The sequence below is a fragment of the Coregonus clupeaformis genome, chromosome 12, assembly GCF_020615455.1.
Source record: "Coregonus clupeaformis isolate EN_2021a chromosome 12, ASM2061545v1, whole genome shotgun sequence".
Lineage (NCBI taxonomy): Eukaryota > Metazoa > Chordata > Actinopteri > Salmoniformes > Salmonidae > Coregonus > Coregonus clupeaformis.
Genome location: NC_059203.1, coordinates 60244229 through 60316317, shown reverse-complemented (window position 1 = coordinate 60316317; position 72089 = coordinate 60244229). Strand labels below are relative to the sequence as shown.

General features: G+C 44.6%; 1 protein-coding gene across 7 annotated transcripts; it reads right to left on the bottom strand.

Moving 5' to 3' along the window:
* Positions 1–27888: 27888 nt before the first annotated feature.
* On the bottom strand, positions 27889–62011 carry LOC121578321 (R3H domain-containing protein 2). 7 transcript variants are annotated; one of them, XM_041892622.2, is made up of 24 exons: positions 61839–62011; positions 61460–61699; positions 59784–59825; positions 55153–55354; positions 54578–54656; positions 54024–54083; positions 52667–52807; positions 52402–52510; positions 51997–52092; positions 51538–51569; positions 50345–50398; positions 45745–45980; positions 45319–45521; positions 45028–45120; positions 43327–43623; positions 42258–42408; positions 40453–40616; positions 39718–39890; positions 37583–37680; positions 37055–37224; positions 36750–36897; positions 29975–30066; positions 29725–29809; positions 27889–29405 (listed from the first exon to the last, which is right to left on the bottom strand). In XM_041892622.2, the coding sequence occupies exons 2-24, from the start codon at positions 61655–61657 to the stop codon at positions 29026–29028; spliced, it is 3303 nt and encodes a 1100-aa protein (XP_041748556.2). In that variant the 5' UTR covers positions 61658–61699; positions 61839–62011; the 3' UTR covers positions 27889–29025. The 7 variants fall into 7 exon arrangements, with proteins under 7 accessions (XP_041748556.2, XP_041748557.2, XP_041748561.2 ...); XM_041892623.2 differs by having other exon boundaries at positions 61460–61696; XM_041892624.2 differs by having other exon boundaries at positions 27890–29405; positions 40453–40613.
* Between the last annotated feature and the right edge of the window lie 10078 nt (positions 62012–72089).

Genomic DNA, 72089 nt, shown 5'->3' with positions numbered 1-72089 from the left:
TGAAAAGAAGAAAGCCTGTGCAGAATAAAAATATTCAAAAAATGTTCTGAGAATGGAAGTGAACATTTTGCCTGTTATGGGAACATACATTTTGAGGTTGCTTGAATGTTCTGAACATTTTACTATGGTTCCGTGAAAGTTTTCCTGGGAGGTTCTACAGTGCCTTCGGAAAGTATTCAGACCCCTTGACTTTTTCTACATTTTGTTATGTTACAGCCTTATTCTAAATTTTTGCTAATTTATCCTTTTTAAAACCCCTGAAATATCAATTGTACATAAGTATTCAGACACTTTACTCAGTACTTTGTTGAAGCACCTTTGGCAGCGATTACAGCATCGAGTCTTCTTGGGTATGACGCTACAAGCTTGGCACACCTGTATTTGGGGAGTTTCGCCCATTCTTCTCTGCAGATCCTCTCAAGCTCTGTCAGGTGGGATGGGGAGCATTGCTGCACTGCTATTTTCAGGTCTCTCCAGAGATGTTCGATCGGGTTCAAGTCCCGGCTCAAGGACATTCAGAGACTTCTCACGAAGCCACTCTTGCATTGTCTTGGCTGTGTGCTTAGGGTCGTTGTCCTGTTGGAAGGTGAACCGTTCGCCCCAATCTGAGGTCCTGAGTGCTCTGGAGCAGGTTTTCATCAAGGATCTCTCTGTACTTTGCTTTGTTCATCTTTGTCTCGATCCTGACTAGTCTCCCATGCCCTGCTGCTGAAAAACATCCCCACAGCATGATGCTGCCACCACCATGCTTCACCGTAGGGATGGTGCCAGGTTTCCTCCAGATGTGACGCTTGGCATTCAGGCCAAAGAGTTCAATCTTGGTTTCATCAGACCAAGAATCTTGTTTCTCATGGTCTGAGAGTCTTTAGGTGACTTTTGGCAAACTCCAAGCAGGCTGTCATGTGCCTTCCATCTGGACACTCTACCATAAAGGCCTGATTGGTGGAGTGCTGCAGAGATGGTTGTCCTTCTGGAAGGTTCTCCCATCTCCAAAGAGGAACTGTAGAGCTCTGTCAGAGTGACCATCAGGTTATTGGTCACCTCCCTGACCAAGGCCCTTCTCCCCCGATTGCTCAGTTTGGCCGGGCGGCCAGCTCTAGGAAGAGTCTTGGTGGTTCCAAACTTCTTCCATTTAAGAATGATGGAGGCCACTGTGTTCTTGGGGACCTACAATGCTGCATAATTGTTTTTGTACCCATCATCAGATCTGTGCCTCCACACAATCCTGTCTCGGAGCGCTATGGACAATTCCTTCGACCTCATGGCTTGGTTTTTGCTCTGACATGCACTGTCAACTGTGGGACCTTATATAGAAAGGTGTGTGCCTTTCCAATTCATGTCCAGTCAATTGAATTTACCACAGGTGGACTCCAATCAAGTTGTAGAAACATCTCAAGGATGATCAATGGAAACAGGATGCACCTGAGCTCAATTTCGTGTCTCATAGCAAAGGGTCTTAATACTTATGTAAATAAGGTATTTCTGTTTTTTATTTTTAAAAACCTGTTTTTGCTTTGTCATTATGGGCTATTGTGTGTAGATTGCTGAGATTGTTATTTATTTAATCCATTTTAGAATAAGGCTGTAACGTAGCAAAATGTGGAAAAAGTCAAGGGGTCTGAATACTTTCCGAAGGCACTGTATTAATGTTCTGAGAATGGAAATTACAAATTATTTGAAGGTAATTAAATAACATTCTGAGAACATGTTTCAATCAGACTTGACACTGCTAGCTTAACTGTTAGGCATTAATTATGCAAACACATTTCTTTTTTATAGTGTCACAGCGTCTGACTGAGATACAAAATAAATACAAAATGACCTCTGATTCTTCCACACAACTGCATAGATCTCAACTCACAGCCATGTCACTGTGATGGCCTATTGCCATGCTCCTGCCTGCCTCTTTGGTTGCTGCCTGTCTGTCTAGAGGTGGCAGGGGTTAGAGGTCAGAGATTACATGGCAGATGTGATGTCAAGTCTCCCCATCCTGCTATCTCGGCAATGGGCAGTGTGGCTGTTTCTAAGGGGAAGTGACCCGTGTCTGAAGGGTTCCACTGTCGTCCAATCAGAAGGCTGCTCAAGCCTAGCGACACTGCTCAAGCCTAGTGACAGCCACCTGTATCATATACTTCTCTCTCTCTCTCGCTCTCTCTCTCTCTCCCTCTCTCTCCCTCTCTCTCTCTCTCTCTGAGGGGAGGCGTAACTCAACAACACTCAAGCTATCATGACGTTATCTCTGTGTGTATGTGTGTGTGAGTATTACTGAATGGTGAATCTAATCTAATTAGGCATATTAGTTTAAATTACAACGACAAGGTGGTTTAGGGGTAGAGGGTGAAAGACAAGAGAAAGATAGAGTCATAGAGAAAGAACACAAAAGAGAGGGAGGGAGAGAGAGAACTAGAGAGAGAACACTAAAGAGTGCAAGAGAGACGGAGAGAGAGAACTCGAGAGGGAGATTGATTATAGAGGTGGAATGCCAACCTGTCCCTGTCCATCTCTCTGTGCCTGTCACTCAGACCGAATATTATGCCCAATGGGAGACAGAACTGTCATTCCCAAAATGATCTGCCTCTGACCCAACCACCACACTAATTCCACTACTGTTTCTTCTAACTCAGGGGTGGCCAATCGTAAAAAAGGCAATCTTACATGTACTGTATCACATATACAGTGGGGGAAAAAAGTATTTAGTCAGCCACCAATTGTGCAAGTTCTCCCACTTAAAAAGATGAGAGGCCTGTAATTTTCATCATAGGTACACGTCAACTATGACAGACAAAATGAGGAAAAAAATTCCAGAAAATCACATTGTAGGATTTTTAATGAATTTCTTTGCAAATTATGGTGGAAAATAAGTATTTGGTCAATAACAAAAGTTTCTCAATACTTTGTTATATACCCTTTGTTGGCAATGACACAGGTCAAACGTTTTCTGTAAGTCTTCACAAGGTTTTCACACACTGTTGCTGGTATTTTGGCCCATTCCTCCATGCAGATCTCCTCTAGAGCAGTGATGTTTTGGGGCTGTCGCTAGGGCAACACAGACTTTCAACTCCCCTCCAAAGATTTTCTATAGGGTTGAGATCTGGAGACTGGCTAGGCCACCCAGGACCTTGAAATGCTTCTTACGAAGCCACTCCTTCGTTGCCCGGGCGGTGTGTTTGGGATCATTGTCATGCTGAAAGACCCAGCCACGTTTCATCTTCAATGCCCTTGCTGATGGAAGGAGGTTTTCACTCAAAATCTCACGATACATGGCCCCATTCATTCTTTCCTTTACACGGATCAGTCGTCCTGGTCCCTTTGTAGAAAAACAGCCCCAAAGCATGATGTTTCCACCCCCATGCTTCACAGTAGGTATGGTGTTCTTTGGATGCAACTCAGCATTCTTTGTCCTCCAAACACGACGAGTTGAGTTTTTACCAAAAAGTTCTATTTTGGTTTCATCTGACCATATGACATTCTCCCAATCCTCTTCTGGATCATCCAAATGCACTCTAGCAAACTTCAGACGGGCCTGGACATGTACTGGCTTAAGCAGGGGGACACGCCTGGCACTGCAGGATTTGAGTCCCTGGCGGCGTAGTGTGTTACTGATGGTAGGCTTTGTTACTTTGGTCCCAGCTCTCTGCAGGTCATTCACTAGGTCCCCCCGTGTGGTTCTGGGATTTTTGCTCACCGTTCTTGTGATCATTTTGACCCCACGGGGTGAGATCTTGCGTGGAGCCCCAGATCGAGTGAGATTATCAGTGGTCTTGTATGTCTTCCATTTCCTAATAATTGCTCCCACAGTTGATTTCTTCAAACCAAGCTGCTTACCTATTGCAGATTCAGTCTTCCCAGCCTGGTGCAGGTCTACAATTTTGTTTCTGGTGTCCTTTGACAGCTCTTTGGTCTTGGCCATAGTGGAGTTTGGAGTGTGACTGTTTGAGGTTGTGGACAGGTGTATTTTATACTGATAACAAGTTCAAACAGGTGCCATTAATACAGGTAACGAGTGGAGGACAGAGGAGCCTCTTAAAGAAGAAGTTACAGGTCTGTGAGAGCCAGAAATCTTGCTTGTTTGTAGGTGACCAAATACTTATTTTCCACCATAATTTGCAAATAAATTCATAAAAAATCCTACAATGTGATTTTCTGGAAAACAATTCTCAGTTTGTCTGTCATAGTTGACGTGTACCTATGATGAAAATTACAGGCCTCTCTCATCTTTTTAAGTGGGAGAACTTGCACAATTGGTGGCTGACTAAATACTTTTTTTCCCCACTGTAGGATACTCCAAAGACTTCGGTGAAAGCAGTTTGACATTGGTATAACACACACAACTGTCCTTCACAAAGTCCACAGGAAAGAAATGAGTACACTTTACTCATGGTGCCAAGTAGTAAGCGCACTCTTGACAAAAACATGATTACCATTATCACAAGTCTAATCCCATAGGGCAAATTACAGTAATGATGCTAGTAACTTTATAAGCACAGTAAACACAGCTTAAAGCTTGACCTACAGTCCCGGTCTTTTATACAAAAAGCCAAATACAAATCTGTTTATTACAGTGCCTCAGTGTGCAGTGACATAAAGCTATATTATGTGGGGAAAAAGTGCTTCAACATTCTCAAATTGTGCCCCAGTCCAGTCCCCTCCCCCCAAAAATAAAATAATATTGTATTTGTATAAACACAATTCTGGAACTCAGTCCGGCTTTTAGCTAACTCTTGAAAGTTGTAATAGTAGAATGCACAAGGTGCAATCTGGGTAGCGCATCATCAGTTTTCCTCTTGTCATGTCAGTCATTGCATACCTTAGAGAGCTATTTATAACTTGTAAGAAATGTCCAGATCAACTAGCCCATGTCGTTTTTTTTTTGTTGCCCATACATATTTTTGTAATGTTTGAGTCACACAAATAAATATCACATGAATATCAGTGGCGGTCGGTGCCGTTTAAGATGAGAGAATACCATTTTTTTTCATGAGCATGGCCTTATTTCTATTCCAGCATATTGAATGGCTGTCATTCATATTCCATTCAACCAGTTCAATGTAACATCGATAGGTTTAGGCTACTACATGATACTCACATTTTTTCCTATAGCCATCATGAGGTTGCAACAACCTAGCCTATGAATGAAAGTTTACAACGTAGGTGCACACAGTTTGAGAGAACAATTTGAGGTGACAGACAGTGACAGATAGTGACACATTCAATACTGCCCAACACACAATATTTTAAATTTTTTGTACTTTTACCCCTTTTTCTCCCCAATTTCGTGATATCCAATTGGTAGTTACAGTCTTGTCCCATCGATGCAACTCCACTACGGCCTCGGGAGAGACGAAGGTCAAGAGTCATGTGTCCTCCGAAACACGACCCTGCCAAGCCGCACTGCTTCTTGACACACTGCTTGTTTAACCCGGAAGCCAGCTGCACCAATGTGTCGGAGGAAACACCGTCCAGCTGGCGACCGTAGTCAGCTTGCAGGCGCACGGCCCGTCACAAGGAGTCGCTAGAGCGCAACGGGACAAGGAAATCTCAGACGGCCAAACCCTCCCCTAACCCGGACGACGCTGGACCAATTGTGCACCGCCTCATGGGTCTCCCGGTCACGGCTGGCTGTAACACAGCCTGGGATCGAACCCGAGTTGCAAATGAGAGTTTCTATTGGACAAATAAATGTAGGTATGTTTATGCCTGTTCCGTTCCATTTGCCTCCGTTTAAGATTTTTTTTTCAACAGAATCGGCAGAATGAATAAACCCCTGATCACACAAAAACACAGTTCACTTTCATAGCAGCCACGTTGTATTCCTTCTCGCATCTACGTGCTCTCCTACTCTCACCTTTTCCCTTCGCTTGTGGACTTCAATGCACAACAAGTCAGCTGTATGTGACGAGGTGAAAAAACCTTTCCAAGCCAAACCATATCATAACCGCTAAACACAGCCTACATCGTTGTCACCACATGAGCTAAAGTAACATCATAGTCAACATAGCTAATAGAACTAACGCATTAGTATACCCGCTACAATCATGCAGTACAGTGTACAGTCAGGAAACAGTTTAGCAGTTACACCGGTGAGCCCCGGTTTCAATAAATTAGTAAAACCAAAAGCTTACCTTGATTTGGAAGAGTTCCAGTGTTGTGTTGGATAGTCATAGCCAGCTACCTAACATAGCATCCTTCTTTTTGAGCCGGGTGTTTGAGTACAGTCGTGGTCAAAAGTTTTGAGAATGACACAAGTATTGGTCTTCACAAAGTTTGCTGCTTCAGTGTTTTTAGATATTTTTGTCAGATGTTACTATGATATACTGAAGTATAATTACAAGCATTGCATAAGTGTCAAAGGCTTTTATTGAAATTACATTAAGTTTATGCAAAGAGTCAAAATTTGCAGTGTTGACCCTTCTTTTTCAAGACCTCTGCAATCCGCCCTGGCATGCTGTCAATTAACTTCTGGGCCACATCCTGACTGATGGCAGCCCATTCTTGCATAATCAATGCTTGGAGTTTGTCAGAATTTGTGGGGTTTTGTTTGTCCACCCGCCTCTTGAGGATCGGCCACAAGTTCTCAATGGGATTAAGGTCTGGGGAGTTTCCTGGCCATGGACCCAAAATGTCCATGTTTTGTTCCCCGAGCCACTTATTTATCACTTTTGCCTTATGACAAGGTGCTCCATCATGCTGGAAAAGGCATTGTTTTGTCACCAAACTGTTATTGGATGGTTGGGAGAAGTTGCTCTTGGAGGATGTGTTGGTACCATTCTTAATTCATGGCTGTGTTCTTAGGCAAAATTGTGAGTGAGCCAACTCACTTGGCTGAGAAGCAACCCCACACATGAATGGTCTCAGGATGCTTTACTGTTGGCATGACACAGGACTGATGGTAGCGCTCACCTTGTCTTCTCCGGACAAGCTTTTTTCCGGATGCCCCAAACAATCGGAAAGGGGATTCATCAGAGAAAATGACTTTACTCCAGTCCTCAGCAGTCCTATCCCTGTACCTTTTGCAGAATATCAGTCTGTCCCTGATGTTTTTCCTGGAGAGAAGTGGCTTCCTCGCTGCCCTTCTTGACACAAGGCCATCCTCCAAAAGTCTTTGCCTCACTGTGCGTGCAAATGCACTCACACCTGCCTGCTGCCATTCCTGAGCAAGCTCTGCACTGGTGGTGCCCCGATCCCGCAGCTGAATCAACTTTAGGAGACGGTCCTGGCGCTTGCTGGACTTTCTTGGGCGCCCTGAAGCCTTCTTCACAACAATTGAACCTCTCTCCTTGAAGTTCTTGATGATCCGATAAATGGTTGATTTAGGTGCAATCTTACTAGCAGCAATATCCTTGCCTGTGAAGCCCTTTTTGTGCAAAGCAATGATGACGGCACGTGTTTCCTTGCAGGTAACCATGGTTAACAGAGGAAGAACAATGATTTCAAGCACCACCCTCCATTTAAAGCTTCCAGTCTGTTATTCTATCTCAATCAGCATGACAGAGTGATCTCCAGCCTTGTCCTCGTCAACACTCTCACCTGTGTTAATGAGAGAATCACTGACATTTTTTTGGGATTATGTTCATTTTCATGGCAAAGAGGTACTTTGCAATTCATTGCAATTCATCTGATCACTCTTCAGAACATTCTGGAGTATAAGTATATTGCCATCATAAAAACTGAGGCAGCAGACTTTGTGAAAATTAATATTTGTGTCATTCTCAAAACTTTTGACCACGACTGTAGGCTAAACCAGCTAACTGCATTTGATAGCTAAGTGAAAGTAAAAAATAAAATGAAGAAATTTCTCTCGCTCTTGCTTCTCCTTCATTTTTGAAGAAATTAATTTGTTCAAAACTGTTCAACTATTGTCTATCTCTCTGAGTCAACTACTCACCACATATATGCACTGCAGCTGTAGCTTATGCTTTCAGTACTAGATTAATTATTTGATCCTTTGATTGGGTGGACATGTCAGTTCATGCTGCAAGAGCTCTGATAGGTTTGGGGATGTCCTCCGGAAGTTGTCATAATTACTTTGTAAATCTATGAAAGGAGGTGAGAAGAACCATTAACTAATGCAGCTACACAGGAACATGAATACACATGGTCGCCAACTATAATATATTGCCTTGTAATAACACAGATATAATGGTGAGTAGGAATATCTAACTAGAACAGCTAACAAGGACATATTAGCATAGGAGCTAGCACATAGTGGAAAGCTATAAGGGCAAGTTACAACTTGTGTAGCTGTGGCGATATATACAATTTGCAATAATGCACACAGAATCCCAAAATAGGCAAAGGAAAGAACACAGTAAATGTTCATTAGAAAGCAGCTATAACTGCAGGTGACTGCTGATGCCATGCTGAGCTGGAAACTGAGGATGGAGAGAGTTGCGTGGGCACAGCCCAGATCGTGATTGTGGGGAACAGGGAGTTCTTCACAACTGCCCCCACATTTATAAAGCGAATGTGTTATATTGACAGAAGTCCCTGCAGTCAGTGCTGGGAACGGCAGTGTGAAGTAAGGCGATGTCTAGGAAGTCTCTAGTGGTCTAGGAAATGCAGAGTGGGGAGGAGGCCAGCCGCCCCCATCTGGGAGATACTGGGAGTGGAGCATGGATGTGGTCAGAGGATACAGTCTCTGCTGGTGTGACCCCCCAGATGCTGGCTGACAGTTCAAATGGACTCTCGGGGTGTCGAAGTCATCTGGACGACCTGGAGCTGGGCGGGGGCTTGGCATGCCCGGCCTAGTGCATGACAGAACTGACAGGGGATGGCGTACTGGTACTGGACGGCAGCAGCAAGAGCCTGGGTCTCCAGGGCTGGAGACAGGGAACTCAGGGCTGGAGTGGTGGACTCATTCAAGGCTGGAGATGTTGAAGCACCCAAGGATGGCGCTGATGAGGGATGTAGGGCAGGAAGCTGCATGGACCCAGGGACAGAGAGCTGAGTGGACCCAGAAAGCAGCGTAGACCCAGGTACAGGGAGCTGCATCGCACCCAAGGAGCAGCATGGAGGACCCAAGGATGGCGAGCTGCGTATACCCAAGGACCGTGAGCAGCGTGGCTCTGGACAGGCACCACCCTCTGCAACTGGATCCTGGACTTCCTGACAGGCCGCCCCCAAGTGGTAAGGGTAGGTAACAACACATCTGCCACACTGATCCTCAACACGGGGGCCCCTCAGGGGTGCGTGCTCAGTCCCCTCCTGTACTCCCTGTTCACCCATGACTGCATGGCCAGGCACGACTCCAACACCATCATTAAGTTTGCCGACGACACAACAGTGGTAGGCCTGATCACCGACAACGATGAGACCGCCTAAAGGGAGGAGGTCAGGTGCCAGGACAACAACCTCTCCCTCAACGTGACCAAGACAAAGGAGATGATTGTGGACTACAGGAAAAAAAAGAGGACTGAGCACGCCTCCATTCTCATCAACGGGGCTGTAGTGGAACAGGTTGAGAGCTTCAAGTTCCTTGGTGTCCACATCACCAACGAACTATCATGGTCCAAACACACCAAGACAGTCATGAAGAGGGCACGACAAAGCCTATTCCCCCTCAGGAGACTGAAAAGATTTGGCATGGGTCCTCAGATCCTCAAAATATTCTACAGCTGCACCATCGAGAGCATCCTGACTGGTTGCATCACCGCCTGGTATGGCAACTGCTTGGCCTCCGACCGCAAGGCACTACAGAGGGTAGTGCATACGGCCCAGTACATCACTGGGGCCAAGCTTCCTGCCATCCAGGACCTCTATACCAGGCGGTGTCAGAGGAAAGCCCTCAAAATTGTCAGAGACTCCAGCCACCCTAGTCATAGACTGTTCTCTCTGCTACCGCACGGCAAGCGGTACCGAGTGCCAAGTCTAGGTCCAAAAGACTTCTCAACAGCTTCTACCCCCAAGCCATAAGACTCTGAACAGCTAATCATGGCTACCCAGACTATTTGCACAGCCCCCCACCCCATCCTTTTACGCTGCTGCTACTCTGTTAATTATTTATGCATAGTCACTTTAACTCTGCCCACATGTACATATTACTTCAACTACCTCAACTAGCCGGTGCCCCCGCACATTGACTCTGCACCGGCACCCCCCTGTATATATAGCCTCCCTACTGTTATTTAATTTTACTTCTGCTCTTTTTTTCTCAACACTTTTTTTGTTGTTGTTAACTTTTTACTTTTTTGTTAAAAATAAATGCACTGTTGGTTAAGGGCTGTAAGTAAGCATTTCACTGTAATGTCTGCACCTGTTGTATTCGGCGCATGTGGCCAATAAAATTTGATTTGATTTAATTTGACATGAGCTGGCGAGGAACCCAGGACATAACGCTTGAAAGGGACTGATAAGGTACCCAGACAGGAGAACTGGACACCACAGCAGACTTGGGTAAGGAACCTGTAGGGAGAGAAGAAAAATAAAGTAATGCTACCCACTGGCTGGATATCAGTGGTAGTAGGTAAAGCCCCAGACTGGAAACCTGAGACAGTACAAGTCAAATGCTCCCAGGGAGGAGCTTGCTGCATCACAGGCTGAGTAGATGGCAGTAGCATGGGCTGCATAACAGTCTTTGGCCTGGACGGTGACACAGGAGGAGCAGGTTCTACGACCAGCTGTGGCTTGAGCTGTGGAGCTGGCTAAGGCTCAGACAGGGCAGGCGAAGTCAGCTGTGGTCCCAGTAGAGCAGACGGAACCGGCTGTGGCTTGGGCTGCAACTTTGGTTGAGCTCATTGTAGAGCTGTTTATAGCTTTGGCTGGGAGGATGGCTGTGGCTCTGGTAGGACAGGTGAAGTCAACTATGGCCTATGCTTGGTAAGTACAACAGGCTGAGCTCACTGTGGCCCTAGTAGAGCAGGCAAAGTCATCTGGAGAAGTACAGAATGGGTCCCCAGTGTCGGTGACAATTGAGGCACGATGGAGGGGACCAAACTTGGTCGGAGGTCAGGAGGAGTGACCGGTGACTCCTGGATGGCAACTCGCAAGGCTCCTCAGACAGCAAGTTAACAGCGTCCGATTGAGGCTCCATGGCGGAGGTTGTGACGAGTTCCATGGTGGCAAACAGTATAGGCTCCTTGGCAAAGGCAGCAATGCTGAGTGATGACCTCCGGTTGGAGGTCAGCGGCGTAAGTAGAGACTCTTCCATGATGGGCTGCATGGACGTGCGAGTCAGGAAAAGGATGGCTCTAGGCTGGTGTCACTCCGTGGGTGAGCTAGGGCTTGTGTGTCCATGTACTACGTGGGGGCTGGATTCCACTGCGGAGGCTCGGCTTTGGAGGATGTAGGCTTCTGGAGAACCATGGGGGAAGCTACCGAAGCTGCTAAGGGGGTGTGCAGGGTGAAGTGGCACGCTGCACGGTTGTCTGGCTTCCTAGTGGGTAGCCATGCTCAGAGAGCAGTAGAGTGCTGTAGTGCTCAGGATAGGACTAGTAGTGCTGAGGGCTGGTCACCTCTGGGTAAGGGAGGTGATGTCCTTCATCGGAGGGCTGACGAGCGCACCTGGCATCTTCCATGTCTTTGCACAGGAGGGTCATGCTCCGACAAAGGCGGCTCATGCGTTGCTCCATCTGGCTGCATATCTCGATGTGGTAGCTCTCGTAGTGTGGGGGCACGGATGTGCTCCGGGTAGGGGAGTGAAGCGTGGTAGACCTTCCAGGCTTGGTAAGGATCTCATGGCATAGTAAATGGACTGCAGTGTTGTGGGGAGGAGTTTGGCACGTAGCCCAGCGGATGTCCCAGAATCCGCTGGATCCCGGCGGGACGGGGACCGAATAGTGTAGACTCTTCCCAGTGAACCTCAGGCATTGCGCTTGGTTGCCTACGAAGGAACGCGTCACCTTGCACACCCTCCCGAACGCACCCTAATGATGTAGTTAGCTGGCAGGAAGCCAGCCCTCTTCCATATCTTACCCTGAAACACAGGTAAGGAGCGAGATGAAGTGATACAAGTTTGACTTCCCATCTTATGTGCTGAGTAAGAAGGGATAGCAGTTCCCTGTGAGATTTGACTACTGCCAAGTTCCAAATCAACCCCTAGCCCCTAAAGCCTGTGCACTTCTGAAAGGTATAAGCAATACCAAATTGTCCACACATGATAAGGCATGGTGGATCTACTCAATAGCGGTGCATGGGTAAAATCACTGAGGAAGTCAAGCCAAGCCAGTAAAAAAGCCATATTACATATTTTGATAATTGCGTTGTTTGCTCTATAACCCATTCGCTCATACGCCACCGTGATATACAATAAGGCTGTGACAACAAAAGACTACAGTCACACAGTGGAGGAATAAATTCAACTACATATAGGTTTGTTTAATAACAAAATCGGAAAGCAACATCTGTCCGGTGATGTCCACAAAGCAAATATTGCATACAAACAGTGCATTCGGAAAGTATTCAGACCCCTTGACTTTTTCCACATTTTGTTGTGTTACAGCCTTATTCCAAAATTTATTAAATGGGGGGGGGGTTCTCTTCAATCTACACACAATACCCCATAATGACAAAACAAAAATTGTTTTTTAGACATTTTAGCACATTTATTAAATAAATAAAAAAAACGGAAATATCACTTTTACATAACTATTCAGACCTTTAAGTCAGTACTTTGTTGAAGCACCTTTGGCAGCGATTACAGCCTTAAGTCTTCTTGGGTATGACGCTACAAGCTTGGCACACCTGTATTTGGGGAGTTTCTCCCATTATTATCTGCAGATCCTCTCAAGCTCTGTCAGGTTGGATGGGGAGCGACGCTGCACAGCTATTTTCAGGTCTCTCCAGAGATGTCCGATCGGGTTCAAGTCCAGGCTCTGGCTGGGCCACTCAAGGACATTGAGACTTGTCCCGAAGCCACTTTGCCCCAGTCTGAGGTCCTGAGTGCTCTGGAGCAGATTTTCATCAAGGATCTCTCTGTACTTTGCTCCATTCATCTTTGCCTCGATCCTGACTAGTCTCACAGTCCCTGCCTCTGAAAAACATCTCCACAGCATGATGCTGCCACCACCATGCTTCACCGTAGGGATGGTGCCAGGTTTCCTCCAGACGTGACGCTTGGCATTCAGGCCAAAGAGTTAAATCTTGGTTTCATCAGACCAGATAATCTTGTTTCTCATGGTCTGAGAGTCTTTAGGTGCCTTTTGGCAAACTCCAAGCGGGCCATCATGTGCCTTTTACTGAGGAGTGGCTTCCGTCTGGCCATTCTACCATGAAGGCCTGATTGGTGGAGTGCTGCAGAGATGGTTGTCCTTCTGGAAGATTCTCCCATCTCCAAAGAGGAACTCTGGAGTTCTGTCAGTGTCCATCAGGTTCTTGGTCACCTCCCTGACCAAGGCCCTTCTCCCCCGATTGCTCAGTTTGGACGGGCGGCCAGCTCTAGGAAGAGTCTTGGTGGTTCCAAATTTCTTCCATTTAAGAATGATGGAGGCCACTGTGTTCTTGGGGACCTTCAATGCTGCAGAAATGTTTTGGTACCCTTAAACACATCTGTGCCTTGACACAATCCTGTCTCAGAGCTCTATGGACAATTCCTTCGACCTCATGGCTTGGTTTTTGCTCTGACATGCACTGTCAACTGTGGGACCTTATATAGACAGGTGTGTGCCTTTCCAAATCATGTCCAATCAATTGGATTTACCACAGGTGGACTCCAAGTTGTAGAAACATCTCAAGGATGATCAATAAAAACAGGATGCACCGGAGCTGAAATTCAAGTCTCATAGCAAAAGATCTTAATACTTATGCAAATAAGGTATTTCTACATTTTCTAAAAACCTTTTTTCGCTCTGTCATTATGGGGTATTGTGTGTAGATTGATGAGGGAAAATTTTAATTTAATCCAGTTTAGATTAAGGCCTTAATGTAACTAAATGTGGAAAAAGTAAAGGGGTCTGAATACTTAGGTTGGAATCATTAAAACTAGTTTTTCAACCACTCCACAAATTTCTTGTTAACAAACTATAGTTTTGGCAAGTCGGTTAGGACATCTACTTTGTGCATGACACAAGTAATTTGTCCAACAATTGTTTACAGACAGATTATTTCACTTATAATTCACTGTATCACAATTCCAGTGGGTCAAAAGTTTACATACACTAAGTTGACTGTGCCTTTAAACAGCTTGGAAAATTCCAGAAAATGATGCCATGGCTTTAGAAGCTTCTGATAGGCAAATTGACATAATTTGAGTCAATTGGAGGTGTACATGTGGATGTATTTCAAGGCCTACCTTCAAACTCAGTGCCTCGTTGCTTGACATCATGGGAAAATCAAAAGAAAATCAGCCAAGACTTCAGAAAAAGAATTGTAGATCTCCACAAGTCTGGTTCATCCTTGGGAGCAATTTCCAAACACCTGAAGGTACCACGTTCATCTGTAAAAATAATACTACGCAAGTACAAACACCATGGGACCACGCAGCCGTCATACCGCTCAGGAAGGAGACGCGTTCTGTCTCCTAGAGATGAACGTACTTTGGTGCGAAAAGTGCAAATCAATCCCAGAACAACAGCAAAGGACCTTGTGAAGATGCTGGAGGAAACAGGTACAAACGTATCTATATCCACAGTAAAACGAGTCCTATATCGACATAACCTGAAAGGCCGCTCAGCAAGGAGGAAGCCACTGCTCCAAAACTGCCATAAAAAAGCCAGACTACGGTTTGCAACTGCACATTGGGACAAAGATTGTACTTTTTGGAGAAATGTCCTCTGGTCTGATGAAACAAAATAGAACTGTTTGGCCATAATGACCATCGTTACGTTTGGAGGAAAAAGGGGGTTGCTTGCAAGCCGAAGAACACCATCCCAAACGTGAAGCACGGGGGTGGCAGCATCATGTTGTGGGGGTGCTTTGCTGCAGGAGGGACTGGTGCACTTCACAAAATAGATGGTATCATGAGGAAGGAAAATTATGTGGATATATTGAGGCAACATTTCAAGACATCAGTCAGGAAGTTAAAGCTTGGTCGTAAATGGGTCTTCCAAATGGACAATGACCCCAAGCATATTTCCAAAATTGTGGCAAAATGGCTTAAGGACAACAAAGTCAAGGTATTGGAGTGGCAATCACATAATAATTGAGTGTATGTGAACTTCTGACCCACTGGAGATGTGATGAAAGAAATAAAAGCTGAAATAAATCACTCTCTACTATTATTCTGACATTTCACATTCTTAAAATAAAGTGGTGATCCTAACTGACCTAAGACAGGTAATATTTACTAGGAATTAATGTCAGGAATTGTGAAAAACTGAGTTTAAATGTAATTGGCTAAGGTGTATGTAAACTTCCGACTTCAACTGTATACACTTAGTTTAATACACTGAAAACAAACAAAGGTACCAAAAACAATGTAGTTTTTGTGTCTGTCCATTGCACTGATTTGTGTGTGTGTGTGCGCAAGTAAAGAAAAAAAGTTGGACTCACCCTACTTGTAGACTAGTTGAACACCAATTCAAACCTCCTCTCTTTCATGTTGGCAAAACGGTCTATGGCTCTGTCATACAGTACACGTTTAGTTTTTGTTGTCATAGGCTACCTAGCTAAAATGCTTCCTAGCCTTACTTCTTCACATGGGCAACAATGAACCAGCTAAGTTAGCTAGCTAGTTAATGTGAGCCTACTAGGCTACATATTGAACTTCGAACGTCTCAGGCCAGTGGTTTAGACAGAATCGGCGTCATAATCATTGGTCTGTACTGAGAATTAAGTCAAAACCACAAGTCCAAATCCCCAACCATGGTTTAGGAATGAGCTGATTCAGCAAGCTAGCTACTGCAGGACATCAACACAAGCAGACACATTTTTTCTGAAAACGACGTTTTGCTAAGGAAGTGATATGATTGGTCTGAAGCCAAATCCAAACTGGCCTCCTTGGGGGGCGTTTTGCTGCACCGGGACAACCCACAGTTGAGCTCAGCTCAATGCTGATTGGCTAATTATTTTATTTATTTTTTATGAAGGGCGGCCAAATTTATTTTATTTTATTTATTTTACCTTTATTTAACTAGGCAAGTCAGTTAAGAACAAATTCTTATTTACAATGACGGCCTACACCGGCCAAACCCGGACAACGCTGGGCCAATTGTGCGCCGCCCTATGGGACTCCCAATCACGGCCGGTTGTGAAACAGCCTGGAATCGAACCAGGGGGTCTGTAGTGACGCCTCAAGCACTGAGATGCAGTGCCTTTGACCGCTGCGCCACTCGGGAGCCCATGCTTGCTGGCGTTAATCAATCAAATGCTACGGCGGCAACATGTTCTACTCTTTTGGTCCAGACAGCATCAGATACATGGGCTACACATACTGAGACAGATGAGGCACTGTTTCCCTCGCTTTGATTATTTCTCCGGGGAGATTCAGCCCCTTGCGAATTGACGGGAAATGATGAAAACACAGAGAGAGACGAAAAATACATTATTTTATCATTTACATTTATTTATTGGTCAAATATTTGGGGAAGCCTGGCTTCCCTTGGCACCCATGTATACACACCACGGGATCTACTACCTTTTTTCGGACACCTACAGTGAGGGAAAAAAGTATTTGATCCCCTGCTGATTTTGTACATTTGTCCACTGACAAAGAAATGATCAGTCTATAATTTTAATGGTAGGTTTATTTGAACAGTGAGAGACAGAATAACAGCAAAAAAATCCAGAGAAACGCATGTCAAAAATGTTATAAAATGATTTGCATTATAATGAGGGAAATAAGTATTTGACCCCCTCTCAATCAGAAAGATTTCTGGCTCCCAGGTGTCTTTTATACAGGTAACGAGCTGAGATTAGTAGCACACTCTTAAAGGGAGTGCTCCTAATCTCAGCTTGTTACCTGTATAAAAGACACATGTCCACAGAAGCAATCAATCAATCAGATTCCAAACTCTCTACCATGGCCAAGACCAAAGAGCTCTCCAAGGATGTCAGGGACAAGACTGTAGACCTACACAAGGCTGGAATGGGCTACAAGACCATCGCCAAGCAGCTTGGTGAGAAGGTGACAACAGTTGGTGTGATTATTTGCAAATGGATGGAACACAAAGTAACTGTCAATCTCCCTCGGCCTGGGGCTCCATGCAAGATCTCACCTCATGGAGTTGCAATGATCATGAGAACGGAGAGGAATCAGCCCAGAACTACACGGGAGGATCTTGTCAATGATCTCAAGGCAGCTGGGACCATAGTCACCAAGAAAACAATTGGTAACACACTACGCCGTGAAGGACTGAAATCCTGCAGCGCCCACAAGGTCCCCCTGCTCAAGAAAGCACATATACAGGGCCTTCTGAAGTTTGCCAATGAACATCTGAATGATTCAGTGGAGAACTGGGTGAAAGTGTTGTGGTCAGATGAGACCAAAATGGAGCTCTTTGGCATCAACTCAACCGCATCAAAGGGACGATGGACGGCGCCATCAAATGTTTGGAGGAGGAGGAATGCGGCCTATGACCCCAAGATCACCATCCCCACTGTCAAACATGGAGGTGGAAACATTATGCTTTGGTGGCGTTTTTCTGCTAAGGGGACAGGACAACTTCACCGCATCAAAGGGACGATGGACGGCGCCATCAAATCTTGGGTGAGAACCTCCTTCCCTCAGCCAGGGCATTGAAAATGGGTCGTGGATGGGTATTCCAGCATGACAATGACCCAAAACACACGGCCAAGGCAACAAAGGAGTGGCTCAAGAAGAAGCACATTAAGGTCCTGGAGTGACCTAGCCAGTCTCCAGACCTTAATCCCATAGACAATCTGTGGAGGGAGCTGAAGGTTCGAGTTGCCAAACGTCAGGCTCGAAACCTTAATGACTTGGAGAAGATCTGCAAAGAGGAGTGGGACAAAATCCCTCCTGAGATGTGTGCAAACCTGGTGGCCAACTACAAGAAACGTCTGACCTCTGTGATTGCCAACAAGGGTTTTGCCACCAAGTACTAAGTCATGTTTTGCAGAGGGGTTAAACTGCAAATCAATTTATAACATTTTTGACATGCGTTTTTCTGGATTTTGTTGTTGTTATTCTGTCGCTCACTGTTCAAATAAACCTACCATTAAAATTATAGACTGATCATGTCTTTGTCAGTGGGCAAACATACAAAATCAGCAGGGGATCAAATACATTTCCCCCTCACTGTATCCAATCCTTTTTGATCTACATTAAATGTGGTAGGGGTTAGGGATCGATATGTCATTCAGTCCCTCCACCCTCATTGGGATCATCTATCACTGTGATCCGGTCCCCTGCACTACAACACAAACATACACAGACAAATATCAAGATAAATATCGACATGAAGATCAAGATGTAGAGATATCAGGACACAGAGAGAGTGAATCCGTGCATGGAGTTAGGTGAACATGAAGAATGAATTACTATAGGCTACAGTATAATTATTAGGCAGTGATGACTCCAGGTCCTCTTTCTCCACTGAGACAGAGAATACACCTAGCTTCCCCTCTGGCTGAGGTTTCTTATTCTGACAACACACAGCAGGCAGTCATTCACCATCATCACTCTCTCTTACCTTGTCATCTGCGGCAGCTTTGTCTCCTTTCTTGTTTCCCTCCCAGTTTGCTTTCTGAAACATCACACAACACACACAATGTCAGCTACACCATTCTTTAACAACCCCATGGAGAGTCATACAAGCACTGCTCCCTACCAGAATGACAAACACTTGTAAAAGCTCAGCAGTGGCACCTGTTTATCCCCTATTAGCATGCTGAGTGAGGTATGCCAGCTGTGCCTCTGAGGTATCTAAGAGTGTGTGAGCAGAGATGGAACTCTGTATGGAATTAGACACGACTGTAGTCTGACTCACCACCCTGATGAGAGGGTGAGAAAGGCCCAAAGAATGGCCAAAGATTCCAGCCACCCGGGACATGGACTGTTGTTCGTGCTCCCATCTGGCAGACAGTACCGGTGCATCAAGGCTCAGACCAACAGACTCCTAAACGGCTTCTATCCCCTGGCCATAAGACTGTTAAATGGCTGACAGCTACTGCTCCCGCCTCACCTACGCTGCTGCTAAAATTAGTATTGATTCGATTCATTATTACCACTACGTTGCTGTTCATTGATTAGTGATTGCCATTACCATTTGTATCTATCCATTTATCCTGCTAATAGTCACTATTACTCCTGTTTATTACCATTAGAATATTACCATAAGTATTTATATATTACTGCTACCAGTCACTTTTCAGCCTTGTTTGTGTTTACATGTATATCCGCTTAGCGCACACACACACACACACACACACAATTACACTTACATAGACACACTCACCACCACACACACCAACAACTTATGCTGCTGCCATACTGTTTACTATTATGATTATTATTATTTATCCTGCTACCAGTCACTTTCTCCTAATCCCTGTCTACATGTACATGTCTACCTCAAGCACTTCAGTATCCCTGCACATTGTACATTTGGTACGGGGCACTGACCCTGTATATAGCTTCCTCTCTTATTTCTTGCATTTTTTAAATATATGTTGCAAGTTAAGCATTTCTCTGTACTTGTGCATGTGACAAATAAAACTTGAAACTTTATCAAACTTGAAACATCAATATCTTTAATCAATCATGAGTGAATGAGAGAAGCAGCCATGTTAGCAACTCTATATAAACAATAATGTCCATATAGCACTCTCTAATCATCTCACTTCAAGGCTGTAGATTGTGACGAATTTACGGACTATCACGCGAGCACAGACATCACAGAACTTGGGCTTCTTGCAGTAGTGGTCTTTGAACGTATGACGTTTATCATTGATGGGTCTGATTGGCTAAGGGGGAGGTGGCTCCTCCTCATCATATATGAAGTACACCTAGACAGGGAGGGAGCATAACTGGGGAATTAGTGGGGAAGCTCCTAAAATAACCTTCAACAGAGATCCAGAGAAATGCCATTTGCTATTAATGGAGAGTGACATTGCTCCTAAATAAACTTGTCAAACACACACTGAAGCCCCCACGCCCCCCATACAACCAGGATTAAAACTGTTGCCAGGCTGAGTAGCTCTATTCTCACTATAACTATTTAATACCTGCCCATTGTTCACACATTATCTGGTGTGTTAGCTAGTTGGAGAATGTGGGGACCTCTGTCTGTCAGACTGACTGAGAACACTCAACAACTGCATCTCAAATGGTGCCCTATTCCCTATATAGTGCACTATTTTTAACCCAAAATAGTGCACTATATAGGGGATAGGGTGTCATTTGGGATGCACCCATCCTTTCACCGTGTTCTCCTCCTCTGACTAAATTCTCAGGGGCTGGAGGGTTGTCATGGATATCCAGAGTGAGTCCTTTTGTCCAATCTGGAATGTAGGACAGATAAATGGACAAAATATATGCAACAAATATATTGTTAATTAGGACACAAATTAAGTGAAAAATATGGGACAAAATAGCCCCAATTAAAATCTCTCTGGATTTAAAAACAAATATTTTGAAGAGTATATTAAGTGTCATATAGCCATTGTGCTGCTATGCTGTGTGCTCAAGTCTTGGTGCCTGTGGAACAGTAGAGGGAGCTGTAAGATGCTGTTGAGACAAACAAGCCACTGCTAAAGCTGCTACTGATTCTCTTGTGACTGCGCATCAGTTATTTATTTTCCATAATAAATATGTACAAATATGCCAAAAAACTAACAAATACAGTAAATCATTTGTAATTACTGTGTATTTACCATGTTACCATGTCATTTCTTAGGACATGTAGCTAGCCATCTGGGCATTTTCTGTAGCATAAAAAAGTAGGTGTATAAATCTATGATCATGGTACTTATTATAGTTTTCATGGTCACTCAAGTCAACCACTGCTTGACCATCAACAGTCAATTTAGTACACAAGTGGACAACAGAACTGGGTACATCAATTGGTAATGACATACATTATATACAATTAATATTGTACATTTTCTTATTACAAGTTATATTACTGCATAAAGGAATCCTAAATTCTCAACTTCATTTTGACAATGGAGTGAGATAATTTGAACTCACCTTGCTTCTGAAAGTTCCTCACCAGCTGAAGAGGTCCGCATCCAGCCAGAGTGGTCCACTCAACCCAAGCTCTGTCCTACAAAACCATGGGCGGCTTGGTAGGCACTGGGCATCAGTTCCAGTTTATTCCCCTGGTCCTTTGTTTGGGTCTTTACATAGTCAACTTCCCAAATGCCACCCTATTCCCAACATAGTGCAGTACTTTTGACCAGGACCCAGGATGCTGGTCAAAAGTAGTGGACTAAATAGGGAACAGGGTGCCATTTGGGACACATTTATAGTCAACTGTCCAAATGGGGTTGAACAGGTGGGAGATTGAGTGAGTAAGGCTGCAGCCCAACCCGGTTTCCTGTGGGGTTTGTGGGGGCATGTATCGGTGTGTGTGTTTCAGTGTGTGTTCCTGTGAGTGTTTTTTGGTCTGTGTGTGTGTCTAAGACAGCTGAGTAGTAGGAAAAAAATGAGAACCCTTTGTTTCCTCAAAGTGTTTAATTTATGACTCACAATTTAGAATGTGAATCTTCGGTACAGATTCTGTCAGAACTGGGCCCAGACAGATTTTGAAATAATGGCGCCGGAGGAGACGGCTGCCGTTTAATGGGCATCTAACCAATTGTGCTATTGTGTGTGTTATTTCGCATTATTTGTAACTTATTTTGTACATAATGTTTCTGCCACTGTCTCTTATGACCGAAAAGAGCTTCTGGATATCAGAACAGCGATTACTCACCTCGTACTGGACGAAGATTTTTTCTTTAACGAGTCGGACTCAAAGGATTTACTGCAGATACCAGACCAGGCCCAATTTCCCGTCATTCGCATGAAGAAGAGACGGAGATATAGGAGTCGTAAGTTGGGGTGCCTTGTAAGAATCCGACAGCGAGTGGGTAACCCGCCTCTATCATCAGTCCTATTAGTCAATGTTCAATCATTGGAGAATAAACTGGATGAGCTCCAATCAAGACTATCCTACCAACGGGACATTAAAAACTGTAATATCTTATGTTTCACCGAGTAGTGGATGAACGATGACATGGACAACATCCAGTTGGCTGGGTTTTCCCTGCATCGGCAAGATAGAAAAGCTGCCTCTGGTAAGAAAAGGGGTGGCGGTCTGTGTCTATTTGTCAATAACAGCTGGTGCACAACATCTAATATTAATGAAGTCTCAAGGTTTTGCTCGCCTGAGGTATGAGATGATAAGCTGTAGACCACACTATTTACCAAGAGAGGTTTCATCTACATTTTTCGTAGCTATCTATTTACCACTACTAACCGAAGCTGGTACTAAGACCACACTCAACGAGCTGTATAAGGCCTTAAGCAAACAAGAAAATGCTCATCCAGAGGCGGAGCTCCTAGTGGCCGGGGACTTTAATGCAGGGAAACTTAAATCTGTTTGCCCTAATTTCTACCTGCATGTTAAATGTGCAACCAGATGGAGAAAAAAAAACTCTAGACCACCTTTACTCCACACACAGACAGGTACAAAACTCTCCCTCGCCCTCCATTTGGAAAATCTGACCATAACTCTATCCTCCTGATTCCTGCTTACAAGAAAAAACTAAAGCAGGAAGAACCAGTGACTCGCTCAATACGGAAGTGGTCAGATGACGCAGATGCTAAGCTACAGGACTGTTTTGCTAGCACAGACTGGAATATGTTCCGGGATTTTTCCGATGGCATTGAGAATTACACCACATCAGTCACTGGCTTCATCAATAAGTGCATCGAAGACGTCGTCCCCACAGTGACCGTACGTACATACCCCAACCAGAAGCCATGGATTACAGGCCACATCCGCACTGAGCTAAAGGGTAGAGCTGCCGCTTTCAAGGAGCGGGACTCTAACCCCGACGCTTATAAGAAATCCCGCTATGCCCTACGACGAACCATCAAACAGGCAAAGCATCAATAGAGGACTAAGATTGAATCATACTACACTGGCTCCGACGCACGTCGGATGTGGCAGGGCTTGCAAACTATAACGGACTACAAAGGGAAGCACAGCCGCGAGCTGCCCAGTGACACCAGCCTACCAGACGAGCTAAATGACTTCTATGCGCGCTTCGAGGCAAGCAACACTGAATCATGCATGAGACCACCAGCTGTTCCTGACAACTGTGTGATCATGCTTGCCGTAGCCGATGTAAGACCTTTAAACAGGACAACATTCACAAGGCTGCAGGGCCAGATGGGTTACCAGAACGTGTACTCCGAGCATGCGCTGACCAACTGGCAAGTGTCTTCACTGACATTTTCAACCTGTCCCTGGCCCAGTCTCTAATACCTATATGTTTCAAGCAGACCACCATAGTCTCTGTGCTCAAGAACACCAAGGTAACCTGCCTAAATGACTACCGACCCATAGCACTCACGTCTGTAGCCATGAAGTGCTTTGAAAGGCTGATCATGGCTCAAATCAACACCATCATCCCAGAAACCCTAGATCCACTCCAATTTGCATACCGCCCCAACAGATCCACAGATGACGCAATCGCTATTGCACTCCACACTGCCCGTTCAACACCATAGCGCCCTCAAGCTCATCACTAAGCTAAGGACCCTGGGACAAAACACCCCCCTCTGCAACTGGATCCTGGACTTCCTGACAGGCCGCCTCCAAGAGGTAAGGGGTAGGTAACAACATCTGCCACGCTGATCCTCAACACGGGGGCCCCTCAGGGGTGCATGTTCAGTCACCTCCTGTACTCTCTGTTCACCCATGACTACATGGCCAAGCACGACTCCAACACCATCATTAAGTTTGCCGACGACACAGTGGTAGGCCTGATCACCAACAATGATGAGACAGCCTATAGGGAGGAGGTCAGAGACCTGGCAGTGTGGTGCCAGGATAACAACTTCTCCCTCAACTTGATCAAGACAAAGGAGTTGATTGTGGACTACAGGAAAAGGAGGGCCGAGCACACCCCCATTCTTATTCCTGTAGTGGAACAGGTTGAGAGCTTCAAGTTCCTTGATGTCCACATCAACGAACTGTTATGGTCCAAACACACCAAGACAGTCGTGAAGAGGGCACGACAACGCCTATTCCCACTCAGGAGACTGAAAAGGTTTGGCATGGGTCCTCAGATCCTCAAAAACTTCTACAGCTGCACCATTGAGAGCATCCTGACTGGTTGCATCACAGCCTGGTATGGCAACTGCTCGGCCTCCGACCACAAGGCACTACAGAGGGTAGTGCGTACAGCCCACTACATCACTGGGGCCAAGCTTCCTGCCATCCAGGACCTCTATACCAGGTGGTGTCAGAGAAAGGCCCTAAAAATTGCCAAAGACTCCAGCCAACCTAGTCATAGACTGTTCTCTCTACTACCACATGGCAAGCGGTACCGGAGCGCCAAGTCTAGGTCCAAAAGGCTTCTTAACAGCTTCCACCCCCAAGCCATAAGACTCCTGAACAGCTAACCACATTTTTACACTGCTGCTACTCTGTTTATTATCTATCCATAGTCACTTTACCTCTACCTACATGTACATATTACCTCAATTACCTCGACTAACCTGTGCCCCCACACATTGACTCTGTACCGGTACCCCCTGTATATAGCCTCATTAATGTTATTTTATTGTTGATCTTTAATTATTTGTTATTTTTCTATTTTCTTATTTTTTTCTTATTATTGTTTACTTCAGTTTATTTAGTAAATACTTTTAACACTTATTTTTTCTTAAAACTGCATTGTTGGTTAAGGGCTTGTAAGTAAGCATTACACCTGTTGTATTCGGCGCATGTGACAAAATAAAATGTGATTTGATTTGATTTTCATATCAATGACATTGGTGACCATCTGGTAATTCAGAAATCAAGTGTTGAGTGTTTGCATTAGGCCTAATACCTGACCCAGGACCAGCCTCACACGGTGAACATTGTTAATAAATCAAATTAATATTAGTATGCATTGTCCCCATGCTCAAACAGTATTGTTGTACCTTCAACAGAGAACCGGACAGTGAGATGGATAGAACCATCTCTAAAGAGTACTAGTCATTATAGCTGTCCAGTGATGATGTGATGCTGACAAGAGTGTCACGTCTCTGAAACACACAAACGTCTCTTGGAAGGGTAGAAGTCATCACATCTCTCCAGTGATGTTGATGTCAATAGGTGACTCACTTCAGGATTCTAGAGGGGATAGAACATAGCGATACATTGCATTCGGTAAGTACTCAGACCTAGACTTTTTCCAATGTGTTACTTTACAGCCTTATTCTAAAATGGATTAAATGTTTTCTTCTCAATCTACACACAATACCTCATAATGACAAAGCAAAAACAGGTTAGTATAAATCCTTGTAAATGTATAAAAAATTTACAACGGAAATATGACATTTACATAAGTATTCAGGCCCTTTACTGAGTACTTTGTTGAAGTACCTTTGGCAGCGATTACAGCCTCGAGTCTTCTTGGGTATGACGCTACAAGCTTGGCACACATTTATTTGGGGATTGTCTCCCATTCTTCTCTGCAGATCCTCTCAAGCTCTGTCAGGTTGGATGGGGAGTGTCGCTGCACAGCTATTTTCAGGTCTCTCCAGAGATGTTCGATCGGGTTCAAGTCCGGGCTCTGGCTGGGCCACTCAATGACATTCAGAGACTTGTCCCGAAGCCCCTCCTGCGTTGTCTTGGCTGTGTGTTTAGGGTCGTTGTCCTGTTGGATGGTGAACCTTCGCCCCAGTCTGACATTCTGAGCGCTCTGGAGCAGGTTTTCATCAAGGATCTCTCTGTAGTTTGCTCTGTTCATCTTTCCCTCGATCCTGACTAGTCTCCCAGTCGCTGCTGCTGAAAAACATCCCCACAGCATGATTCTGCCATCACCCTGCTTCACCGTAGGGATGGTGCCAGGTTTCCTCCAGATGTGACGCTTGGCATTCAGGCCAAAGAGTTCAATCATACCAAAGAATCTTGTTTCTCATGGTTTGAGAGTCCTTTAGGTGCCTTTTGGAAAACTCCAAGCGGGCTGTCATGTGCCTTTTACTGAGGAGTGGCATCCGTCTGGCCACTCTACCATAAAGGCCTGATTGGTGGAGTGCTGCAGAGATGGTTGTCCTTCTGGAAGATTCTCCCATCTCCACAGTGGAACTCTGGAGCTCTGTCAGAGTGACCAACGGGTTCTTAGTCACCTCCCTGACCAAGGCCCTTCTCTCCCGATTGGCCGGGTGGCCAGCTCTAGGAAGAGTTTTGGTAATTCCAAACTTCTTCCATTTAAGAATGATGGAGGTCACTGTGTTCTTGGGGACCTTCAATGCTGCAGAAATTTTTTTGGTACCCTTCCCCAGATCTGTGCCTCGACACACTCCTGTCTCAGAGCTCTACGGACAATTCCTTCGACCTCATGGCTTGGTTTCTGCTCTGATGTGCACTGTCAACTGTGGGACCTTATATAGACAGGTGTGTGCCTTTCCAAATCATGTCCAATCAATTGAATTTACCACAGGTGGACTCCAAGTTGCCGAAACATCTCAAGGATGATCAATAGAAACATGATGCACCTGAGCTCAGTTTCAAGTCTCATAGCAAAGGTTCTGAATACTTAGCTAAATAAGGTATTTGTTTTTTAAAATAAATTAGCAAACATTTCTAAAAAACGGTTTTCACTTTGTCCTTATGGGGTATTGTGTGTAGATTGATGAGGAGAATATTAGTTTAATCCATTATAGAATAAGGCTGTAACGTAACAAAATGTGTAAAAAGTAAATGGGTCTGAATACTTTCCGAACACACTGCATACGCTCAGTGGCCAGTTGATTAGGTACACCACACCATTCACAAAAATGGATCGCTCCTACAGACAGTGAGTGATGTGGCCGTGACTTGCTATATAAATCAGGCAGACAGGCATCCAGTTACTGTTCAACTGAACATTAGAATGGGCAAAACCAGTAACCTAAGCGACTTTGAGCGTGGTATGATCTTCGGTGCCAAGCAGGCTGGATCCAATATCTCAGAAACAGCTGGCCTCCTGGGTTTTTCACGCACGACAGTGTCTAGGGTTCACCGAGAATGGTGTGACAAACAAAACATCCAGTCAGCGGCAGTCCTGTGGGCGAAAACAGCTTGTTGGTGAGAGGTCGAAGGAGAATGGCAAGAATCTAACAGGCGGGCCACAAACAGATAACAGTGCAGTACAACAGTGGTGTGCAGAACGGCATCTTAAAACACACAACTCGTCGATCCTTTTCGCGGATGGGATATTGTAGCAGATGACCACACAGCGTTCCACTCCTGTCAGCTAAAAACAAGAAGCGGCTCCAGTGGGCACGCGATCACCAACACTGGACAATTGAGGAGTGGAAAAACCTGGTCCGACGAATCAAAGATCCTGTTGCATCATGCTGATGGCAGGCAGGATTTGGCGTAAGCGGCATGAGTTCATGGCCCCATCCTACCTGGTGTTAACAGTACAGGCTGGTGTCGGTGATGTGCGGAATGTTTTCCTGGCACACGCTAGGTTCTTTGATACCAATTGAGCAGCAATTTAACGCTATGCCCCTTAGAATTCAGGCTGTTCTGGAGGCAAAGGGGGGTCTGACTCCGTACAAGATGGTTGTACCTAATAAACTGGCCACTGAGTGTTCTATTTCATTCCATGGGATAGAAGCAAGGAATAAAATAAAAAAAAGGAGCAACTGTCAGATGCATCATAATACCCCCGGAACTTCATAAATTCCTTGGATATAAGGAAGTCTGTGTTCCGTAAATTGCAAAATGCACCTCAATCTCATGATTCACCTTGTGTGTTACAGAGATTAGATAGAAGTCAAATTGATTAAATAAATCCCACAGCAAAGATTCCACCCAGATCTGTTCAAACAATGACGACAGACAGTATTTTTTTTGTTGCTTTTATATTTTTAAAAACAAACAAAAAATAACAGATTAAATAAAATTTACAGCAGACATTATGCAATCATTGTGCACTTTTAACTATTTATTCTGATACGTTCTGCACAGCTGTCAACGAAAAACGCAAGCACAATGAGGATGACAGAGTGGGTTAGAGGTAAGTTGGGGGGTAGTGGGGTATATCGGGTTCAGAGGGGTGGCGGAGAACGAGGTAGTTTGGGTATTGGGGTGGGCGAACATGGGGTAAATTTAGGTCGTAAGGTAGGGGAGAAAGGGGTAATTTGGGATAGTGGGGTGGGGGAGAATGGGTAAGAAGTAACAGGGTAGTGGGTTGGGGAAGCACAGGGTACATTTGGACAATGGGGTAAGTTGGGAGAGTAAGGATAGAGGATATGGTAGTGGAGTAGGATAGAACGGGGTAAGAGGGGTAGGGTAGGAAGGGGTAAGTTGGAGGCGTGAGGTAGGGGAAAGAGAGGGTATCATAAAGGGGTTCCTAAACTTATCCACTGAAAAAAATCACTGAATATATAGATTTATTCCTTACATCAATATATAAATATATCGAACCGAAAAAGAACAATACTCTTCTGAGAAAAACAGCGCAATACAGAAACCCACAACAGCAGTATAAGGCAAACAGAAAGCAAGAGGAGAGAGGATTGAGTGGGGTTATGCAGAGAAGAAGAGAGCATGAGACACGCGGCGGGAGTGTAAGAGAGGGTAATAGAAAGAAAAAGGAGGAAGGCTGGAGGAGAGCAGGGGGAGGGAGGGGAAGGATGGACTGAGGTTGAACTGTCCAGTGTGTTCAGGTGTGTGCTACGTGATCCTGTTGCCCGTCTGTACATAAGAATGTGTGTGTTTGTGTGTGTGTGTGTGTGTGTGTGATGGCACTCATACATGGCAACAGTGATCCACATGCTCACGTATCTTATGTGCTCTTAAGGTATCAATAATATAAAATAAAACAATCAAAAACAATAATTGTATATTTTGCAAACACCATCCTCTCCATTTGTGTTCGGTGTTCACCCCTTCCCTTTAATGTATGACGTCTTATCCATCTTTTCCCCTCAGTCCAACTCCTTTCCACTCCTCCTTTCCAAAAGTCTTTCTTTCTTCGTCCCCCCTCTCTTTCTCTTCACTGGGAGCTGGCCCTCTCCAGGACTCTCAGGTCATAGTTCTTTTTGGCAGCCCTCAGTTTGAAGAGGCTGACCCCACTGTTGTTGAGTTTAAAGGAAGCACTCTGTGCAGCCATGGTGGAGGGGAACACAGCCACCACTGTGTAGAGGTGAGCTGGGTCACTGCCGGGGCAGTCACCTTTCCCCCCTCCAGCCCCAGGACCATACCCAGGACCGTGATGCACTCCTGGGCCACCATAGCCTCCACGGCCCCCCGCCACTGGGTCCTTGAGCCACTGGATTTTGGCACCACACATGGAAAGCTGGTTGAAGAGCTTCTCAGCCTCTGGACGACTAATGCCCTCTGGGAGATCGGTCACCTCCAGCACCCGACTCACCACTGGAGACAGGGAGGAGAGAGATCAGACACTAATACAACTTCCATACAATCAGACCCATTCCAGGCCATCATTGTAAATAAGAATGTGTTCTTAATTGACCTGCCTGGTAAAATAAAAGGTACAATGAAATAAATGAATTAATAAAAAAATCAAGTATTTGTGTTCTGGATGTGTGTGTGTGTGCAGGACGTAAGTCAAATGTACTGAATCATAGAGAGGCCCAAACCTTGAGTCCTGAGGTCATCTGGATCGTGAAAGCACAAAATATACTGTAGATATACCATATAGACCGTAATGGAGACGTCTGTGTTGTCTTACCTACGTCAGTGGCGCCCAGATCTGTAGATTGAGACTTCAGTGTCTGCCTCTTCCCTCTCGCACCATGCTTCATTCCTACTTGGCTCTGCAACATACCAACAGCAAAAGTGTCAACAAGGTTACAGGCTAGTAGATATGCAGGAATGGAGTGGAGGGAGGGATGGCTGGAGGAGTAGCTGCAGTGTGCTTCAAGGAGGGTGAGAAGGGAGGGATGGGGAGAGAGAGAGATAGAGGGGGAGAGAGGTAGTACCTGATGTGAGCTGTAGTTTGTCTGGCTGTGCATGAGAGGGGGACAGAGGCTGTACTGGAGAGGCTGACCCAAAAGAGAGTAGCGCCCGTCACCTGCACAACACAAACAGAAATATAATAAACAACTAATAGACCAACGTCGGTTCAATTATTTGGATTCCATTTTGGGGGTTTTCTTCTGTGAGCTCATTGCGCACATTCTCTAGAGATAACTCAGATCAAACCTGAACTGTGCGATGTAGTAAGGAGTTGTAGTTTCCAACAGGCCAATATTCTACATTGTTAATTACTACATTTTCTGTGATAAACTATGACCTTAACCCATTGTGCACCTACTTGTCCGGTCTGTGACAGGAATGCACGAGAAAATACATGATCTAAGTGATTGATAGTTGGTATTCAGCAGTCAGTCATAAAAGTATGCCTTATTTACTTTGAAGAACTACTAAAATAGTGATTTTGTCAGACAGCATAGGTAGCAGCTACAGTGAGGGAAAAAAGTATTTGATCCCCTGCGGATTTTGTAAGTTTGCCCACTGACAAAGACATGATCAGTCTATAATTTTAATGGTAGGTTTATTTGAACAGTGAGAGACAGATAAACAACAACAAAATCCAGAAAAACGCATGTCAAAACTGTTATAAAATGATGTGCATTTTAATGAGGGGAAATAAGTATTTGACCCCTCTGCAAAACATGACTTAGTACTTGGTGGCAAAACCCTTGTTGGCAATAAGAGAGGTCAGATGTTTCTTGTAGTTGGCCACCAGGTTTGCACACATCTCAGGAGGGATTTTGTCCCACTCCTCTTTGCAGATCTTCTCCAAGTCATTAAGGTTTCGAGCCTGACGTTTGGCAACTCAAACCTTCAGCTCCCTCCACAGATTTTCTATGGGATTAAGGTCTGGAGACTGGCTAGGCCACTCCAGGACCTTAATGTGCTTCTTCTTGAGCCACTCCTTTGTTGCCTTGGCCGTGTGTTTTGGGTCATTGTCATGCTGGAATACCCATCCACGACCCATTTTCAATGCCCTGGCTGAGGGAAAGAGGTTCTCACCCAAGATTTGACGGTACATGGCCCCGTCCATCGTCCCTTTGATGCGGTGAAGTTGTCCTGTCCCCTTAGCAGAAAAACACCCCTAAAGCATAATGTTTCCACCTCCATGTTTGACGGTGGGGATGGTGTTCTTGGGGTCATAGGCAGCATTCCTCCTCCTCCAAGCACGGTGAGTTGAGTTGGTGCCAAAGAGCTCCATTTTGGTCTCATCTGACCACAACACTTTCACCCAGTTCTCCTCTGAATCATTCATTTATTTTACTTCTGCTCTTTTTTTTCTCAACACTTTTTTTGTTGTTTTAGTTTGTTTTAAAATAAATGCACTGTTGGTTAAGGGCTGTAAGTAAGCATTTCACTGTAATGTCTGCACCTGTTGTATTCGGCGCATGTGACCAATAAAATTTGATTTGATTTGATTTTAGATGTTCATTGGCAAACTTCAGATGGGCATGTACAGTGGGGAGAATAAGTATTTGATACACTGCCGATTTTGCAGGTTTTCCTACTTACAAAGCATGTAGAGGTCTGTAATTTTTATCATAGGTACACTTCAACTGTGAGAGACGGAATCTAAAACAAAAATCCAGAAAATCACATTGCATGATTTTTAAGTAATTAATTTGCATTTTATTGCATGACATAAATATTTGATACATCAGAAAAGCAGAACTTAATATTTGGTACAGAAACCTTTGTTTGCAATTACAGAGATCATACGTTTCCTGTAGGTCTTGACCAGGTTTGCACACACTGCAGCAGGGATTTTGGCCCACTCCTCCATACAGACCTTCTCCAGATCCTTCAGGTTTCGGGGCTGTCGCTGGGCAATACGGACTTTCAGCTCCCCCCAAAGATGTTCTATTGGGTTCAGGTCTGGAGACTGGCTAGGCCACTACAGGACCTTGAGATGCTTCTTACGGAGCCACTCCTTAGTTGCCCTGGCTGTGTGTTTCGGGTCATAGTCATGCTGGAAGACCCAGCCACGACCCATCTTCAATGCTCTTACTGAGGGAAGGAGGTTGTTGGCCAAGATCTCGCGATACATGGCCAAATCCATCCTCCCCTCAAGACGGTGCAGTCGTCCTGTCCCCTTTGCAGAAAAGCATCCCTGAAGAATGATGTTTCCACCTCCATGCTTCACGGTTGGGATGGTGTTCTTGGGGATGTACTCATCCTTCTTCTTCCTCCAAACACAGCGAGTGGAGTTTAGACCAAAAAGCTCTATTTTTGTCTCATCAGACCACATGACCTTCTCCCATTCCTCATCTGGATCATCCAGATGGTCATTGGCAAACTTCAGACGGGCCTGGACATGCGCTGGCTTGAGCAGGGGGATTTTGAGTGCGCTGCAGGATTTTAATCCATAACGGCGTAGCGTGTTACTAATGGTTTTCTTTGAGACTGTGGTCCCAGCTCTCTTCAGGTCATTGACCAGGTCCTGCCGTTTAGTTCTGGGCTGATCCCTCACCTTCCTCATGATCATTGATGCCCCACGAGGTGAGATCTTGCATAGAGCCCCAGACCGAGGGTGATTGACCGTCATCTTGAACTTCTTCCATTTTCTAATAATTGCACCAACACTTGTTGCCTTCTCACCAAGCTGCTTGCCTATTGTCCTGTAGCCCATCCCAGCCTTGTGTAGGTCTACAATCTTGTCCCTGACATCCTTGGAGAGCTCTTTGGTCTTGGCCATGGTGGAGAGTTTGGAATCTGATTGATTGATTGCTTCTGTGGACAGGTGTCTTTTATACAGGTAACAAACTGAGATTAGGAGCACTCCCTTTAAGAGTGTGCTCCTAATCTCAGCTCGTTACCTGTATAAAAGACACCTGGGAGCCAGAAATCTTTCTGATTGAGAGGGGGTCAAATACTTATTTCCCTCATTAAAATGCAAATCAATTTATAACATTTTTGACATGGGTTTTTCTGGATTTGTTGTTGTTGTTATTCTGTCTCTCACAGTTCAAATAAACCTACCATTAAAATTATAGACTGATAATTTCTTTGTCAGTGGGCAAACATACAAAATCAGCAGGGGATCAAATACTTTTTTCCCCTCACTGTATATAGATGTTAAAGTACTTGGAATGAAAAAAAGTCATCAAATAAAACAAATGTAATATACACAACTGAAATATTTTATTAAAGTAATGTGAATAAATGGTTAATAAGTGATAACCAGTCCCCTGTAGCTCAGTTGGTAGAGCATGGCGTTTGCAACGCCAGGGTTGTGGGTTCGATTCCCACAGGGGACCAGTATGAAAAAATGTATGCACTCACTAACTGTAAGTCACTCTGGATAAGAGTGTCTGCTAAATGACCAACATGTAAATAAGCAGTAACGAGCAGTCACTACCATCATGTGACTTTTATTAATTGTTTTATTCTGTGTTGTTACAGCATTCTACCCACATAATGCATAGTGCATTTCATGTTTAAAAAAATGATTGCACCGTAATCGACCTCAAAAAGCACTAATTGCTCAGCACTAGTGAGAGGGCATGTTATGTGTGTGTGTGTCTGGGTCAGTGCCAGCCATGAGGGTAAGGTGAGTAACGCAAGGTCAGGTTCTCGGGGCCTATTGGTGGCTGGCCAAAGACCAAATGGAAAGGTCATAAACAGGCCAGTGTGGAAGTGGGTGAAAGATCAAGAACCAGGGTCTCGTCTTAACCAAAGCAGCGCATTATATTTTACAGCGAAGGCTGTAGGAGAAGCAAACTCCTTTATCGCTGACTCTTTCGTCTGCGCTTGCGCGATTGGCTGGGGAATAACGCGCTGGTGGTGGCGCCGTCGTGGGGAAACTCGAAGGCTCTCATATCTCTTCTGTGGGGAAACTCATTTAAAAACTTGTTTAAATCTGTCTGAAGGCTCTCATATATTGGTTCACTTAGGCCCTAAAAATGTTTTATTAATATGGGCAGAATATTGTATAAAATAAATACCTTCCATTGCCTTCCTTATAGACAGTATAAATTAAACATTTTTATTCATAAACCTACTAATAGGCTACATTAATGAATACATTAATAACAAAAACGTGCACATAAAGGAATGTTATTTCAACCTTGTAATAATTTATTTTCACTGAACAAAAATATAAACGCAACATGTAAGGTGTTGGTCCCATGTTTCATGAGCTGAAATAAAAGTTCACAGACATTTTCCATTCGCACAAAAAGCTTATTTCTCTCAAAATGTTTTTGCACAACTCTGTTTACATCCCTTTTAGTGAGCATTTCTCCAAGATAATCCATCCACCTGACAGGTGTGGCATTTCAATAAGCTTTTTAAACAGCATGATCATTACACAGGTGCACCTTGTGGCAGGTAGCTTAGTGGTTAAGAGCGTTGTGCCAGTAACCGAAAGGTCGCTGGTTCTAATCCCTGAGCCGACTAGATGAAAAATCTGTCGATGTGCCCTTGAGCAAGGCACTTAACCCTAATTGCTCATGTAAGTCGCTCTGGATAAGAGCGTCTGCTAAATGACTAAAATGTAAATGTAAATGTTGTGCTGGGGACAATGAAAGGCCACTTTAAAATGTGCAGTTTAGTCACAGATGTCTCAAGAAACATCCTCCGAAACACGACCCTGCCAAGCCGCACTGCTTCTTGACACACTGCTCGCTTAACCCGGAAGTCAGCCGCACCAATGTGTCTGAGGAAACACCATCCAACTGGTGACCGTGTCAGCGTGCACGCGCCCGGCCCGCCACATGAGTCGCTAGAGCGCGATGGGAAAAGGACATCCCAAACCCTCCTCTTACCCGGACGACGCTGGGCCAATTATGCGGCGCCTCATGGGTCTCCCGGTCGTGGCCGGCTGCTGGGATCGATCCCGGATGTGTAGTGACGCCTCCAGCACTGCAATGCAGTGCCTTAGACCGCTGCGATACTCGGGAGGCCCCACCAGAGCTGTTTCCAGATAATTTAATGTTAATTTCTCTACCATAAGCTGCCTCTGTCATTTTAGATGGGGAAAAACCTCATTCTGATTGGCTGGGACTGGCTCCCAAGTGGGTGGGCCTATGCCCTCCAAGGCCCACCCATGGCTGCACCCCTGCCCAGTGATGTGAAATCCATAGATTAGGGCCTAATGAATTTATTTCAATTGACTGATTTCCTTATATGAACTGTAACTCAGTCAAATCGTTGAAATTGTTGCATGTTTCGTTTATATTTTTGTTCAGTATATTTACATAAAGGTGAATAGGCATCACAATAGATACGATATGGGTTTTGTGTGAAAGTGTCAGTGTAGTGTGTGAGAGAGTGTGTATACAGTGTGCATATACACTGAGTATACCAAACACTCGGAACACCTTCCCAATATTGAGTTGCACCCCCCCCCCGCCCTCAGAACAGCCTCAATTCATCGTGCATGGACTCTATAAGGTGTCCAAGGCATTCCGCTGGGATGCTGGCCCATGCTGGCCCATGTTGACTCCAATGCTTCCCACAGTTGTGTCAAATTGGCTGGATGTCCTTTGGGTGGTGGACCATTCTTGATACACACTGGAAACTGTTGAACGTGAAAAATGTGCAATGTTACAGTTCTTGACACAAACCGGAGTGCCTGGCACCTACTACCATACCCCGTAACCAATCCATGTCTCAACTGTCAAGGCTTGAAAATCCTTCTTTAACCTGTCTCCTCCCCTTCATCTACACTGATTGAAGTGGATTTAACAAGTGACATCAATAAAGGATCATAGCTTTCACCTGGTCATTCTATGTCATGGAACGCACAGGTGTTCTTAATATTTTGTACACTCAGTGTTTTCGGAAAGTATTCAGACCCCTTGACTTTTTCCACATTTTGCTACGTTACAGCCTTATTCTAAAATTGATTAAATCGTTTTTCTCCCCCCGTCATCAATCTACACACAATACCCCATAATGACAAAGAAAAAACATGTTTTTAGAAATATACAAATTTATAGAAAATAAAAAAACGGAAATATCACATTTACATAAGTATTCAGACCCTTTATCAGTACTTTGTTGAAGCACCTTTGGCAACGATTACAGCCTCGAGTCTTCTTGGGTATGACGCTACAAGCTTGGCACACATGTATTTGGGGAGTTTCTCCCATTCTTCTCTGCAGATCCTCTCAAGCTCTGTCAGGTTGGATGGGGAGTGTCGCTGCACAGCTATTTTCAGGTCTCTCCAGAGATGTTAGATCGGGTTCAAGTCCAGGCTCTGGCTGGGCCACTGTGTACTTAGGGTCGTTGTCCTGTTGGAAGGTGAACTTTCACCCCAGTCTGAGGTCCTGAGCACTCTGGAGCAGTTTATCATCAAGGATCTCTCTGTACTTTGCTCCATTAATCTTTCCCTCGATCCTGACTAATCTCCCAGTACCTGCCGCTGAAAAACATCCCCACAGCATAATGCTGCCACCACCATGCGTCACCGTAGAGATGGTGCCAGGTTCCCTCCAGACGTGACGCTTGGCATTCAGGCCAAAGAGTTCAATCTGGGTTTCATCAAACCAGATAATCTTGTTTCTCATGGTCTGAGAGTCTTTAGGTGCCTTTTGGCAAACTCCAAGTGGGCTGTTTTAAAATAAGGCTAACAAAAAGCGGAAAAAGTTAAAGGGTCTGAATACTTTCCGAAAGCACTGTATATACACATGTATGTGCACGAGCGTGACTGTGTGTGTGTGTGTGTGTGACTGCATGTGTGCCTCCATGTCTGCGTGTGTGTCCATGTGTTATTACCTTGCGCAGGCCCTGGTCCGGGCCGAGGGAACTGTGACAGTAGGGGCAGGGGGCCGAGGCCAGGACAGACGCTGCTCACGCTGCCTGAGGGGGAGAGAGTGGGGGACTGGGTGGGGGAGGCCAGGGGACTGCTCATCTGGGTACTGGCCTGGTGAGGAAAGGGGGGGGGGGTCAGAACTCCAAGAGACAGAGTCAGAACTCCTCAAGGATCCTTTATATGAATGCTATACAGTATGTGTATGCTGTATTGTATGTGAGTGAGAGTATGTGAGTGAGAGAGGTATGAGTATAGTGGTAGAGTGTACCTGTTGTGTGTTGTCTGGTTTGTAGAGTTCTCCAGGCTTGCTGGGCCTCTGCTCTAGGCTGTAGTATTTGCAGGGGTTCCACTGTACCAGAGGAGGGTTCTGGGTAGGCTGCGGTCCGTTGGGGACGCTAAGCTGCATGACCATCACTCCGGGGCCTGGGGGCGGCACTCCTGTAGCACACACAGACAAAGTTGAATGAAGTTACACAGTCGAGCAGTGTTCTTCAACCCAGGCAAGGCCACATTTAGTAGGACACAATATTGTGAAGTGTCCTGAAAAAGATATAGTGCAGAACAGACTTTCTGTATTGTTAGGAAAGTAGAGTTAGGAATCATGATAGCTCTGTTTGTGGCATTTCTATCTGTCATGGCCCATGTACAGTTTGTTGCAACCTCCTAGGCGCAACCCTGGTCTAGGCTTATATGTCAAGGCCAGTACTAACACAGGTGATTGACGTAATCAACAAATTCCGAAAACATCTCTATGTGGCCTTTCTTCGGTTTCAGAGTGGACCAGATTAACTGTCACCTGAATATTGCTGCGGCATCTGCTGAGGGTTGCAGGGGGACGGAGACTGGCTCATCTGGTACTGCTCGGAGCTGGGCTGCAGGTACCCCACTGATGGACTGAGAGACACACACACACACAGAGCGACACACACACTGTGTAAGCACTTGGCAGCCCTCCACATCCAAACGGTAGGCATATCACATCGACAAGCTGCGGTCTGCTAGGCTTCAATTACAATGCTAATATTTTGTTTAGCAAGCGTGTAGAAGGAATGTGAAAGCAGCAAGTGTGTGTGTGTGTGTGTGTCACAGGAAATACAGATTAAAGTGTTAAAGAGGTGGCTTATTGATGCCAGTCATTTGAGTTTCTATCGTATTCAATAGTTTGTAATGACTTCTGATTGTCAAACACTTAGAGTGCATTCAAGCGGTTGGCGTGTCAGCAGGAGAACTTGTTACAGATAGACGCACTGGCAGCACACTTCTTGTTACAGATAGTGTTAAACAACTTAATTCATACCTGGATGGATTCAGACCATTACTCTGCTCCTGGAGTTCAGACAAATTCTAATGTAATGCTTTTGTTTTTAAAGTGTACTTTATTGCATTTTTGTTATTCTAGAAGTGAGAAGTGTTACTAATACTTATTAAGAACAAGTTATCTGGGGTTCTAGCTCGAAATGCCAGGTGTGCGCAACACGTTGGGAGCAGCGGAGTTCTTCCTATACAATATCAAGCACTTTAGCATCTGTTCAAAGCGTGTTATATACACTGCTCAAAAAAATTAAGGGAACACTAAAATAACACATCCTAGACCTGAATGAATGAAATAATCTTATTAAATACTTTTTTCTTTACATAGTTGAATGTGCTGACAACAAAATCACACAAAAATTATCACTGGAAATCAAATGTATCAACCCATGGAGGTCTGGATTTGGAGTCACACTCAAAATTAAAGTGGAAAACCACACTACAGGCTGATCCAACTTTGATGTAATGTCCTTAAAACAAGTCAAAATGAGGCTCAGCAGTGAGTGTGGCCTCCACGTGCCTGTATGACCTCCCTACAACGCCTGGGCATGCTCCTGATGAGGTGGCGGATGGTGTCCTGAGGGATCTCCTCCCAGACCTGGACTAAAGCATCCAGCATATGGTCTCACAAGGGGTCTGAGGATCTCAACTCGGTACCTAATGGCAGTCAGGCTACCTCTGGCGAGCACATGGAGGGCTGTGCGGCCCCCCAAAGAAATGCCACCCCACACCATGACTGACCCACCGCCAAACCGGTCATGCTGGAGGATGTTGCAGGCAGCAGAACGTTCTCCACGGCGTCTCCAGACTCTGTCACGTCTGTCACATGTGCTCAGTGTGAACCTGCTTTCATCTGTGAAGAGCACAGGGCGCCAGTGGCGAATTTGCCAATCTTGGTGTTCTCTGGCAAATGCCAAACGTCCTGCACGGTGTTGGGCTGTAAGCACAACCCCCACCTGTGGACATCGGGCCCTCATACCACCCTCATGGAGTCTGTTTCTGACCGTTTGAGCAGACACATGCACATTTGTGGCCTGCTGGAGGTCATTTTGCAGGGCTCTGGCAGTGCTCCTCCTTGCACAAAGGCGGAGGTAGCAGTCCTGCTGCTGGGTTGTTGCCCTCCTACGGCCTCCTCCACGTCTCCTGATGTACTGGCCTGTCTCCTGGTAGCGCCTCCATGCTCTGGACACTACACTGACAGACACAGCAAACCTTCTTGCCACAGCTCGTATTGATGTGCCATCCTGGATGAGCTGCACTACCTGAGCCACTTGTGTGGGTTGTAGACTCCGTCTCATTCTACCACTAGAGTGAAAGCACCGCCAGCATTCAAACGTGACCAAAACATCAGCCAGGAAGCATAGGAACTGAGAAGTGGTCTGTGGTCACCACCTACAGAACCACTCCTTTATTGGGGGTGTCTTGCTAATTGCCTATAATTTCCACCTGTTGTCTATTCCATTTGCACAACAGCATGTGAAATGTATTGTCAATCAGTGTTGCTTCCTAAGTGGACAGTTTGATTTCACAGAAGTGTGATTGACTTGGAGTTACATTGGGTTGTTTAAGTGTTCCCTTTATTTTTTTGAGCAGTGTATAAATCATATTTTATGCATCTACCTTGTGCTGTTCTGTTGTGTGGGGGTGATGACGCTGTAGTATATGGGCATGCCTTGGCCTGGCATGGGTCCCTGTACCCCCTGGACAGTCTGGAGAGACTGGCTGACTGGCACCATGACTTGCTGCTGGTACTGCTGCTGTACCACCTGCTGAGACTCATTGGCCACCGGCACCTGGTGGGGAGATGTAGAAGGTGATACACTGTAGATATCTCTTAGCCAGAACAGTGCGTAAAGTAATGACACTGTGGAATACTTGACTTGGGAAAAGGTTATTGGGGTTCAGGCATGTTCTGGGGTTTGTCTTTGAACTAAATAAGAAATCAATATTGATAATCGAAGAGAGAAGTTGTCTTGCTCCTCTTTAGATCCACATGTTTAATAGACAAGACTTGGGTACGACTTTTATCAAGATATGGGTGGTAGTTCATGTACCATGATTCATTGAACTGTACCAGCTGTCTATCATCCACATAGCTGGAAAAAAACGGACACTAGGAATCGCATCACAGAGAAGTATCATATTCAATAAAAACAGAGCCTTGAGGAACTCGAAAACGTACATGTACACTCGCATGATTTAAGAGTGACATCATGCATGGAATTCATGTCAATTCAATATACCTATATGTATCCCCTCAGGAATAATTCAGACAGGCAATTTGCCTTTCTTAATTGCCCCTGAGAGGATAAATAAAGTTGTATTGAATTGACTTGAATTGAGGGCCTACTGTACCTGATATGAGGGCATCTGTGGGTACTGGACCATCATCCCTGTGACCTGTCCTTGTATGCTCTGCCTCTGGGAGGTGAGGAGGGCCTGGTTCTGGGGCTGCTGGGGTACTCCTATCATCCCCTGGTACTGGGGCTGCTGGCTGGGCATCATGGTCTGGAGAGCTGCTGGAGACAACATGCAGTGTGTTAATACAGGTGTGTGTGTGTGTGTGTGTGTGTGTGTGTGTGTGTGTGTGTGTGTGTGTGTGTGTGTGTGTGTGTGTGTATTCTGGGGATGCTGCACTCCTATTACCCCTGGACCTACTGGTGACGACCATAGCACATGTCATGGTCATGTTAACACAGGCTGTCTAGAAAGAAAAGAATGTACACCTAAAGCCAAGGGGGTGAAGCTTAAAAAGTTGCAAAGGACAGTCTAGCAGGGGGTAGGCTTCTTGCAGCCTTAATGCTCAGGTTCCTATGAGTATAATCATGGTAACTTTCCAGGACTCATTGCATCAGTACTGTTCTCCCCAACTACACAATGTGGTGACTAAAATAGCCATTTATTCCTGGTAACCATTATTTGGCTGACCTTGAGCCTTGTGTTAAGAGATATCAAAAAGTCCAACAGTTGCACCATTGAGAGCATCTTGACTGGCTGCATCACCGCTTGGTATGGCAACTGCTTGGCATTCGACCACAAGGCCCTACAGAGGGTAGGACCTCTATGACTTTTTAGGGCCTTCCTGACACCGCCTGGTATAGAGTGTCCTCTCTGCTACCGCATGGCAAGCGGTACCAGAACGCCAAGTGGTACCGGAACAGCTTCTAACCCCCAAGCCATAAGACTGCTGAACAGTTAATCAAATGGCTACCCGGACTATTTGCATTGACCCTGTTACCTTTGTTTTCACTGAACTCTACCCACACATACTACCCTGACACTCCAACACACACACACACACTTTCACACTTCACCCTGCTGCTACCCTGTTTATTATCTATCCTGACTGCCTAGTCACTTTTACCCCTGCCTACATGTACATATTACCTCTCAACTACCTTGTACTCTTGCACATTGACTCAGTACCGGTACTCCTTGTATATAGGCTCGTTATTGTGTTACCATTTCCTCTTCTTTTTTCATTTCGTTTTTGTACTTTTTAACTCTGCGTTGTTGGGAAAGGGCTCGTAAAGTAAGCATTTCACCGTAAAGTCTACACCTGTTGGATTGGCGCATGTGTCAAATCAAATTAGATTTATTTTAGACATCTGAGCCTTACTGGTGTTGTTTCTGTTGATTGTGTTGACTGGGTGGCCGAATGGACTCCCGTATACAGCGTTGCCAAATCAGGTAGGCAGCGATTCGGTCATCAATGCCTTGATGAAGGTTTTCTATGCCCGAAACGCAACACACTGTTGATAAATGTTTATTCAGCAAATACACACAGTGATACACACAGTGTACAGGAGTCCAGGCTTTCCCCAGCTGCTTACTTTTCACCCACCCTACTGGATCTAATTAAGATTCTCACGCAACTGTGTATCTTCATTTTAATATGAAGTGTAGGAATGTAGTTAGCGTTTGGCCCCAAAAATCGGAATTTGACATCGGAATAATGATCCTAATTCAAATCTGGTACTTGGTTCTCAAAAACGGCTGGATGGATCATTACGATACGCGGGGGTTGTATTGGGTACCCCCATCCAAGTAGATTAATCGAAATTGGTGTGTGAACGAGAACGTGGTCGGATGTAATTTAAACTGTACAGCACTTTAAAGACAGTCAGATAGTTACATGAGAGGGACAGCATGGTACTGACCAGACTGCTGTGTGGGCTGGGGCATGGGCTGGGAGTGCTGGGTATGAGCTGGGTGCTGGGCAGGGTAGGACACCTGGTGAGACATGGGTCCAGGCTGGTACTGCTGCCCCGTGCTGGGGTACTGCCCAGGGGGGTAATACGACACATGGATCTGTGGAGGGGTTCGGTAGAGGGAGGGAGAAATACACAGTCAGTTCATTCATAGAAGGTAGAAAAATAAACTTTCCAACCAAGGTGCATGAATAGAGGAGCAAACTAGAAATCAACTGTTGGAGGACAATGGAAGTTCGAAGGTAACGTATGCACATCCAACAAGCGGTGTAGGGTGTTTTGCTTGCCCCCCTACGAGCGTGACTCCATCTGAGTTAGCCCCCTATTGTTTAGCTCTACGAAAGAGACCGATCTGTCATTTGTGAGCCATGCTGCCTTATAGCTAGTGGCTGTCCTGAAGGGCACACTACAGGAACACTAGTGCTCTACAGAAATCTCACTCTGCCCATGCTATTCTCCCTACTGTGAAAGCACTGCCACCAGCTACCTCACAAAGTGCTAAAAGAACTAGAACTGCCACTTCCTCACAAAAGCCAGTAAAAGACATCAGTGCAGCTATTTGCCAAATTCCTACTTGGGCATTATCCCACCCCCCTAGTGCAGGGTCAATGACGTGGAGGTTTTCTCCTCCAGAATATAAATGAATATTTTATGGCTCCAAGCGCCTCATTACTGACTCAGCTGGAGGGCAGTGTGGTGAGAAGAGAGAGAGGGGTAGAGAGAGGTAGAGAGAGAGAGAGCGAGAGAATAGAGCGCACACCACCACCGTGTGAATCCCGCCGCGATTTCACAGGAATCACACCATTGACACTTTCTCACATTTGATGGTAAAGTTGTCTAACCAAAGTGTTTGACTCTCTCTACCTTCTCAAGCTGTGTGTATACTCTCAGTCTGTAACTCGTGGAAATGCAACTTATATCCAACTTCTGCTCTGTATTCATTCTATTTGTGCACAACTGCTGATGTAAAAAGGGCTTTACAAACATGTGATTGATTGCACATTTTTTTAAATAATACCTGTTGCGGGGGAGGCGGCTGCATGTATCCCTGTGGCGGTGGAGGGGGCTGCATGACGGTCTGGGAGGGAGGGGGTGGAAGAGGAGGGGGGTGGGGGTGTCCAGAGTTAGGCTGGTAGCCAGACAGAGGGGCCAGGGGCTGGCCTGTGGTGGCCATGATGTAGCCAGTCTGGGGTGGGGGGTGCTGGGTGAGGACAGTGGGCCCCTGGGTCTGGTACATGGTGGGGGGCTCCGGGGCCTCGCTGGAACCCTGTCTACTCAGAGTCATCTGGCTGAACTGGGGAGCCAGCTCCTCACCCTGAGAGAGAGAGAGACGAAGGGTTAGAATTACTGGTGTGTTTAAAACGGTAACAATACTGGGTAAAGTTCATGAACGATATCAAGGATCTGGAAGGATTCTGTATGGAGGAATGGTCTAAGATCCCTCCCAATGTGTTCAACTCATAAAACATTTTAGAAAAAGACTATCCTCGCAAGGTGAGGTGAGGTATTGAAAGGTATTGAAAACAGGGGTGTCAATTTTGACACCTACCATTTTGAGAATTGTTTATTACTTTCTCTGAGTACTTGTATAAAATAATTATATAAACAAAACATGTGCACATACAATATAGCTCAGTATTTCAATTATTTATTTTATTACAGCCATTTTTGCTCATCTTTATCAAGGGTGTCAATACTTTTGGACACCACCGTATATACAGTTTATTAGGCACACCCATCTCGTTCCGGGTCGGAGCTCCCTTTGCCTCCAGAACAGCCTGAATTATTCGGGGCATTCTACAAGGTGTCGGAAACGTTCCACAAGGATGTTGGTCCATGCATCACGCAGTTGCTGCAGATTGGACGGCGGTACATTCATGCTGCGAACAGCCAGTTCCATCTCATCCCAAAGATGCTCTATTGGGTTGAGGTCTGGGGGCTGCACAGGCCACTCAGTAAACTGAACTTGCTGTCATGTTCCAGGCAATGTATTTCCACTCCTCAATTGTCCAATGTTTGTGATCACGTGCCCACTGGAGCTGCTTCTTCTTGTTTTTAGCTGATAGGAGTGGAACCCAGTGAGGTCGTCTGCTGCAATAGCCCATCTGTGACAAGGACCAACGAGTTGTGCGTTCCAAGATGCCGTTCTGCACACCACTGTTGTACTGCACTGTTATTTGTCTGTTTGTGGACCGCCTGTTAGCTTGAACGATTCTTGCCATTCTCCTTCCACCCCTCATCAACAAGCTGTTTTCGCCCACAGGACTGCCGCTGACTGGATGTTTTTATGTTTGTCGCACCATTCTCGGTAAACCCTAAACACTGTCGTGGCACGCTCAAAGATCACTCATTTTGCCCATTCTAACATTCAATCGAACAGCAACTGAATGCCTCAATGCATTCTGCCTGCTTTATCTAACAAGCCAGGGCCACGTGACTCATCCATTTTTGTGAACGGGGTGCTGTACCTAATAAACTGGACGGTGAGTGTATTATGACTACAGAACACTCCACTGCAACTGAGCCTTCCATACCTTGCCTTTCTCACTGTCAGTCACACAAACAATCACTATTAGTCATTAGATTAATGACATTGTAACAACATGATAATTCCTCATTTACACCAACAGCCTTACAAACTGCCTGTGTTCATGGTGTATCAAGGGTGTCAATAATGTCAGACCCCACTGTATATAGTGAGACAGGATGGTAGAAGTACCATGTACTGCTGGGGAGGAGAGACAGGCAGCAGAACCTGGGGACAGGAGGAGGAGTAGGACACAGGCTGAGATGGCTGCAGAGACCCCACCGGCTAACAGAGGGACAGATAGTGGGAGAAGGAGGAGGAGGAGATGGTTTAGGTTAGGAAACCGAGGGCAGTTACTGGGCAAAAGAGGAAAAATGCAGGAATATAGCCATTTGCAGTTTATTTTTTCTAAACTGAAACAGCATTTAAATCACCAGGTATTTAAATTTAAAAAAGGGTTTGTGACATGAGCTTCTCTCTCACCTGAGCCATCATGTGGTTGTGATTATGGTTGTGGTTGCCCATGGGGTGTTGCTGTGGAGTGGGCAGCAGGGCGGTCTGGGGAGGCTGGGTCTGGACCTGGGGCTGTTGGGAGGGGCAGGGTAACAGACTGCGACCCCCAGGGCAGGGGCCAGGCTGGGGAGCTGGGGGCTGAGGACACCCGTCTGGACTCACCAGGGGCAGACCTGCAGGAGATAACAAGACAACACAAGTCAAAACAAAGTTATACAGAAACCGCAATGTCTGTTCCTCAACATTTCTGCACTCACCTCAGCATTCCTTTCCTCTACGATTTATGAGCTTTTGTTACTCCCCAGACTGTCTCCTCTAGTCAGTATGGAGATGTGTGTGTGTGTGTGTGTGTGTGTGTGTGTGTGTGTGTGTGTGTGTGCGCCGTAAAATACGTACCAGTGCGTGAGCCCCTGCAGGAGCCCTGTGAGCTCTTGTTACTCCCCAGACTATCTCCTCTGGTCAGAATGGAGATGCCAGAGAAGCTGGATGCCTTTGTGACCGGGGGCCGGAGGGTCCTATTGGAGCTGTCCGAGTCTGTGCTACTCCAGGGCCTCGGCTCCGGGCACTTCATATCACTGTCCGTACTGCTCTGGCGGCTGCTGGAAGCACGGCTGGAGCTCTCACGGTTACCCCTGGAGAGGGGAGGGGGAAGAGAGGGAGAAGAGAAAGAGTGAAGGGGACAGCGTAGAGGATATAAGGAGAGAGGGAAAGATGAGGGAAAAGAGGGGGAGGGGGTCAGGGAGAGAGAGGAACAGAGGTGGAGAGAAAGAGGGTGGGAGAGAGAAATGGGGTACAGAGGCACAGGGTGATCAGCAACAGGTTAAGAGCATACACTTTGACATGTAGAGAGAATATGGGGCATTCAATAAACCAAAATACAAAAAGGTGTTGACTGGCTGGTAAAACCAAAATTCAGGCAACAAACCAAACAGTTACCACCACACACTGTAGTGCACCCTCACCCAACCAGCACACACCCAACACAGAGAAACACACATGCAGATGACCGATGCTTTTTCCAATCAACACCAAGGTGAACGAACAAAGGAAGAAAAGCCATAAGGCCAGCAGAATGAGTGAGTGAGACAAGTTCCATAACGCACACCTGACACACCACTAAGACTATATGGATTCTTTACAATGGACAAAACACGCATAGATACACACACACAAAATAAACCACTGTCACCACCACCCCCCCACCATCACTTCATTGTTATAACTATGGTGTTGTATATAGAAACCAGTATATAGAAACCAGGCCCCCAGGGTCCGGTCTGAAGGGTGAAGTCACAAGCTCTGCTGGTCGGCTACTGTGTAGCAACCTTGCGGTGCCTATTATTATTAAATAGCAATCTATTGTGACTACTACATTTGTCATCACACAGTTCCACGTACTGACAGACCAATCACGGGCCGGCAGGCTACGAGGAGGCTCACGCCCTCATGCCATAGACGTCAATGCTGACTATCTCAGGCAGGATGAAAAAGAATACGTTGACCATGATCCTTCGCTAGTTTTGGCCTCCTTCGCCATGATCCTTAGTGATTTTTTTGGTGCCATTCAGCCCCATTCATCAATATGGCGCGCTTCAAATTCAAATACTTCCGGCTTCATGCGCCATCGGGAGTTTTCCATAGGAATACGTGGATGACGTCAGCACTATCACTATCTACTGGTTTTAACGTCTACGATAAAAACACACTGTCTCGTTGCAAAGGTCACATAGTGCTGTCACCCTGGGTAAGGGCTACTGCCAAGATAATTAATCACACCAGGCATTATTAGAATGCATCCAGCGATGACCAGGAAGCTATCAACTTGTCATCACCTACTATACAACCCCGTCATCGGCTCACTGTCGCTTACTTTTTCTTATTTCTAGCTTAATCAAATACCGATTTTAATGCATTGCACTTCACAAAAAAATTGACAAATGCAGGTTTGGGACAGTAACGTGATGACAGTGTTCGAATATTCAGCGATATCACCTAAAATGCTGACAACAAATGCTTGGATTTCTGACTAACAAAAGAAAATTAAACTAAACTGAAATACAGTGGGGTGCGCTGACTGCAAATACTGTGGTTCCCTATTGGAGGGGAATAACCACAGAACAATAAGAAGCTATATCTCTGCAAGACAACACAGGCAGGCAAAATGGCCAATTCTGCTAATCTCGTCTGTGCCAGATATTCTGAGAAATGACTGAGGTAGCCTAAAGCTGATCTTAACTTTTTTTGTACATAATGTACTGCCATAATTTCCTATGACCAAAAACAGCTTCTGGACATCGGAACATCGATCACAAACCTCGATTTGGATGAAAACGTCTACTTCAATGAGTCTGCAGCTCAGGACGTTCTGCATACTCCGGACTAGGGCTGTTACGGTGACCGTATTACCGACACACCAGAGGTCACAAGTCATAAAGGCAGTCAAATTCCACGTGACCGTTTAGTCACGTAATTAGGCTTCTCCAAGCTCTGATGCTGCTGATGGTCTTTAGTAGCCTACCAAACTTGCTAACTGCCTGGTACTCAGCACTCTATTGTCCCTCTAATCACTCTGACATCAATGCAAATGTAATCGAAAATCTAAATCAAACACTTCATGACAGCCCATGAGCTCATGTTGCGCAACATTTCTATAGGCTATGCAATTGAGTGAGAAAACCGAGTGATGGCCTCTATTAAAAAGAGGAGGATCCCATCAGCTTTCTATAGGCTAGGCCTACTATATTTATATCTTAACTTTCCTAATATTAAGCACATTGCTTGTCTTTACAACAGGAGTATAGCCTACCTGGCTTGCATGAAAATGAACCACGGGAAAAGCGTCCTCCATTTGCTATTTAAGTGCATAGATGACATGTATTTTTTCCCCCTGCCCCTGTTTGAGACAGGTGCATGATAATGGTCCATTCTAAATCCAAACAAATTTCACACATATTATTTAGTATATGTAAAGATTAAATCAAGAAAAGTCTGATGGGTGACAATATTAGCCTATCACTTGTGAATTATATATCACTTGTGAATGATGCCCAGCGTAAGGCAAGAAACAATGCACCTTTATAATAAAAGCATTACATGCATAATCGCATTTATGGTCACTTTTGATAATGGTGTTTTCCCGCTAATGGAACATTCGCGCTTATAGCCTAATGCCGTGTGCGCATTGCTGCGCTTATAATGTGAAGAAATAGCCTCATTGCATAAAAAATGTTTTTTTGATGCTAGTGGTTGTATTACTTTGGGATCTATCACATCCCACAACTGTCCCAGACTATGTTTGGAATATTTATTTATCTCACAGAATAGGTCAACTTTTATATTATGGGGGATAGTAGATTGACATAGGCTAGTTCTTTTGCTGTTCGTTAGGCCTACTCATCTTGTTGGCTGACAAAAAGTAAAATGTGGACAGTTCTTCAACATGCGCCAGTTCTTCAACATTCACCCTCTGAATGACACAAACACACAATCCATGTCAATTGTCTCAAGACTTAAAAATCCTTCTTTAACCTGTATCTTCCACTTCATCTACACTGATTGAAGTGGATTTAAGTGACATCAATAAGGGAGCATAGCTTGCACCTGGATTCAGATTTGTTTCATTTTAGTCGTTTGTTTGATCTGCTGCTCACAATGAATCCTACAGCAGGATTAATACGCTATTCTCCGGCCAGCGGCTCCAGAGACGTGATCCAAACACCAACTGTTTATCATATGTGCAAGCAGGAAAATAGATCATGCTGCATGCAGCATAGAGAAGAAAAACTGATAATTTATCTTATGGGCAAGTATTGATGTATTTAATTAATTGATAGATTATTGATTGACACAGCTTTGCAGAACCAAAACATAGCCTGCCCCTGCTCAACAAACTCAAACTTGAGAACAAATTGTTTTGGGGGGCTGCTGCAGTTCGAACGATATGTAATTATCTCGGCAATCAAGTCATTCTGCCAAAAGTCGTTTACAATCTAGTCCGGTTGTGGCCACAACTAGACCTCGTTTCAAAGGTATCAAGAAATAATCCTATTTGTAAGCCTAGCAATGACAAATGTACATTGTTTGAAGCACACTTTTGTGTCTCAGTCACAAATGACAGCTCCAATAAGCCCCCTATGGTGAACGAGAGGCTTGTAGAACCATGAGTAATTCGAGTTTTTAGTTTGTCGTTCGCCGGTAGGGGGTCCCGCGCACTCACGGCATTACTGAATCAAATGAACGAAATTAGTTGAAAGATTCGTTATTTTGAATGAACGAGTTGAAAAGATCTGAATCAGTAAAAAAAAAAAAAAAAGAGTCACACTTCCTATCACTAATGTCTATGGAACTAATAACAACCTACCTCAAATCCCTTTTTCAACATTACTGAGGTAAATCGGCTAAAGACGTTTCATTGTGATTGTTTCGCTGCTGCAGATCACAACCAACACAGAGCGATCTCTCCTTAGGATACCGCAAACAGTAGTAGTAGAGACAACTACTGTACAAGTAGCAGAACAAAGATAAAGAAGGGGTTACAAAACCAAACCAGATTAACAACCACCAAATCAACAAAAACAGAGATTTAGGGGGGTGGGGGGGGGGGGGGAGGGGATGCAATGCAGTAGTACAGTACTATAAAATATGTAGTAGTGATGATGACGGGTAGATAAATAAGTAGTACCCGCTCCCAGAAAAACCACCCACAAAGCAGCCATGCAATAGGTCTTGGACCTCACAGTGCCAACCCCACGTCAAGCAAGAACACCCACAGTCAGTGGCAGCATCTGAAATGGCACCCTATCCCCTATATTGTCCACTACTTTTGACTAGAGTCCATAGGTCTCTGGTTGAAAGTAATGCACTACGTAGGGAATAGGGGTGCCATTCCGGACGCACCCAGTCAGTCATATAAAATCACTACTAGATAGAGGGTAGATGGGTACGGCAACACAATCACAGACTGCTAGAGTCACACGTCACCCGATTGTGTCAGTACCTAAAAATCTGCCTCCTCTTTTGAGAGCTAGAGGAGTAGCCTTCAGTGGAAAGTCTGTTGGGTGATAGTGGAGGGAGAGAAAGGCAAGGCCGGGGGGTTAGTGGGTGGGTATAGGAGAGGGGGCCAGGTAGGTAGGTAGGTAACAGTGCTGCACTGTATCTAACCACCCCCAAAACAGAGAAATAATGCACACAGAGCAGAAATGTTGACAGCTCAAAACAAGGAACAAAGTTTGCCTTCTTCTTTCCTTCTCTCAGCACATCTGTTTAATAATCGTTCATCTCCATCAGAAATGGAGGGGGGTTGAAAGCTGTACTTATTCATTTTGAATATATTTGGAAAAATATTCTCAGCTATATGTGAATATCAATTCACCCCACAGTCCAACCAATTATTTAAATATACACTAGATGACTGCTAGGGGGCGCTGTGTTGAAGCCACCATGGCTTGCATCTTGGAACTCCCCTACCATTGTAAAAAATATTTTGGAAGCTATAGAAATGCATTTATTAATGTCTACATCCGTTTTTTTTTGCCACATTTATTCTATTACAAACACCTTAATGCATACTTTTAAATTATATTATGTGAGCTAAACATACAAATAAAATAAAAATATAAAAAATGTTTCATTAAAGTATAACTTTTAGAGATAACTAATGTTACTGTCCCCACTACAACAACAAAATACCTAAATACATTTAATTTAGTCCTTGAAATATTTAATTGAAATACTGTAGAATTCCATTCATTCCTATGGAGGACTGCTCCTGCTGGGGAGTGCCAATATGGCTGACCGGTGGCTTCAAAGCCTCTCAATGGCCAATACATAGCATCAGCAATCCAGGGTTTATACACATCATTGATTCCAAATCAGCAAAACCGAACCCTGGTCCTTGAAACTTCAACTTATGATATACTGCCAGAATTATTATATTGCCAGCATTATCGCATGTGAACTTTTAAAATCTCTTGAAATACACCTAAATGTAACTTGGTGGCCTAGTTTGATGGTGCCAGGGGGTTTGGAACAGGGTTAGAGAGCCTTGATGTGACCAGGCCGCCCCCTGACTGCTTCTGCTACCCACCTAGGGGAGTAAACTGGCTGGGGACTAACTCCATACTCTGGGGTCCCTTTACAAGTGCACACATGAAGCTATCCACTGTGATGCATACTGTACCGTGAGCTTACCTGTTGTCGTTGATGTATCCATTTTGAGAGGACTGAAAAGGAAAAGACACCTGTAAATTACGAATAGCTAGAGCTAGTCGATCCCAGAACTAGATTTATTTATTAGCTATAATTGGACCGGGTAGTTTATTGAGAACATATTCCCATTTGCAACTGCCTGGACAATGAACACTGACTCATGTCAATTCTGTCAAATACTGTATTAGCCAAGGTTACCCAAGGTTCACTCATGACCTCCAAGAATATGGACTTCACTTATTACTCTGCCTTTTAACTCTATACCACATGAATAGGCTGTATTGTATGAAGTAACCCGTTCTCTCTCCACCCATAAGTTATTAAAATGAGCTGTTAGTTGATACAGTGGGAGGAATGGTTAGTGGAACAGACAGAGTGGGGTACAAGTTAACAAGTTAGTCAACTGCCCATCCTCACTGTTGAGTGTCCCCCACGACTTACTTCTCGGGCGAAGATCCGGTCTCGTACCCTCTGATACTCCTCCTCCCTCTCCTCTATTGATTTGCTGCGCCGCCCGTCCTGCAGCGGCACACGGATCTGCGATTGGACAAGAGAAAAAAGAGGGGTGGGATCAGCAACCTCTTGGACAGAAGTGGTAGTCACTGAATACAATTCAGAGCATCTTCTCAACAATACAAGAAGTGTAAGGTAAAACAGATTTATTATACAACGATTCGTTATCAATACTAGAGTCAATTGGATAGATGATATTCACTCTTCTCATATCTCGTGCATCGTGTTCTATAAAGATCAACAAAGCTAAAGACAGTAAGAAATACGTTAAAACATATATTTGGAATAATTAAGTATTTTAATCACTACATAATAAAAAGCGTCTATCATCACCTGATTATCGTCCTTGTCCATACTAACATCGTCTCTCTTGAGGATAAACTTCTTCTGGAAGTCCAAGTTCCTTTCATCCTTGATGTGCTCTGAGAACCTCTGATCTGGGCTGAAGAAGTAAACATATATATATTTTTTATGTGTTTCATTGTCTTACAAGTTCCACTCACTGTCCTCTAACTTCCATTCATTGTCCTCTAACTTCCATTCATTTCCTTCTATGTTCCACTCATTGTCCTCTAACTTCTACCATTCTCCCACTTACATGCGTGTGTTGCCAGTCTTGTTGATGATGACTGCCTTGCCAGTCTGGTCTACGTTGTGGTCCATGCCAAAGTAGGCAGCTACACGGTGCAGCAGCATGCGGTGGTACGATGTCATCTGGGGGAACTTCTTGTACTGGTTACTAGAGGGGAGAGGAGAAGATGACACAACAAAATGGATAATCACGCACAACAAAATAAACTTTAGATGAGAGTAAGGATACCATCAGGCTGGAAAATGTACTTTCTGGTCCACCAGCCACTGTGACAGGTAGATAAAAAAAATCAAAAAAATCTACCAGTCACTGATTTTTTTACACACAAAAAAAATACGGATGACCATGCTTTCTGTTTTTCTAAAACAATAAATGTATTACTAGTAAGAAGTAATGTGGTAAATTTTTTGTGACCTGTGTCTTTTAACCAAAGTACGTTAAAATAAATAATTTAGATACAATAGTAAAAATAGAAACAGTTCTACAACTGAACATCAAGAATCAACAACAACAACCCTGCCACAAAAGGCTGAGTGATATGGTTTATTTACGCGGACATTTTTTACAAGGAGTACATAATGTGCTCCCGAGTAGAAATATAGAAGCACACAAATACATCTAGGAGAACAAAAGTATTTGAGTGTTTTAATGATAAGAAATTACTAAAAAAGTTCATGAATAAAAGTTTTTAGGAGTGATCCATGCTAAATCAAGCACAATAATTAGGTGAGACCAAACATTTTCGCCTGCCCCTTTAAGGGACGGGCAGTTACCATGGTAACTTGGGCACTCGCTTGTCTGTGATTTAAAAAATCTTAGACTGTGATGTCTTCCTAGCAGCAGACAGTTGCAGCAAACTCAAACTAACATTGAACAACAACCTAGCATGTGAACAAAACAATGTAACTGGCCATGAAACACGAGGACAAAGTCCCATTTTAGTAGCCTTACTTGTCAATTTGACCAACTTCTTCTACATGTGGCCTTTGGATTATAAAAAAAAAAAAATAACTGTTCCCAAATGGTCCGTGTGACCAGCCGCCAGCGTGGATGGTAAAATATACATTCTTACCCGCCAATGACAAAATCTACCCGCATTTGGCAGGTGTTCATTTCCAACCCTGGATACCATCCCATCGACAGGGGGACACAGAGTTGCAGGCTGATTTTCCATACTGATATACCAACTACAGCACAATATACCATCAATAAATATACTGTGACGGACAGACATAGAAAGCTAAAATGTAAGTAGAGTGAGTTGAGTTGTAGTAGAGAATGTGTAGGCGTCCCAAATGACATCCTCTTCCCTTTGTAGTGCGCTACTTTAGTGTACTATATATAGGGAATGTGTCTCACTCACTTGTCGTCATTAATAAACTCCAGGATATCTTGTTCTAGTTTCAGCAGCATCATTCGATCTCTGTTGGAGAGAAAGAGAGGGAGAGAGAAAGAGAGGGAGAGAGAAAGAGAGTTCCAACTACTCATACAAAGATCAAAAGGCTCATTTCATCGCAGTGAATACTTCAGCAATCCGTCCTCACAGAGGCTAGGCAGCTACTGTAGTCCAGACCACCACAGGATTACTACAGCTGCAGCAGCATTCGCTTAGAGCCAGAACCCAACTTGAGATCTGTACACTTAACTTGGATTTTCACTTAAATCATGCATTGATGATAGAAGATTTGAGTTAGAAGAAAACTTGAGTTGCGCACGGAAATCTCAAATTAAGATTCGGCCCTTAGAGAGCAGAGTTTCTCAATCCATTTCCATTACTGGTAGAACTACAGGCTCAGATGGCCACAGACTACATCTAGATGCCATTGAGTGTTGTGGCTGTGATAGGAGATCAATAAGGCTCCCTTGCCATACCTCGTGTTGTTTTTAAGTGTGTGTGTGTGTGTGTGTGTGTGTTACCTGGGGTTGTTTTTCAGTGTGTTGACCAGGAACTCGTGCACGTCGATACCGGTGGAGTCTGTGTACTCCTGGCTGGAGTCTGGAAGGGAAAGAGACAGAAGGCTTAACATACCTCCAGAAATGACACCACACACACGCACCATCTGCAAACCGCACGCACGCAATCAGGAGCATCCACACACACACAAAGTATCGGTCAGAGGGGTCAGAGAGGGTGTGTTGTTTCTGAACACACTTAGAGGATCGTTTCTATGTCAACTCTTTTCTGCTACACACAAACACCACGCTAGCGTACACATCACGCTCGTGTGCAGGCACACACACGGTCAGAGGGGTCAGAGTCTAGCAGCAGAAAGGCTGGAAGACTGCTTGGCTCACAGTGTGTTGTTTCTGAACACACACGAATGGCAGATCGTTTTTTTACACACACTTTCCCTAACAATAATAATAATAATAATAATAATACAAATACTCCCTGCATATCCCTCTTCAGCTCTCCCTTTCAAAAACCCTAACTCCTGAACCGATTATTCATTGTATGGATAACTTTTTTTCTTTCTAGGAAAGCAGCTTACCTCGTGAAAGCATCTTGCGTGGAGTCTTGTCCATGTTCATTTCCTCATTCTCATCCTTACAGGACTTCTCCTCCTCCTTGTCTGATGGGCAGCTGATGTGTAGCTGGATGATGTCCTGGTCTGGAGGTCCGTCGGTACAGAACGGACCTGATGACTCCTCACACACCGCCAGGCTCCTCACCAGCTTCAGCTTGGCATTGGACTATTACACACACACACGAATGGAGAAACTTATAGAACTTTGGTCCTTAGATACAAATAGACCAAACACATTGCACACTGTAAATATTTGACAACATATATTAAATATTGTAGCGTAAAGAAGCTAGAAGTTAACTGATGTGAGAGAGAAAAAAAAGCTGCATGCAGACAGTGCTGAGCGGTTGGCCGAAATGTCGGCTTATTTACACCACCGTTCAAAAGTTTGGGGTCCATTAGAAATGTCCTTGTTTTCGAAAGAAAAGCAAAAAAATGTGTCCATTAAAATAACATCAAATTGATCAGAAATACAGTGTAGACATTGTTAATGTTGTAAATGGCTATTGTAGCTGGAAACGGATGATTTTTAATGGAATATCTACAGAGGCGTACAGAGGCCCATTATCAGCAACCATCCTGTGTTCCAATGGCAAGTTGTATTTGCTAATCCAAGTTTATCATTTTAAAAGACTAATTGATCATTAGAAAACCCTTTTGCAATTATGTTAGCACAGCTGAAAACTGTTGTGCTGATTAAAGAAGCAATACAACTGGCGTTCTTGAGTCTAATTGAGTACAGTGAGGGCAAACGTACAAAATTAGCAGGGGATCAAATACTTTTTTCCCCTCACTGTATCTGGAGCATCAGCAATTGCGGGTTCGATTACAGGCTCAAAATGGCCAGAAACAAATAACTTTCTTCTGAAATTCGTCAGTCTATTCTTGTTCTGAGAAATGAAGGCTATTCCATGCGAGAAATTGCCAAGAAACTGAAGATCTCGCCAAACGCTGTTTACTACTCCCTTCACAGAACAGAGCAAACTGGCTCTAACCAGAATAGAAAGAGGAGTGGGAGGCCCTGGTGCACAACTGCGCAAGAGGACAAATACAGTCGTGGTCAAAAGTTTTGAGAATGACACAAGTATTGGTCTTCAAAGTTTGCTGCTTCAGTGTTTTTAGATATTTTTGTCAGATGTTACTATGGTATACTGAAGTATAATTACAAGCATTCCATAAGTGTCAAAGGCTTTTATTGACAATGACATTAAGTTTATGCAAAGAGTCAATATTTGCTGTGTTGACCCTTCTTTTTCAAGACCTCTACAATCTGCCCTGGCATGCTGTCAATTAACTGACCACAAGTTCTCAATGGGATTAAGGTCTGGGGAGTTTCCTGGCCATGGACCCAAAATGTTGATGTTTTGTTCCCCAAGCCACTTAGTTATCACTTTTGCCTTATGGCAAGGTGCTCCATCATGCTGGAAAAGGCATTGTTCGTCACCAAACTGTTCTTGGATGGTTGGGAGAAGTTGCTCTCGGAGGATGTGTTGGTACCATTCTTAATTCATGGATGTGTTTAGGCAAAATTGTGAGTGAGCCCACTCCCTTGGCTGAGAAGCAGCCCCACACATATTTTTTTTTTTTTTTTTGTCATTTAGCAGACGCTCTTATCCAGAGCGACTTACATGAGCAATTAGGGTTAAGTGCCTTGCTTAAGGGCACATCGACAGATTTTTCACCTAGTTGGCTCGGGGATTAGAACCAGAGACCTTTCGGTTACTGGCACAACGCTCTTACCCACTAAGCCACCTGCCGCCCATGTTGGCATGACACAGGACTGATGGTAGCGCTCACCTTTTCTTCTCCTGACAAGCTTTTTCCAGATGCCCCAAACAATCGGAAAGGGGATTCATCAGAGAAAATGAATTAATGTGTGTCATTCTCAAAAATGTTGTCCACAACTGTACATTAGAGTGTCTAGTTTGAGAAACAGGCGCCTCACAGGTCCTCAACTGGCAGCTTCATTAAACAGTACCTGCAAAACACCTGTTTTGAACAGGGCGACTACGGGATGCTGACCTTAAAGGCAGTGTTGCAAAGAAAAAGACTGCCCATCTTAATCTTTTCTTTTTATTGGCCAGTCTGAGATATGGCTTTTTCTTTGCAACTCTGCCTAGAAGGTCAGCATCCTCTTCACTGTTGACGCTGAGACTGGTGTTTTGCGGGTACTATTTAATGAAGCTGCCAGTTGAGGACCTGTGAGGCGTCTGTTTCGCAAACTAGACACTAATGTATTTGTCCTCTTGCTCAGTTGTGCACCGGGGCCTCCCACTCCTTTTTCTATTCTGGTTAGAGCCAGTTTGCGCTCTTCTGTGAAGAAGTAGTACACAGCGTTGTACGATCTCTTCAGTTTCTTGGCAATTTCTCACATGGAATAGGCGTCTCAGAACAAGAATAGACTGACGGGTTTCAGAAGAAATGTCTTCGTTTCTGGCCATTTTGAGCCTGTAATCGAACCCACAATTACTGATGTTCCAGATACTCAACTAGTCTCAAGAACGCCAGTTTTATTGCTTCTTTAAATCAGCACAACAGTTTTCAGCTGTGCTAACATAATTGCAAAAGGGTTTTCTAATGATCAATTAGCCTTTTAAAATGATAAACTTGGATTAGCAAACAACGTGCCATTGGAACACAGGACTGATGGTTGCTGATAATGGGCCTCTGTACGCCTATGTAGATATTCCATTTAAAAAATCTGCCACTTACAGCTACAATAGCCATTTACAATATCAACAATGTCTACACTGTATTTCTGATCAATTTGATGTTATTTTAATGGACAAAAAAATTGCTTTTCTTTCGAAAACAAGGACATTTCCAAGTGACCCCAAAATTTTGAACAGTAGTGTACGTCGGCTCAATTATTAGAATTCCATTTAGTTCTTTTTTTTGTGAGCTCAACGTGCCGTTTCTGTAGAGAGAAATCAAACCAAGCATAAACTGACATTGCAGGAAGGTGTAGTTTTCAAAAGGCCAATATTCATAGTTTAGCGCATAAAACGTGGTGATTAACTACAATGACCAGAATCCATTGCACCTAGCTGCCTGTTCTCGTTGGTTCTTGCCTGGGCAAGCCTGTGGGGCCAGCAGACAGACACAGAGAGGAAAGGAGTGACAAAAAGCTTCATGAATGAGAGGGATAGACAGTTGCTTAGGTACAGTGCATTCGGAAAGTATTCAGACCCCTTCACTTTTTTCCACATTTTGTTAAGTTACAGCCGTGTTCTAAAATTGATTAAATTGTGTTAGATCGGGTTCAAGTCTGGGCTCTGCCTGGACCACTCAAGGACCTTCAGAGACTTGTCCCGAAGGCACTCCTGCGTCGTCTTGGCTGTGTGCTTACGGTCGTTGTCCTGTTGGAAGGTGAACCTTCACCCCAGTCTGAGGTCCTGAGCAGGTTTTCATCAAGGATCTCTCTGTACTTTGCTCCGTTCATCTTTCCCTCGATCCTGATTAGTCTCCCAGTCCCTGCCGCTGAAAAACATCCCCACAGCATGATGCTGTCATCACCATGCTTCACCGTAGGGATGGTGCCTGGCTTCCTCCAGACGTGATGCTTGCCATTCAGACCAAAGAGTTTAATCTTGGTTTCATCAGACCAGAGAATCTTGTTTCTCACGGTCAGAATCCTTTAGGTGCTTTTTGGCAAACTCCAAGCGGGCTGTCATGTGCCTTTTACTGAGGAGTGGCTTCCGTCTGGCCACTCTACCATAAAGGCCTGATTGGTGGAATGCTGCAGAGTTCGTTGTCCTTCTGGAAGGTCCTCCCATCTCCACAGAGGAACTCTGGAGCTCTGTCAGAGTGACCATCAGGTTCTTTGTCACCTCCCTGACCAAAGCACTTCTCCCACGATTGCTTTCTAAAAACCTGTTTTTGTTTCGTCATTATGGGGTATTGTGTGTAGATTGATGAGGGAAAAAATGTATTTAATCAATTTTAAAATAAGGCTGTAACAAAATGTGGAAAAAGAGAAGGGGTCTGAATACTTTCCGAATGCACTGTACGTCTATCCGACAATACATCTAATTGATTGATAGGTGTTACCAAACACAAAAAGCACTAAATAGCTCAGCGCTAGCAGACATGCATATGATCGTTTTGAGATGTATAGACTTCATTTTCCAAACGTTGGGAAGGATTTCATTTGGAGGAAGGGCTAGCTCACTTGGCATCGTCCCTATCTAGTGAGAGAGAAGATGATGTCATGATGAAGCCTACACTAGAAATTAAGTCGTGACAGACAGAGGGAAAGTGGTTTTGCTGCAAAGACCCAGCTGCAAGGAGTGTGTGGACAGAAATTAGATGCAAGGTAAGAGAACATGTTTTATCCTATTAGCATGTAAACTGAGTGCACACACACAAAAGCTGACTTCCATAAATACACTAGGTAAGCTGAGCTCATGGCTTGGCAGGCCTCACCTCTGCGAATTCTCCTGGTCTATCTAACCTGCTCACTAAGATGAACGAACTCTGGGGATAGTAGGGCTAGTAAGAATGACCCTTTCTAACGGGTGGACTGGATTGGGATCATGATATGCAAACTTACACCAACAACAACAATGCAACAGACAGAATAATGCAGTTCTTACCCTGGCCCTTTTCCTCCCATGGCCGTGGTTCTGAGCCCTTCTCTGCAAGGGGAGAAAATGTGGTAATACTAAGAATACTAGCTACACTCAAAACGACTATTTCCTATGATTTACAATGTTAAATAACGTTTATGCGAAAACCGTATTTTAGTGGGGGAAAAAAACAATTTCGTTTTGAAAGGATTGGTTCACTATTTTAGAACCAAATCTCTATTGTTGATGTAAATGGCATGTTATAGAAGGGTCCAGAAGCCATTTTTTTTTGCGATTTCACTTGGTTTTGACAAACTTACCGCACCCGGAATATACTTTCTCATTGCTCGTTCTGCAGTACGGGGGCTCAGGAACAACATGAACAAAGGCTCCAAAAACACCCAAATACGTCCTTTTAGAAACGGCAAAGCTCTCAGTATAGTGATGCAGGTCTTTGGATGTTGTACACATGACATTGTGTAATTACTAACTTTATCTGCAACCTTCTATTCCATTTTGTGCAAATCCAGTGGTTTCTGCCTACCAGTTCTGCTTCTCTGTGTAGCCCGCCAAGCACAGCTGGTAGGGGAAACCACTGGATTTGCACAAAATGGAATATAACGTTGCTGATAAAGTACTGTACACCTGAAATTTCTACTACATTAAGATGTAGATAATGTTTGAAACTAGAAGCACAGCTAGCTATATTTTACTGTTTCAACAAACTAGCTAGCTAGCTTCAAGCTAGTTAGCTACTTTTGACTGGACCATGTGGCTCGCTAACAATGGCTAGCTATGCTGCTAGCTAGCACAAGCAGGCACTACTAGTCAGCTGCCTGCATCCAGCAAGCAGAAACACAACTAGCTAGATACTCTTGCAAACTAACATGATGATATGCCATGTTATATGTAGTTATGCAGTCTAACCTGTTATCTAACTAGTTTGGAGTGCTTGGCTGGTAACAGCATAGTCGCTAGCTAGCTAATCAGCCAGACGAAGCAAGTAGCAGCTAACTACAGTGAATCAAGCTAGCTAGATAGACACCTCTGCTTCAAATTCAATATTCAAGCAAGGCATGAAGATAACATGCAATTTGTTTGTAATGTTTTAATGACAGTCATTCCAAAGAAGGGGCAATTTGTCTCAACCATAACCACATCCAACCCCTCCAAACCACCCCCACTACACTCCTTTCGTATGCTTGCAGCACACGCATCATGACCGTAAGCAACGACGCAATGCATGATGGGAGATTAAGTTCAAACAGAGCTGAAAAATACCTCTCAGTGCAGTTTATTTTGAGCCCATGTCAGCGAAAATATACTTTGTCATCCCAATATAAAATGGATGAATATGTCGTAATCTAAACAGCCACAAAATGCATAGACATTCAATTCTGGACTGTAGTATTCCTTAAAAACCTTTCCAGAAATTGCAACTCTAGTGCAGTGCCGAGGAGGCAAAGGGTGCTTCCCAATAATCTCGCCTTCCTCCTGAAGTGTGCACTTGTTCACTACTGCCCACACATTTAATGATGTTGGCATGGACTAGAGTTTCCATATACCAGTCATTTCCATATACCAGTCATTTCCATATACCAGTCATTTCCTTTCAAATCCATTAAGAAAAGTGAACAAGTTCACACTTCGGGAGAAAGGAGAGATTATTGGGATGCAACGAAAGTCGCCTGGAGGTCAGTTACCTGTGAGTCATGTGTGGCACTCTCCTCTGCCTCCATGCCCTCCCCAGTGCCCCCATTGCCCTCTTTCCCCTGGCAGGGCTCAGGGGATGGGGAGAGCTTCCCTCTGTTGCTGGAGTCATCATTGATCTCATTGAGCACTCCACTACTTCCACTCTCACCCTCCATCTGGATATCCTCCCCAGCCAGGCTCACAGACATCTTCTCAGGAAAGGGTGGAGGGGTAGGAGGATCCAGAGACTACTTTAAGATGAGGAGGGAGAGAGGATAGATCCGTTAAATGGTCCTGAGTTTCAATGCAGTATAGGGCCAAGGAAAACCCTAAACATGGTAGGAATCAGGAGACACAGACAATGTAGTTAATGTATACAGTGAACAGTACCTGATTCTGTGATCAGCTGTGCTGATTCCTTATGGAGTGGGTACCCAGGAGAGGGTCCTAAAGAGGACTGTGCCCGTCTGCTGGGTGAGGGCATTCCATAGCAAGTTCTGTACAGGGAGGAGGTAGCTGTGGGGAGAAACAGCTGACACGGGGAAGGAGTGGGAGGAGGGGGGAGGGGGGGGGACACACCCGCTGAATGGGTCTATCAGTCTGTCTGTCCGTCTATCCTTCCGTCTGTCTGTCTGTGAGTCTCAGTGCAGCAGCATGTTGAAGATAGTTCCACCAGCCAGGACCCCTGGGGAAAACAGGAAGACAGAATGACGTCACCAACAGCTACAACACACCGGCTCTCTGACTGGGTCCAGTCTGACTCACAGCTCAAAGCGTGGGATGAGTAGGCTATAGGGCTGACTGTGGAAGTATGAATTCAGCCAATGCATGAATGACCACTTGCAGACCTGGGCTGAAAAAGTATTTGTTTTCGTTCAGAAACTTTAGGTTTTGAACCAATTTACACAAACTGACACAGGTGAGACGGCATGTTTCTCGCTCCCACTCATAAACAAAACACTCCACTAACGTTAACATGACAACATACTGCTAAAACCTTCAGGACAGGCGGCGCTCTCACTACTCGACAACAAAAACACAGCTAGGCAGACTAACACCGGAAGCTTTGAGAAACTGTCCATCTGTCCCACAACCACACTCTTCAGCTTAACACAGTTTCCTCCGGCGTCATCAGAAGCCTGTGTGTGTGTGTGTGTGTGTGTGTGTGTGTGTGTGTGTGTGTGTGGTGCTGCAGCAGAGAGGAGAGGAGGCAGTATGGCATGCAGGGATTCCCACAGCAGGGGAGGACCCAGGCACAGCAACAGCGTCATCACTGAGGCAACAGCAGCGCCGCACAGCATCAATGACCAGGGCACGCACACGGATGAATGCCAACCAACTGCACTCAGCGCTGAGGAGTCCCGGCTTATACAACTCTGCACCACTGAACAGCCTACGCAGAGAGACAGGGAGACACAGACACGCTGCAAAACTCTCTCACACACACACAGTCACACACAAACACACACGTCAACATTATCAAAATGACTAGATAAGGTCTGAGCAGAACAAATGTGTAATTCTTAGTGTGGAGAACAACATGGCTGAGAGACTGTGGCTCTGAGGGGCAGAGGAGATGGGGGACATTCTGTGCTAAAACACACACTTAGCTCTCGCTCTCTGCCAGAAAAACTGAATGAGTGTGAAATTGAGGCGCCTATGAATGAACCGGGCAACGCCAGCCAGCCCATTCTCAGCTACCATTTCCTCTCTCTCCCTCTGCTTTTCCTCCCTTTTTCACAGGCTCAGAGTTGCCAGGGAGACGGTGACGTAATTATCAGCTGCTGCCATTGGTGTCGAGAGAGTGAGGGATAGAGCGAGAGAGAGAGAGACAGGAAGAAGGATGATTTTATAAATAAATATGTGGATTGCAGAGAACAGAGCAGAGGAGAGCAGGAAGAGACACCAATCATCCACATCACATAACAGCTTTCTAATTGTCCATCTAACGCACACAAATCTACACATGGCAGTGCCAGCGGCACTATTTCCACATGCTAATTTGTAAGTCGCTCTGGATAAGAGCGTCTGCTAAATGACGAAAATGTAAAAAAATGGTTTTAATGCTAACGTTTTAGCATTTGTGTCACTAATCCCATTCAATTCACTGGACCGATATTAGCATTTTTCGCACATGTCCAAATCAACCGAAAGTATCTCAAATTGATTGACAAGCTCAACAAAGTCCCTCATAGATTAGTGTGAAAAATGTTAATATCTGTCTCATGACTTCGTGAGAGTCTCATCTTTAGTCTCATAATAGTTTGTAGGCCAAACCGTTACGAAAACATCTAGCTCTGCCACCTTTCACCGCAGATGCGCAGCCCATGCAAAAAAAAAACATCTCTCTTGCTTAAACAGACAGATTTTGATGGGGATTTTAATCACATTTCCAAAGGGCCGCGGAAATTGTAGGAGAAGGGTTAGAAAAGCAACATGTCCTGTCAAACAGACGGAGGGAACCTAGAGAGAGAGAGATAGTGAGAGAAAGGGGCAAAGAAAGAGAACGAAAAGAGAAATAGTGAGAAAATGGGACAGCGATAGGAGGGTGAGTGTGTGTCTCAGAAAGAGAGAGACGAGAGGGGGAGATGGAAGGAGAAAGAGAGGGATGGAGGGAGAGAGTGATGGCGGGAGAGAGAGACAAAGGGAGGGAGGGAGATGGAGACAGGGAGGGAGGGAGGGAGGGAGGGAGGGAGGGAGGGAGGGAGGGAGGGAGGGAATGAGTCAGAGCTGAGCGTGTCCCACAGGAGTGAGTGGGCTGAGCAGAGAGGAGGAGGATGGCGTCAGCAGGCTGACAATTTAAGAGAAGACATTAAAAGAGGAAGAGAAGAAAAAAAAAAAAACACTGCAGAGAAGAGAGAGGCGGAGGAAGAGAGGAGGAGGGGCAGAGCAGGGGTATCCTCTATGACACAGAAGAGGAAAGAGAGTGTGTGGCAGGTCAGGATTGAGAGAGAGGGAGGGAGGGGGAGAGAGAAAGCGAGAGAGTGACATGAAGAGATGGAGCGTAAGAGCAAAGGTGTTGGCCAGGATGTCACCCCTCCCTCATTCATTCATTATGAACGACAGAGCGGAGAGAAAGAAAGGAAGAGGGGATTGTGATCTCTCTATCCATTATTGATGAGGGAAGGAGTGCTGGAATGTGGGCGGGGGAGCGAGCCAGAGAAAGACAGGGGTTAAACCTTCCTTATCATACAGCAGTAAGACAAGTCATCATGAGACAACAGAAGACACACACAGACACTACCACGAGAGCACTTCTTTATGAACCACTAGCCTTCTGCCTACCTCACAACTATTTTCAGCCACACTTGTCAATATCGTTCATCATTATCATTAGAATATAAGGAGTCAGGCCAAGTCACAAGTACACCTAAGAGTGTGTTAACACTAGTGCAGATGAGTGTGTTACTGGGATGGGATGTAGCCTAAGCCCAAAACAACTGTATGAGTCACCTCTCAGCACTGCTACTCACAGACGGCGGACTCCACCATGCAGCATCAATTCACGTCCACAAGTCTTTACATTCACATTTTCTAACAAACGGGCAGATGATTCAAGACACTGAAATACCATTGGAGTTACACGCACTGGAGTTCGGCTGCATGTTGCATGCACTGCATGATAGTACTAGGCTACACCTGATGTTGAAATCTAGGATAAGTCTGTGCCAATGAATGTGTATCTTGCTTAGCCTCATTCAAAAAGATGCTGCATGCAACGGATCGGTTGCTACATTTTCATTCACTAACACAACATATAAATGTGTCAAGACAAACATCAGAAGCTATTCCCGCTCCCATTACAGATCTTATGTAATTTCTGCACTTTTTCTAGTTTAGGAAGGGGGGAGCAGTGAGTGAATGAGTGAGTGATGAGAGAGAGGGGGAGAGAGAGAAATGGCAGAGAAATAAATTCTCAATGATGAAACAGACTGTGCTGCCATGTGATTGGCCCAGGCCACCACCAATGGGAGGCCCAGCTCCATGGCAACAGGCTCTGTCACCAAGACTACTTTCTGTAGTACCCCCCTTCCTGCCTGCCGAACACACACCTCTCTCTCTCTCTAGGCTATATCACCCCGCTTCCTTCCCCAATTATCTGTGTCTGTGCATTTAAGGAGTTCAGCTCTCTCACAAACACACACCGGGGGGAGAGAAATAGATCAGGGTTTCGCACACTGGTTTGTGTACAGATCAGGGTTTCACCAGGACATTTGACAGGCGGCATTTTAATTTACCGGACATTTATAAGTAACCTGATTAGGGCGTCCACCCACGGTGCTCAGAATGACAGAAATCCCCTTTAGATTATGGTAATTCATATTAACAGAGCATAAAAGTTGAGGATGCAACGATGCGCGGCCCTTTTTATCGAATTCTGATGCGCACTTTGAAGATGTTAGAATAACTGTCCACATTTACTTTTCCTCAGCCAAAAAGACGAGTCACGAACAGCAAATATTGGTCGAGAAAGAAATAGCCTATTCCAGACAGACTCTGGGACAGCTCTGGGATGATAGATCCTAGGCAACACCCCCCCAAAAAAACGGTAAAAAGCAAGAGTCTGACGCAATAGATCAGAACGTTTAGCTTAACATGTTGATAAACTATTATTTCTTCACATTATAAGTGCAGCAATGCGTACAAGGCAGTAGACTAAGCGGAAATGTTTGATCCATAATGCAATTAGCGGGAAAATACTGTTGTCAAAAGCACAGCACACATGAGAACAGTTTCATGTGACAGAGATGTAAAATATTCTTTAGACATTTAGAAAGGAGATCTAATTTTAAACAACTAGCATGGGTTGCTAATATAACTCGGATTGTGCGTTTGGCTACTGGACAATGAAAGAAAGTTGATGAAAAAATTATAGCCTCCACGGATATGGTCTGATTTTGGCTAGGCTACTTTGAAGAAAGGTAAGACATGCCTCATAATAAAAAATTCAGGTTTAAAAAAAAATAAAATATATATATATATATATATAGTTAAACGCATACTGCCTCCAGCTAATTGCAAAGTGGTGTGTGACCTGCTGATGAAGCCTGTCTTCCGTTGCCTATGCACATGCTGTTTGAGATGCTGTAGCAGCAGAGCTCTCGTGCTGTCTGACAGAGCCTTTTGAGTGGAAAATATGTACCTGTACGCGTGTGATAAATAAGATAGTGCCTTCGGAAAGTTTTCAGACCACTTGACTTTTTCCACATTTTGTTACGTTAGAGCCTTATTAGAGCCTTATTCTAAAAAAAGAATTGTAAAATTGATTAAATAAATACAAATCCTCAGCAATATGCACACAATAGCCCATAATGACAAAGCAAAAACAGGGTTTTAGACATTTTTGCTAATGTATTAAAAATAAAACAAAAATACCTTATTTACATAAGTATTCAGACCCTTTGCTATGAGACTTGAAATTGAGCTCAGGTGCATCCTGTTTCCCTTGATCATCCGTGAGATGTTTCTACAACTTCATTGGAATCAATCTGTGGTAAATTCAATTGATTGGACATGATTTGGAAAGGCACACACATTTACATTTACGTCATTTAGCAGACGCTCTTATCCAGAGCGACTTACACACCTGTCTATATAAGGTCCCACGGTTGACAGTGCATGTTAGAGCAAAAACCAAGCAATGAGGTCGAAGGAAATGTCCATAGAGCTCCGAGACAGGATAGTGTCAAGGCATAGATCTGGGGAAGGTACCAAAAGATATCTGCAGCATTGAAGGTCCCAAAGAACACAGTGGCCTCCATCATTCTTAAATGGATGAAGTTTGGAACCACCAAGACTCTTCCTAGCGCTGGCCGCCCTGCCAAACTGAGCAGTCTGGGGAGAAGGGCCTTGGTCAGGGAGGTGACCAAGAACCCGATGGTCACTCTGACAGAGCTCTAGAGTTCCTCTGTGGAGATGGGATAACTTTCCAGAAGGACAACCATCTCTGCAGCACTCCACCAATCAGGCCTTTATGGTAGAGTGGCCAGACGGAAACCACTCCTCAGTAAAAGGCACATGACAATTTCAAAAAACCTGTTTTTGCGTCGTCATTATGTGGTATTGTGAGTAGATCGATGAGGAAAAAAAATATTTAAGCAATTTTAGAATAAGGCTATAACCTAACAAAATGTGGAAAAAGTAAAAGGGTCTTAATACGTTCCGAAAGCACTGTACATAATATGAATAGCTATTACTGGCTAACGGAAACCCTGGTACAGATGGTTGACTCCCTCACACACACTGCTCTGTTCTGTGTTATGTTGGTGAATAAGCTAACTGGTGCAGGCTGCAGCAGATCTGTTCCAAGTGAACCCTGAACTAAGCAGATTGAGGACACAGAGAGAGGGAGGAGGAGTGAGGTCTGAGGAGCTAACTCGTAAACCTCGACAGATAGGGAGGTGAACTTCCCTTTCCGGGGTCCTACACTCGCATATGGACAGCTGGTAGCCTACTCAGCCCAGCGTGAGCCCAATACATCAGCCTTATTCCCTACTTTCCACATGCTGCGCCAATGTAGCCAAGAGCATTCACCAAATACCTTAATACTTCTCCAAACACTGCTAGTTAAAAACACATGGCCCTTATAATGTATCTCACAAAGCTAGTTAATACAGTAGGCTTCTGTTTATGTGGTTGATGTGGAGATGCCTCCCACTCCCTCCCTCCACACATCCATCCATCTAGGAGTTTTCCAGGAATGCCTGAGCCAGACTGCAGCCCGTGGGGAAAGACAGGATGATTAGAATGGAGAGGACACCATCCATCCATCCATCCACCCATCCAGCCAGCCAGCATGCTACGTCCTTCCCTTCCTCCCTCTCCCTTCCTCCAGCCCTCCATCCATCCAGCCAGGCCTCCTGCTACCCCCCTCTCTCCCCCAGACATCCAACACTAGACAGGGCTACAGACTTGGGCAGCGCTCCTGTCCAGTCGGGCTGGGAATTGCCAGGGACCTCACAATATGATATTATCACGATAGGTGGCGATACGATATGTATTGCGATTCTAACGATTCTATATGTATTGCGATTCCACGGTCAAAACATACTGCTCGCCATATGTCTGCTGCAGAGGGACAAAAGAGAGCTATGAGAAAGTGAGTTTTGATCAGCCATGGAAATAAAAGTGCTGAAAACAAATTGGTGACCTAATTAAAAAGATGGAGAATAAGCTATGAAGGAAAAATACAGGAGTTTTGGTGTAGGTACAGCCAACTGGCGCAAAAATAATATTGCGATAGTCAAAACGATACAATATATCGTCAAAACTAATATCCCAATTGGTAACTATCGATTTTTTCACCCCATCACTACAGTCCAGTGGTTTTCATCCAGGGCCTGGCTGAAAGTAACCACAACCCATCAATGAAAATATGCCAAATAAATAGACGCATTAAAACCTGTGTGCGGCCAAAATGGCTAGATCGCCCTGTGCTGTTCCAAGTTACTGAAATGCAATAGCTACTGTGTGGTGTGCTGTATTAGGCTGAAACTTCCTGCCCTGAAGCCTACACTAGATCAATATCATCAGTCAAAACGGACATGAGGCCAGGGCACGCACCAGAACGAATCAGTTAGACGGGCATTCGATTTTCATAGGGGGGGCAAGGTTTTTTTTCACGGGACCTGTGTGTGCACGCACTTGTGCACATATTGTTTTTTATGGGTGTTATAGTGAAGACCTCAGGCAGCTCTCGTGAGTTTCAAGTTTGTGGAAGCTTACAATTTATCCTACTATTTCTCCCGATCTGCGTGCCAGTTACGATTATTATATGCGCATTTTCGTGGAACAGTTTCATTTCAATAATACCGTTTTTGTTTCTCAAAATCATTGTAATGTATTACAAATAATAAAAATCTAAAAGTCCAAATTCAACTAATGCGAGAGCACCAGCCTCTGCCATATGGACACATTGACACTAGGGCTGTTGCGGTGACCGTATTACTGACACACCCAGCAGACAAGTCATGAAGGCAGTCAAATTCCACATGAACGTTCAGTCACGGTAATTAGGCTTCTCCAAGCCCTGATGCTGCCGATGGTCATTAATAGCCTACCAAACTTGCTAACTGCCTGGTACTCAGCACTCTATTGTCTCTTTAAGCACTCTGACATCAATGCAAATGTATTCGAAAATCTGATCAAACAATTCATGAGAGCCCATGAGCTCAAGTTGTGTAACATTTCTGTAGGCTATGCAATTGCGGGAGAAAACAGAGTGATGGACGCTAATAAAAGAGGAGGATCCCATCAGCTTTCTGTAGGCTAGGGCTAATATATTTATTTCTTAACTTTCCTAATATTAAGCCCATTGCTTATATTTACCCGGCTGGCATGAAAATAAACCACGGGGAAAACTGTCCTCCATTCGCTATTTAAGTGCATAGATGACATGTATCTTTTCCCGCTGCCCCTGTTTCGATACAGGTGCATGATAATGCTCAATTCTAAATCAAAACAAATGTTACACATACAGTTGAAGTCGGAAGTTTACATACACCTTAGCCAAATACATTTAAAATCAGTTTTTCACAATTCCTGACATTTAATCCTAGTAAAAATTCCATGTCTTAGGTCAGTTAGGATCACCACTTTATTTTAAGAATGTGAAATGTCAGAATAATAGTAGAGAGAATGATTTATTTAAGTATTTATTTCTTTCATCACATTCCCAGTGGGTCAGAAGTTTACATACACCCCCGTGCTTCACGGTTGGAATGGTGTTCTACGGCTTGCTACATAACGATGGTCATTATGGCCAAACAGTTCTATTTTTGTTTCATCAGACCAGAGGACATTTCTCCAAAAAGTACAATATTTGTCCACATGTGCAGTTGCAAACTGTAGTCTGGCTTTTATATGGCGGTTTTGGAGCAGTGGCTTCTTCCTTGCTGAGCGGCCTTTCAGGTTATGTCGATATAGGACTCGATTTATCGTGGATATAGATACTTCTGTAGCTATTTCCTCCAGCATCTTCAAAATGTCCTTTGCTGTTGTTCTGGGATTGATTTACACTTTTCGCACCAAAGTACATTCAACTCTAGGAGACAGAACGCATCTCCTTCCTGAGCGGTATGACGGCTGCGTGGTCCCATGGTGTTTATACTTGCATACTATTGTTTGTACAGATGAACGTGGTACCGTCAGGTGAACCAGACTTGTGGAGGTCTACAATCTTTTTTCTGAAGTCTTGGCTGATTTCTTTTCATTTTCCCATGATGTCAAGCAAAGAGGCACTGAGTTTGAAGGTAGGCCTTGAAATACATCCACAGGTACACCTCCAATTGACTCAAATGATGTCAATTAGCCTATCAGAAGCTTCTAAAGCCATGACATCATTTCCTGGAATTTTCAAAGCTGTTGAAAGGCAATGTCAACTTAGTGTATGTAAACTTCTGACCCACTGGAATTGTGATACAGTGAATTATAAGTGAAATAATCTGTCTGTAAAGAATTGTTGGAAAAATTACTTTTGTCATGCACAAAGTAGATGTCCTAACCGACTTGCCAAAACTATAGTTTGTTAACAATAAATTTGTGGAGTGGTTGAAAAAAGAGATTTAATGACTCCAACCTAAGTGTATGTAAACTTCAGACTTCAACTGTATGTGAGAATGATACTCATTGACTACAGCTCAGTGTTCAACACCATAGTGCCCTCAAAGCTCATCACTAAGCTAAGGACCCTGGGACTAAACACCTCCCTCTGCAACTGGATCCTGGACTTCCTGACGGGCCGCCCCCAGGTGGTAAGGGTAAGTAACAACACATCCGCCACGTTGATCCTCAACACGGGGGCCCCTCAGGGGTGCGTGCTCAGTCACCTCCTGTACTCCATGTTCACTCATGACTGCTTGGCCAGGCACGACTCAAAACACCATCATTAAGTTTGCCGATGACACAACAGTGGTAGGCCTGATCACAGACAACGACAAGACAGCCTATAGGGAGGAGGTCAGAGACCTGGCCATGTGGTGCCAGGACAACAACCTCTCCCTCAACATGATCAAGACAAAGGAGATGATTGTGGACTACAGGAAAAATAATATACCGAGCACGCCCCCATTCTCATCGACGGGGCTGTAGTGGAGCAGGTTGAGAGCTTCAAGTTCCTTGGTGTCCACATCACCAACAAACTAACATGGTCCAAGCACACCAAGACAGTCGTGAAGAGGGCACGACAAAACCTATTCCCCCGAACGAGAATGAAAAGGTTTGGCATGGGTCCTCAGATCCTTAAAAGGTTCTACAGCTGCACCATCGAGAGCATCCTGACTGCTTGCATGACTGCCTGGTAATGAAACTGCTTGGCCTCCGACCGCAAGGCACTACAGAGGGTAGTGCGTACGGCCCAGTACATCACTGGGGCCAAGCTTCCTGCCCTCCAGGACCTCTATACCAGGCGGTGTCAGAGGAAGGCCCTAAAAATTGTCATATACTATAGCCACCAAAGTCATAGACTGTTCTCTCTGCTACCGCACGGCAAGTGGTACCGGAGCGCCAAGTCTAGGTCCAAGAGGCTTCTAAACAGCTTCTACCCCCAAGCCATAAGACTCCTGAACAGCTAATCAAATTCCCCCCCTCCCTTTACGCTGCTGCTACTCTCTGTTTATTATCTATGCATAGTCACTTTAATAA

What these genes read in the sequence shown, in the direction of transcription:
- LOC121578321 (XM_041892622.2), bottom strand. Translation starts at nt 61,657, where the DNA reads ATGTCTGTGAGCCTGGCTGGGGAGGATATCCAGATGGAGGGTGAGAGT. An exon ending in AAGAGGAGGCAGATTTTTAG is followed by an intron (nt 45,981 to 50,344) that starts GTACTGACACAA and finishes TCCCCTCTCCAG; the next exon opens with GGGTAACCGTGAGAGCTCCA. An exon ending in CAAACTACAGCTCACATCAG is followed by an intron (nt 29,810 to 29,974) that starts GTACTACCTCTC and finishes GGTATGTTGCAG; the next exon opens with AGCCAAGTAGGAATGAAGCA.